This window comes from Gossypium hirsutum, chromosome A13 (assembly GCF_007990345.1).
Source record: "Gossypium hirsutum isolate 1008001.06 chromosome A13, Gossypium_hirsutum_v2.1, whole genome shotgun sequence".
Taxonomy (NCBI): Eukaryota; Viridiplantae; Streptophyta; class Magnoliopsida; order Malvales; family Malvaceae; genus Gossypium; species Gossypium hirsutum.
In genome coordinates, this window is record NC_053436.1 from 43664903 (window position 1) to 43736991 (window position 72089).

At 32.8% G+C, this 72089-nt stretch overlaps 1 protein-coding gene across 3 annotated transcripts; it reads left to right on the top strand.

Moving 5' to 3' along the window:
• Window positions 1-23573: 23573 nt before the first annotated feature.
• On the top strand, window positions 23574-41627 carry LOC107903719 (polyprenol reductase 2). Of its 3 annotated transcripts, none has more exons than XM_041085161.1 (6): window positions 23574-23921; window positions 24007-24284; window positions 24382-24589; window positions 41015-41104; window positions 41187-41258; window positions 41361-41627. In XM_041085161.1, the coding sequence occupies exons 1-6, from the start codon at window positions 23775-23777 to the stop codon at window positions 41463-41465; spliced, it is 900 nt and encodes a 299-aa protein (XP_040941095.1). In that variant the 5' UTR covers window positions 23574-23774; the 3' UTR covers window positions 41466-41627. The 3 variants fall into 3 exon arrangements, with proteins under 3 accessions (XP_040941095.1, XP_040941097.1, XP_040941096.1); XM_041085162.1 differs by having other exon boundaries at window positions 23664-23921; window positions 24010-24284; XM_041085163.1 differs by lacking the exon at window positions 41015-41104 and having other exon boundaries at window positions 23598-23921.
• The last annotated feature ends 30462 nt before the right edge of the window (window positions 41628-72089 follow it).

Consider the following 72089-nt stretch of genomic DNA (forward strand, 5'->3'; position numbering starts at 1 on the left):
TCGTAAAGAAGAAAGATGGTTCGATGAGACTATGTATCGATTATCGGCAACTAAACAAGGTGACTATCAAAAATAAGTATCATTTTCTAAGGATTGATGATTTGTTTGACCAGTTGAGAGGAGCCACCGTATTCTCTAAGATAGACTTAAAGCCTGGCTATTATCAACTGCGAGTTAAAGACTCAGATGTACCCAAGATAGCTTTCAGAATGAGGTATGGCCATTATGAATTTCTTGTCATGCCGTTTAGGCTGACGAATGCACCGACTGTAATTATGGATTTAATGAATAGAATCTTTTGGCCATATTTGGATAAGTTTGTCGTTGTGTTTATTGACGACATTTTGATCTACTCTAAAGATGAGACAGAGCATGCGAAGCACCTGAGAATTGTGTTGTAGACCTTGCGAGAAAAGCAACTGTATGCTAAGTTTAGAAAGAGTGAGTTTTGGCTCTAGGAAGTTGGATTTTTGGGTCATATAGTTTCGGGTGAAGGCATCCGAGTTGATCCAAGTAAGATTTCTGCAATTGTTGAATAGAAATCGCCTAAGAATGTAACCGAGGTTAGAAGCTTTTTGGGCTTAGCCGGTGACTATCGAAGGTTTGTAAAAGGATTTTCCATGATAGCAACTCCGATGACGAAGTTGCTACAGAAAGATGTTAAGTTTGAATGGGCAAAGAAGTGTCAGCAAAGTTTTGAGAAGTTAAAGACATTGCTGACCGGAGCTCCTGTTTTAGTGCTACCTGAACCGGGAAAAGAGTTTGTGGTCTACAGTGATGCATCCTTAAATGGATTGGGTTGTGTACTTATGCAATATGGCAAGGTGATATGTAACACCCCTCGTCCATGTCCAACGCCGGAACAGGGTTCGAGGTGCTACCTGAATTAAGCAATAATAAACGTATAAAATCGAGTCATAAATCTGTATTTTAATTAAAAAATTTCTCAAATTTCATCTTTAAGTCCTTAATTTGGACCTACGAGGCCCAAAATATGCTTAGGAAGTGATTTGGGACTAAACCGAAAACTTTGGAAAATTTTCCTTGAAAATAGGGGCACATGCCCATGTGGCCTGGGACATGCCCGTATGGCCTGCCCATGGGTATTCTGACTTTACCACACGGGCTGGGCACACGCCCATGTGACTTGGCCATGTGAAAACCTCATTTTTCACTATTTTAAGCTATTTTCACATATCAAACACACTTAATTTATGCCTAAAACATTGACTTATAAATCTTAATCAAATAACATTCTTTTCATCCATTTCTTGTACCTAAACACAATTATACACTAATAGAATTCAACCAATCAATTATTTCAAGCCTAAACATGTATATTTCATTTTCAATCACAAAACATCACATTCAACATAGTTTACATACTTAATCATTCATATAATTACCTTGCAAAATCAAATCCTATACATGCCATATAAATCAAAAAGTTGTTTAACAAAATCTACCGGAGCAAATCTGGATAGTGTGATCCTTGTTATAGATCCGATCCTCCGTATGTATATAAGTTAATCTACAAAACAAATAACATACACAAGTAAGCTTATAGAAGCTTAGTAAGCTCATAGGCATAATTACACAAATCTTACCAAATATTGTACACAATCATATATTTATTAGCTTATCTAATTCATTTTGAAAATCACAATTTCATTAATAAACTCGTTTGAATAATTTCCATGTTGCTATTCACAATTTAACTCCCTTGGGCCCATTTCTCATTTATTTCCATTTTCAAATTAGGGAACAAATAGGGAATTGCGTGCTTTATTATCAAATTACCATAGGAAACTATGGACTTTTACATTGTCACACATCACACACCGAAGCCATAGCCCTGCCATGGTCTTACATGGATCACATATCATACCGATGCCATATCCCAGATATAGTCTTATACGAAATCACATTATCACATCACACCGATGCCATAGCCCAGCTATGGTCTTATACGGGAACACGAATCACATTGTACTGATGCCATAGCCTGGCTATGGTCTTATACAGAAGCACATATCACATCTTTTCCGTCAATTCATTATGGTCATAAAATGAAAGCACTCAAACCATTTTTCCAACTAATTTGTTCTTTTAGTTACACGTTATTCATTAGATAATACAATTTGATAATATTCATCTACAATAAAGTACTTTAACAATCATAAGATTTTCATATCAAACATTGAACTTTGCCATATGAACTTACCTGGGCAAATTTGCAAAAGTCGTAGAAATTCAGGGACTATTCTTGAATTTTCTTATTTCCACGATTCACTTCGTTTTCTTGATCTATAATTATAAAATCATTCTTCATTAGCATCTATTTCAATTCTATTCTATTTCACAACTTATGCCCTTAATTTTTTTGAAATTACATTATTACCCTAAACTTTTTAGTTTTTATAATTTAGTCCCTGTTCAATTTATTCATCAATTAAACTAATTCCTTTCAAATATCATTTTATCTAAACACTACAAGATACTTCACAGCCTTTGACATTTCAAGCTTCAACTCAAAACCTAATTCTAACAACTTTCACAATTAGGTCCTGAAATAAATTTCTATGAAAATCTCTTCACAAAATCATCATATAATAAAATTAAAACTTCAATTCCATGATAGTTTATCATAAAATTTCAGCTCTTACTCATGGTAACTTTCTAAAATGTTCATAAAAGCAAAAACTAATGAATTAGATATTAGGACCTAGTTGTAAAAGTCTCAAAATCACAAAAATTACAAGAAATAATCAAGAATTGAGCTTACATGTAATAAAATATGAAAGACCAATTTAAAAGAACCCTTCAATGGTGTTTTTGCTGGAGAAGATGAAGAAAAATGAAGAAAACTCTAGATTTTACCTAATATATCATATTTTACAATTTAATTTTTACCCTATTTACAATTTTGCCCCTTGTTCACACTTGATTGTTATTTTTCCTACACACTCATGTCGTCCAGCCCAACAGTAGGTGTTTAATTGCCTATTTAGTCCTCCTTTAATTATTACTAGAGTTATTTAATTACATTTCACAATTTTGCACTTAATTCAATTTAGTCCTTTTTACCCAATTAATTACCGAAACCTTAAAATTTCTTGACGGAACTTTAAAACCAACTTACTAACACTCCATAAATATTTTTAAAAATATTTATGTCTCAGTTCATGAATTTGAGGTCTCGATACCTCGTTTTATCTCATTTAATCTACAAATTTCTTTTAATTCATAATTTCACTAGTTCAAAATTATTTCTAAAACCACACTTAGCATTTACTTACTAATATCTAAACTCTCATGTCGAATTTAGTGATCTCAAATCACTATTCTGATATCACTAAAATTTTGGGCCGTTACATGATAGCCTACGCTTCACGACAATTGAAGTCTCACGAGAAAAATTATCCAACCCATGACTTAGAGCTTGCCGCTATTGTTTTTGCCTTGAAAATTTGGAGGCATTATTTGTATGGTGAGACTTGTCGTATATTCATAGACCACAAAAGTTTGAAATATTAGATGACTTAGAAAGAATTAAATTTGAGATAACAGAGATGGTTGGAATTAATTAAGGATTATGATCTGGTTATCAACTATCACCCGGGAAAAGCGAATGTGGTCGCCACTACATTGAGTAGAAAATCCCTGTATGCTTTGAGAGCCATGGATACTCGTTTGACATTGCTTGATGATGGTTTAGTTTTGGCCGAGCTAGAGGCTAGGCCAACATTTTTGCAGGAAATTCATGATGCTCTGTTTAATGATGATGACTTGCAAACAAAAAATCTCAATGTGAGTCTGGTGTTGAGTCAGATTTTCGAATTAGTTCCAATGGATGTTTGATGTTCAGAGATAGGGTTTGTGTACCCAAAGATAATGTGTAATAGCCCCAAATTGGGTCTAGTTCGAACAGAGGTTTCGGGACCACAAAATCCGAGATAGAAATAATTATTTTATGATTATTTTGAGGTCTATGATATTATTGCATGATTATGTGAAAATTTCGTGAAGAAATTCTATGCATAAAGTGCTCAATTTGAAGTTAGGGACTAAATTGAATAAGTCGCAAAACTTGCATTGTAGAAGTTTCTAGTATGAAATTGCTTTGAAATTTTAATTAGGAGGTCTTAAATAGAAATTTGACCAATTTCTAAGTGATGGAAAAAAATTGGACATGGATGGAATTTTTGAAAGTTTAGTAAGGAAGGGTATTTTGGTCATTTGGTAATTAAAAGAAATAAAAAGGGAAAATAAAGCCAAAATTGACTCATCTTTCTCATGGAGGCCGAAATTAGCATGGGGGAAGCCATGGCTAGGGTTTTCAAGCTTTCCATGCTCAATAGTAAGTCCATTCTAACCCCGTTTTTCAAGTTCTTTACATTTTTGGAATCCCGGTAATTTGATTAAGCTTATTCTAGCAATAATTTAAGCTAGGGTTCATATTTGGAAAAATATCCATAGGTGAAATGTGTTTATTTTGCTGTTTTATAATAGAATATGAGGTTTTAAATTATGTTAGACAACTTGTGCTACTCGGTTTTGAGTGAAAACGAGTAAAAGGGCTTAATCGGTAAAAATACCTAATAGTCATAAGTATATGTTAGAGTGAGAATTTGATGTTGCCATAGAAGGGAAAAGTGATCAGCATTTCATAAAACATAAGAATAAGGGATGAAGTTTAATTCCTGAGCCTAGGGGCAAAAGTGTAAATATGCAAAAGTTTAGGGGTAAAATTGTAATTTTGCAAAAGTTTGAGTTAAGGACTGTTTTGAATATTACATTAATTAAATAAGTAAAATATGATGTTTTAGATCCCGGAAAATGAGATTTGGACCTAGAATGAGAGAAAAATCGAAAATTAGAAAAGTTGGTAAAATAGCCGTTTTAGTATTGAGGTAAGTTCATATATATAATAAGCATTAATTTATGCATGTTTCAATGTAAAATTTATATATTTAATATGATTTCCAAGGTATTGTAAGTATGTAAGTTGGTATGATAATAATACAACAATAATGCTGCAATTTATATTTGAAAGTTAAATTTAGTGAATTAATTGAATTATGTTAAATTAAATGATTATGGTGCCAAGTTTATGAATTGATTTAAAAATATGTCTATGGTACATGAAGTGCATTGAATTATCATACATAAATGTGATTTCTATGATTATGGATATTATGGGAAATTGTAAGTTCATATGATTTTTAATAAGGCAGTGTATAATTTAATGTTATTGCCTTGATATTAAATGAGATGTAAGTTTATATGTAAGTAATACATCAATATTACTTGTATTATGATATTTTATAATAATATTGGAAATATGTTTGTGGATAATTACTTAATTGGTGAAATTGTTGGAAAAGAGAGAGAAATCCCGGTTGAACCTTCGGAAAGATTGGATGATACAGATAGTATGTATCTAGGTCACATGTATGGTGCTAAGTGCACATCATGTGTACAAGAGAGCTACAAGACATTATGATGTAGCTAGGTCGCATGGGTGATCTATGTGTACACCATGTAGACAAGAGAGCTAAGTGATATATGTAGCTAGGTCGCATGTGTAGTACTAAGTGCAGGCTACTATGCGTACCCGATAACTTCGATCACGTGTGTAGTACTAAGTGCAGGCTACTACGTGTATCAGATAATTAGGTCACGTGTGTAGTACTAAGTGCAGGCTACTACGTGTACCGGATAATTGGTCGCATGTGTAGTACTAAGTGCAGGCTACTATGCGTACCAGATAGTTTGGCTACATATGTGGCACTTATGTGCAAACTTTCCATGTATCCGAATTATATTCCGAAGTGTTCAACGGGAGACTCTCTATGTATTGCTTTGTGAGTGTTGTGATGAATAAGTGCAGGAACTTGGTTATATGAATGATGTGTTCATTAAGTGACTAGGATGTGGTAAGATTATAAACAAGTAAGTTATACATGAGGATGATTTTATGGTGATCTTCTGATCATGGGCCTATACTTGTGATGTATGAAATGTGGTGAAAATGATTTGTGATATGTATGTTAAAATGAGGTTAATACAAAGAAAGTGTGAAAGAGTGAATTAGCAATAAAACTGTTTTGGATAGTAGCAGTGACATGGTTTTAAAAAATCACCAAAAATAGTAGAAATTGAATCAGAGACTGAATGAAATATCAAATTAAATCTTAATAAGTATATTTTCATATAAAAGAAACAGAGCAAGAAAAGGAGTTCAATATTTTGAGATATTTATGTTTTTTTTAGACTAGTTCAGAATGATTACGTGATCCCCTGTTCTGAATTTGGAAAATCACAAAAATTTGGAGAAAAATAATTAGAGGCTCAAACTTATATTTTTAAAATCCCTAATGAGTCTATTTTCAAGATAAATCAACAAGAACATTATCTGAGTTCTGTACTGTGAGATAATTAATTTTTAGTGAAGAGAGGTCAGAACTATCAGAAAGTGAAATAGGGGAAAATTTAATGAATAAACTGTACTAATTGGCTAAACCAAAAATTATGAAAATTTTATGGTGGAAAGATATGTGAGTCTAGTTTCAGGGGAAATTTACGGATCTTAATTTCTATCTCTGTAGCTTGAATTATAAATAAGTAAGTGACTATGACTCATGTGGACAGTTTGATGTGAGAATTTATTAGTAAATTGTGAAATCGTACTTACAAGGATGCTATATACATTAAGGATGTGGAATGGAGAGGAGGAGGAGGAAAATAAATATATGTGGAATACATGGAAACTATGGTATATGAAATATTGATATAATGAAATAAATGATATGTGTTTATAAGAAAACAGAAAGAGAATGATATGTATCATGACATGTATATATATATATATGACTAGTCTCAATGTAATGCTTGTTGGGTATGGAGTTGAATTGAATTGTTTCAGGAGAACATGTTATTTTACGTATCTGAATTGTGGTATTTTATAAAGATATGATCTAGTTTTAAATATGAATGCTTGATGATTAAGCTGAAGATATTTTATAAGTGGTACTATAATAAACAAGGTAAAATGAGTATGAGAGACACATGTATGATGACATACAAATGCTATGTTTGTGGTTTAATTGAGAATATTTAATCATTAAATGAATACCATGTTATATGCTTTTGATTTTGTATAAGTGTGTAAGAGATTAAGGTTGACCAAAGCTTGGAAAATAGCCTAGGTATATTCCACACAGGCAGAGACACGACCATGTGTCTCAGCCGTGTATGGAACACGACTTTGGGACACGGGCGTGTGGAGCCTTAAAGCATGAAATTTTCAAGATTTTCATAAGTTCTTAGTTTAGTCCCGAACCCTTTCTAAAGTATGTTTTGGGCTTCGTAGACTCAAATAAGGGACTATGTGTAAGTGAATGAACGTTTTGAAATATGAATGAAATTTTATGGCCCGTATTTTAGTTTAATGTTTGTATGTTTGTCCGGTAATGCCTCGTACCTTATCCCGGCCTCGGGTACGGGTAACGGGTGTTACACAATGAACTTGTAATAACTCAAATTTTACGGTTATCAAAAAAAGTGTATTTTCGAGTCTCTATTACTGAAAAATAGATTCGTAAATAATTATAAAAAAATTAAAAAAAAGTTAATTGAGTGGTTAATTAGAGTTTAATTAAGTGAATTTAGCTTAATTAAGGATAATTGATAAAAGGATTAAATTGAATAAAGTGTGAAAGTTTAATTATAGATTAAAAGAAAAAAAAGGACCAAAATGGAAATTATGCCATTTAGCATAAGTGAGGCAGCATATAAAGTAAAAATTTATGATTTTTACTTAGATTTCAAATTATAAAATATATATTTATTAGTAATAAATGATATTAAATTAATTTATTATAATTATATTATAAGATATTTATATGATAAATAAATTAGTACAAAGACAAATGTATAGTAAATAAAAAATACAAGTGTATGGATAAAAATACATACATTTGTAAAATATGTATTAGATATTAAATAGATATTTATTATATTATAAAAGATATTTATTAATTAAATAATTATATTATAAGATTTTATATGATAAATATATTAAATAATGACAAATGTATGGTTATAAATGAATACAAATGTACTAATAATATACACATGAATAAATAAATAATACTTATTATTTAAGTATAAATACATATGTATATATATATATGAAAAAGAAAGAAAAAAAAAGAGAGAGATAGAAATGAAAAAAACAAAGCAAACGAAACAGAGAGCAGGGGAAGGAAAGAAAGAAAACGAGAAAAGAAAGAAGAAAAGGAGAAAATTAAAGGTGTGATGCTTGGAAGTTTAATAGGTAAGTCAATTTAGCCATTTTTACTTAATTTTGATGTTTTAGAAGCTTTGGAACAAGATTTTGATAAAATTAAGTTGATATTTTGAAAGTTAATAGATATCTAGATAATGTTCATGTTGAGTAAAATGATGAAATAAGGGTTTAATTGATAGAAATTTAAGTTAGAAACGAAATAAGAATTGAATTGTAAAGTAATTCATAAGTTTTATGTTGAAGGTATAATTTTTAAAGTTATTATGGATGAGTGATGGAAGCATATGATGAATAAACATAGAATTGAAGCTTTAATTTTGATATATGATAATTTTATCAAGTAAAATTAATGGAAATTGATTTTAGGACCTAATTGTGAAAATGTTTGGAATTAAAGTCTAGTGCTGAAATTATGATTTCCAAAAGTTGTAAAGTAGTTTAAAGTTATATAATAAAGTGTTAATTAAGAAAAATCAGCTCAATTGAGAGGTTAATTGAGTAGGGACGGAATTGTTATTTATTAAAGCTTTAGGGAAAAAAATGGTAATAAACAGCTTGCACTAAAACAATATTGGACAGTAGCAGTAGAGTAACTTTGAAAAATCACCATAAATTATAAAAATTTAATTAGAAGATGAACAAAAAATGAAATTAAAACTTATTCAGCCTAGTTTCTCATGGAAGAAACGGTGTAAGCAATGGATTTGTAAATCATGAGATATAATGAATTTTGTGAGACAAAGTCAGAATGAATTTGGGTTGCCCTGTTCTGACTTTGGAAAATCATCAAAAATTGGATAGAAATAGTTATGGGCTTAAATTTATATGTTTAGAATCCTTAATTAGTATATTTTCAAGAGAAATAAATGGGAATATCATTCGAATTCTGTACAAGGAGATAATTAGTTTTTAGTGAAGAAGGGTCAGAACTGTCAGACAACAGAACATGGGTAACTTTAAAGAATAAACTGTACTTATTGGCTAAACCAAAAATTCTGAAATTTTATGGTAAAAATATATATGAGTCTAGTTTCATATAAAATTTTCAGATCTTAATTTGGAGTTCTATAGCTCCAGATATAAATAATTTAGTGACTATGACTCATATGGACAGCTTGAATATTCATAAAAGTAAATAATAAAAATTATAGATGATATTACTTACAAGTGTGTTATATACATTAAGGATGTGGAATGGAGAGGATGAGGAGGAAAATATATATGAATATCCAGCTAGCATGGCTAATTTGCATGTTTTAGGCTTAAGGACTAAATTGAATAAAAGTAAAACTTCAGGGGCAATTTTGTAAAAATGTAAAAAATGACCAAATTGAAGGGAATGAATTGTTTTATTATCCAAATTAATAAATTGAATGAAATTTTCAATTTAAGATCGGGTGAAAATCGAGAAAATGGTAAATTACCAAAATGCCCCTAAGTCTTGATATTTCTGCAATTTCGCTAGGTAAGTTCGTGTAACTTGAATTATATTCTTAAATGCTTGAAATGTATGTTTTTGATATGAATATGATTTGAATCTTTATTATTTGAAAATTGATAAAACATTGATATATTTGATAAAAAAAAGGGGGAAGAAATCTCGGTTGAATGAAAGGAAAATTCGAAGGATCTCTGAAAAGGAATTGCAGGTAAAAAGGATCTAGCCCGGAGGGTGATCCTATCCTGATATAGCCTTCCCGAAGAATATGTGGAAAATGGATTTAGCCCGGACGGGTAATCCGAATTAGGGTCTGAATTTAGCCTGGACTGGTAATTCTGATCCAAGCTCATTAGAGTAATTATCGTTGCAGGTGATTTAGCCTGGACTGGTAATCCCGACAATACTCTATGAGTTTATATTACAGGGGATTTAGCCTGGACTGGTAATCCCACTGTAAGGATGAGGTTCGTGGGAGTGTGCTCTCTGATATGAAATGTGTAAGACCGTGGTTGAAAGATACCATGGCAACCTGATATGAAATGTGTAAGACCATGGTTGAAAGATTCCATGGCAAGATGATGTGAAATGTGTAGGACCATGGTTGAAAGATACCATGGCAACATGATAGAAAATGAATAAGACCATGGTTGAAAGAACCATGGCAGCGTGACATGAAATGAATAAGACCATGGTTGAAAGCTACCATGGCAACATGACAGAAAATGAGTAAGACCATAGTTGAAAGACACTATGGCATCATGTCAAAGATAAATAAGATTGTGGATGGGAGACGCTATGACATCTATTGAACAATTGATATTTAGGTAATATGTACCGGATGACGAATGGTTATATGAAATGGTTGTGTGAAATGCTTACAAGAACTGGTCATATGGAAATATATGTACAAAATAGTTGTATGAAATAGTTATGAAGATAGATAAACGAAATAAGAATAAGTACATGGAATATAATTTATGTTAAGTTTGATATAAACTTTACCGGAATAAATATACATAAAATATATGGAAATGATGGAGCATGAAATATTGATATAATGAAATGATTGATATATATACTTATGAAAAAAAAGGGTAAGAGAATGATATGTTTCATGACATGTACATATATGATTGTCTTTGATATGTTGATACAAGGAAATTATGTAAGTAAAGACAATTACTAAACTCAAGTGTGACATGTCGAGAAAATAAGTATATCAATGTTGAATTTATATGAAATATGTGCAAGTATACTAACAATGATGTTGTTTGACGCTTAGACAAGTACCAAGCTATTGATTGAATGGTAACATGTTTAATTATAAGGAGCATTGAAATGGTAAGTACTTAGATGAAAATAAAATTTAAGATTTTGTGAATTTTTTTTATAATCTCGATTTAATTCCAGTTGGTTTCTAGTGTATGTTTAGGGCTTCGAGGGCCCAATAGAGAGACGTAATGATTATTTTCAAAATCTGAATAATAAATGACTCAGAATTATCTGAAAATGTTCAGTAAACTCCGGTAATGCCTGTACCCTATTTCGGAAATGGATACGGGTAAGGGGTGTTACAGAACTTGTTCGAAAGATTTTGCAAGAAGCACATAACAGTCGTTTGTCTGTTCACCCGGGAGGTACCAAGATGTACAACGATTTAAAGAAGATGTATTGGTGGAATGGCATGAAAAGAGATATTTCTGAATTTGTATCGAAATGCCTGGTATGTCAGCAAGTTAAAGCTGAACATCAAGTGCCTTCAGATTTGTTACAGCCTGTTATGGTTCCCAAATGGAAGTGGGACAGAGTTACCCTGGACTTCGTGACAGGATTACCTTTGACTCCGAAAAAGAAAGATGCCATATGGGTTATAGTGGACAAATTGACAAAGTCAGCTCATTTTATCTCGGTAAGGACAAATTATTCCCTTGATAGATTGGCCGATTTGTACGTTTCTGAGATAGTAAGATTACATGGAGTACCACTGTCGATTATTTCGGACAGAGACCCGAGGTTCACTTCGAGATTCTAGAAGAAGTTACAAGAAGCCTTGGGTACACAGTTGAGCTTTAGCACAGCTTTTCACCCTCAGACCGATGGTCAGTCTGAGCGGATGATTCAGATTCTCGAGGACATGTTGCATTGTTACATCCTCGAATTTCAGGGTAGCTGGGAAAAATTCCTACCATTGGTAGAATTTGCCTACAACAATAGTTTCCAAACAAGTTTGAATATGGCACCTTATGAGGCCTTGTATGACAGGAAGTGCCGAACTCCATTGTACTTGACAGAACTCAAGGAAAATCAGATTCATAGAGTTGAACTGATTAAAGAAACTGAAGAAAAAGTTAAAGTGATACGGGATTGTTCGGCATCAAATAAGCAAAAGTCTTATGCTGATCTGAAAAGAAAGGAAATTGAGTTTCAAGTTGGAGATAGTATTCTTGAAAGTATCTCCATGGAAAAAGGTATTGAGATTTGGTCGGAAAGGTAAACCAAGTCCAAGATTTATCGAACCGTACGAGATTACCGAAAGAGTTAGACCGTTAGCCTATCGTTTGGCGTTGCCACCCGAACTGGAAAAGATTCATGACGTGTTCCATGTATCCATGTTAAGGATATACCGATCAGACCCCTCTCATGTGACTGAGATTGAAATTCGACCGGACATGACTTATGGAGAGGAACCGATTAAGATATTAGCTCGTGAAGTTAAATAGTTGAGAAATAAAGATGTGGCTCTTGTAAAAGTTCTATGGCATCGACATGGTGTAGAAGAGGCTACATAGGAGCCGGAAGAAACCATGAGAAGTCAATATCCGAATCTGTTTTCTAGTAAGACTTTCGAGTACGAAAGTCCCTAAAGGGAGGAGAAATGTAACATCCCGAAATAGGGCCTATCGGAATAGTGGTTTTAGGACCAAAAATCTGACATCAAAATATTTATTTTATGATTATTATGAGGCCTAGAATATGAGTATATGCATGTGTTAAAGTTTCATGAAGAAATTCTAAGTATAAGGTGTCCAATTAGAAATTAGAGACTAAATTGAATAAATTGCAAAACTTGGATTCTAGAAGAAATTTGTATGAAATTGTTTTAGATTAAGAATTAGAAGGTCTTGGAGAGCAATTTTCCCAAATTCTAAATTTTTGGACAAAAATGGGCTTGCATGGATGAAATTTTAAAGAAAGGGCATAAGGGCATTTTGGTTATTTGTCATTTTAATGAATTAAAATGGGAAAAATCAAGCCAAAATCAGCTATTTTCTCTTTCATCCAGCCAAAAATTTGGGGTTCTCCATAGCTAGGGTTTCCAAACTTTCCAAGCTCAATAGTAAGTGCTCCCAAGCCCTATTTTTCATGCTCTATGTATTTTTAAAATCTTGGTAGCTTGCTCTCTCCATTTCTACCCATATTTCATGCTAGGGTTCATGTTTAAAAATTTACCCATGCATGAGTTGCTTGTATTTTGATGGATTATGGAGGAATATGAAAGATGAATGTGTATTAAACATATTTTCCTAGTTGATTTTCATGAAAATCCCTTATAGGGACTATTTTGCAAAAGATATAAATGTGTGGCAGAAATGAGAAAATAATGGATAATGTGGGCTACCATAAGAAGGAAAAGAGTTCGACTAGACTTGGGTAAGATAGAAAGTGCATGTGTTTCATTATACGAGCCTAGGGACTAAATTGTAATAATGTGAAAGGTTAGGGACAAAACGGTCATTTGGATCGGGGTAGATATTACACTTGAAATGCATAATGTAGTGTATTAATGAGTTAATTTTGTTGATATAGACCCCGAGGATCAAATTCTGGAGGTCGCTCGTGGTAAACGCAAGGTTTCGGAATAACCGAAACATAACTCTGAAATGAATACCAGGTAAGTTCGGATAACTTAAAGTAAACCCCTAATATGTATAATTGTATGAATTATGAATGCATGATGATTGTATTTATTATTGGTATGAAATATCATAAAAATGCATATTTGATGATAACATGTGAAAAATGTCTCGGTTGAGGTTGAAAAAGGGAATTCGATGGATAAACCCTCATTGACACGTGAACTGAGATCCTGCATGTGTTGTAGTAAGGATTTAGCCCAGACGGGTAATCCGTGATCTCAAGTATAAAAAGGATCTAGCCCGGCGGGTGTTCCTTGAATGATCAAGCCTCTCGAAGAACATGTGTGCATTATGGATTTAGCCCAGACGGGTAATCCAATTAGGGTCTGAATTTAGCCTGGACTGGTAATTCAGATCCGAGCTCATTAAGGGTGTTTGTCACTATAAGAGATTTAGCCTGGACTGGTAATCCCGACATCATCTTATGAGTTCATGATATGGGGGATTTAGCTTGGACTAGTAATCCTGCCATGGGATGTGAGGTTCGCGGGAGTGCATATATGTGAAATGATCATTCATAAGAATTGACGGACAATGAGTATTCCATCGATATTTCCTAGAAACTCAACGGGATTAATATGATGTATGTCAATAAGATGATGAATAATGAGCTCATCTACATAAATTACATGATGCTTTGATATGTAACTAACTCATTGATTGAGTGCATGTGATAGCGAACCGTTTCATAATTGATGGTTTCATGATTTAAATATGGATGTATGCTAATTACTCGGTAAGTTTACTTTCCGGTTATTCGAGCTTACTAAGCATGAAAATGCTTACCCCTCGCTTTTTCCCTATCTCACAGAGCTGAGGACTCCTAAGGACTAGAAGACAATTGGAGAGTCAACACACTATCAACTAAACAAGCTTTGATATAAAGACTCTGTTTATTTTGTTCAATGGCATGTATAGTATTTTTTTGAGTATTTTTTTATATGTGTCATTTGATTTGCCAATTGAAGGTATGTAAAAATATGTTTATCTCTTTGTATATGGCCATGAAAATTAGCTTAATTTAAGTAGGCTATGACCTACGATTTTATGCATGGTTTTAATTACAAATGATGGGTTACTATCAATTGGCAATAAGTCACATGAATGAGCCAATTTCGGATGGATAAAAGTAACATAGGAACCCATAACACTAAAGGGGAAATAACCATTTATGTATGAAACCAATGATATGAGGTTTCCAACAACTATTTTCGTTAAGATTATTTACAAGTGTAAAATTATGTTTTCTCTTAAACTTGGTAACCACTAGGCACAAGTAGTAGAAAGGGGTGACTAAAGGCTTGGAAAATAGTCTAATAGAAGAAACGATGTAAGCAATGGAATTGTAAATCATGAAATATGATAAATTTTGTGAGACAAGGTCAGAATGATATCGGGTTCCCCTGTTCTGACTTTGGAAAATCATCAAAAATTGGAGAAAAATAATTAGGGGCTTAAACTTACATGTTTAGAATCCTAAATGAGTCTATTTTCAAGAGAAACAAACGAGAACATCATTTGAATTCTGTACGAGGAGATAATTAAGTTTTAGTAAAGAAGGGTCAGAACTGTCAGACAGTAAAATAGAAGTGACTTTAAAGAATAAACTGTACTTATTGGCTAAGCCAAAAATTCTGAAAATTTTATGGTAAGAAGATATTTAAGTCAGTTTTAGGGAAAATTATCCGATCTTAATTTTGAAGTCTGTAGCTCAAGATATAAATATTTTAGTGACTATGACGCAAATGGACAATTTTGAATATACATATAAGTGAATAGTGCAAGTATTGATAATGTTACTTGTAGCATGTTATATAAATTAAGGATGAGGAATGGAGAGGAGGAGGAGGAGAATATGTATGAATATTCAGCTAGCATGGCTAATTTGTATGTTTTAGGCTCAGAGACTAAATTGAATAAAAGTAAAATTTTAGGGGTAATTTTGTAAGGATATCAAAATTGACCAATTTGAAGGAAATGAATTGACTTATTGTCTAAATTAATAAATTGAATGGAATTATCAATTTAGATCAAGATCGGGTGAAAATTGGGGAAAATAAAAAATTACCAAAATGCCTCTAAATCTAGTTATTTTTGTAATTTTGTCAGGTAAATTTGTGTATCATAATTGAGCATGAAAATATGTTAAATTGTATGTTATATTGGATTGAATGTGAAATATTAGTACATTCGTATAATATGAAACAATATGAATACAAAATGAATTATTACCATATATGCTTGAAGTATATATAATGATTTGTACATGTTATATGGACACATGGTGTGGAAAGTATGTGCATATAGAATTTGATTTATGTTAAGTTTGATATGAATTATTATTGGAATAAATATACATGAAATATATGGAAATTATGGTACATGAAATTTTAATATAATGAAATAAATGATTTTAAACGGTAAGAGAATGATATATTTCATTACACGCACATATATGGTTATCTTTGATTTATTGATACAAGGAAATTATGTAGGTGGAGACAATTATTAAACTCAAGTGTGACGTGTTGAGAAAATAAGTATATCAATGTTGAGTTTATATAAAATATGCGTAAGTATACTAACAATGTTGATTGATGCTAAGACAAGTTGTAACACCCCTATCCCGTAACCGTCGCCGGAATAGGACAAGGCGTTACCGGAAATCAGAAAACAGATCTTAACAGTAAAATTTTGAACATTCTCTTGAAATAAAGATTTTTTTTATATAAATGCTAGACACAACTAGTGATCGAATTTCTAACTTATAAAATTAAACATCCAAAAGATGCCATATTCGCATGGCTTAAATACGTTAACCAAAATATCCTTCCACTATTAGTCTATTCTATACATGCCTTAAACCTTAATGATATACAAAATTTATCTACTCACATGATAACTCGATAGTGTGATGAAATCTCCTCGACTTCCAACCCAAGCAATTTCTCTAAAGCCCTATAGACATAGGAAAAACACATAGAATAAGCTTTGAAAGCTTAGTAAGCCTTAAGCAAATAAATCATTTCAATGATTATGAAAATTTCATATCACTAATCCAAATTGAAAAATAATCTCAATTGTATATACATTCATAGTATCTTAAGTTCATATAACCTTATTAAATAGCTTCACTTATTTATATTTACAAATAACTTATGACTATGATTTTAAATTCGTGTGATAACTGTCAATTCATTCGTATGAACAAAACTTGCACATATCCAATACATACCAACCAAAACATGTCATATTTTTCCATGTTTGATTCATGGAACCACAAGGTCACATGTCAAGCACATATAGCATATATTTATCTGTTATTTATCACGTCTCATTTTCACATGGACTGCATACATCTGACCAAGTTTATTCAATGTTCACAACATAATCACATAATCACTACAAGCTGTCTTGCTGAGTAGCAGTCACTAAATTATTTATAACTGGAGCTACAAAACTCCAAATCATGTGCTGTTAATTTTCGCTAAAAATAGACTCATATATCTTATATCTTTAAAATTTTAAGAATTTTTGGTTTGACCAATCAATACCAGATTTTTCTTAAATTTTCCCCTGTTCCACTGTTTGACTATTCTGACCATTCTTCACTATAAATCATATTTCTCATTGTACAGAATTCAAAATATGTTCTCATTTATTTAATTTGAAATTAGACTCATTAAGGAGTCTAAGAATATAAATTTTATCTTATAATCATCATTGTACAATTTACAATGATTTTCTAAAAATAGAACAGGGGATTTCAAAGTCATTTTGACTCTATGTCACGCCACTTCAAATATCTCATTATCTACAATTCTTTTGCTTACACAGTTTCTTTTATAAGAAACTAGACTCATTAAGATTTAATTACATAATTTATTCAGCTTCTAATTCAATTTTCACAATTTATGGTGATTTTCCAAATTCACGCTACTGTTGCTGTCCCAAGCAGATTTATTACAAATTTGCTCTTTCACACATTCCTTGCATTCAAATTATTTAAACATGTATATCATGTCATTCAAGATCGAACTCATATAACATAGGCCTTAAAATGCTTCACTATCAACTTTAGTTCAATTGAAACGAATAAAATACAATATCATATTCACATTTAATTTTCCATGATCGTAATCACCTAAAAATAAAATCATACACTTCCACAAACCTTTCCACAAGGACCAAGTGTTTATATTTGAATATAAACATAGAATCACTTCACATAACTTCACACATTTACCGAATGTATCACGATCACATTTATAGTCATAACACTTATTCACAGTTGCATCACTTTATACATTTATAATTTAATTCAAATCAAAATCGCATACGAGTACATGATACATACCTGGCCAACTTAATATATAATACACTTTCAATTTGTCATCTTAGTGTAGGATCTTGTAATTGTATACTTTTATCAAATTCATCGGCACTTGGCCTGCTAGGTATAAAACCCGAAATTATATTACCAGGACAAAGCCTGCGGGACTTTAGCCCGGATACATTTCCTGCACGAGGCCTACGGGACTTTAGCCCGGATACATTTCCAGCACGAAGCCTGCGAGACTTTAGCCCGGATACATTTCCAGTATCTTGCATATTTTTTTCACATGTTAACACATTTCACATAACATATAACATTAGTAATTCAATTGCTTCATTCGAATATAAGCACAAAATGTACACCTACCCTTTAACTTTTGGTTCAATAATCATACATAAAGAACACATAATCTTTTCACTATCCCAGTTTCACTTTTAATAACCATTCGGCTATATGCCATATTCACAAATTATTTCACACACAACCTCGATCAAGTAGGAACAATAGTCACAATTCATCAATTATACAAATATCCCATTCTTTGACTTTGTTTCATAATAGCTATTTGGTCACCACATATATACCATTCAATTCACATTCGACTTTATACAAATAAGTACAGTAAAATTGTACACACATATTACACACTTTCACATCATTACTTAATAGTCATTCGGCCACATTATATACATAAATCATCCATTTTATATTCGGCTTTATAGCCTAAATTCAATATACTTATTGCAAATCGAACTTGTAAAGGTCAAATAATTTCTTATCATATTATATAATCTTAAGCGCGCAGCAAATCAAATTTAATTACTTAAGGACTTACCTTGAATGTCATTGCACAATTACGGATTGATTAATCAACTACTTTTGCTTTCCCCATTTCCGAATTTAGCTCCTTTTTCTCTTGAGCTTAATTTAAACAAACAAATAAACATTTATTCACCTTAATCCATCTTTGATACGTAAAGATAAACTCGCACACTTAGTGCTCATTAACCAATCTCGTACACTTAGTACTCGGTATAAATTCAGTTTGCACACTTAGTGCCAAATGATCAATTTTTTTACACTTAGTACTTATTACCAATTTCACTTCGCACACTTAGTGCTCATCTCAAGCTTACTACCATTTTGAATATATATACACATACTTATACCACAATCGGCTAGATCAAATAAATGTATATATATATATTCACCTTCGGTGATATCAAACCATACATATGTATTCACTTTTGATTATACCAAACTATACATATATAATTATGTACTTCCATTGAATTCATGAATTACATTATAATTAAATTCAATCAACTCAATTGCTTAAAACTTACCTCGATTATCGACGGATTAAGTTTCTCAGCTATTCAATTAATTTCGCTTTTCTCTTATCCTTTTCCGATCTCCTCGTTTCTTGATCTAATTAAAATTTCAATTTCAACTCATTCAATTTAATTTATAAACAAATCAATTCTTAATGCATAATCAATAAGTTTACTTATTCGCTCCTCATGGTATTCAACATTTGCTAAATAGTCCAAAGTATTTAATAATTAAAATACATCAATTCTTTATTTCAATGTACCATAACCGAATGCTCCATATGCCTATATGAATCCTTACGTATCTTCATTTCGCAATTAACTTCCCATTTAACAATTTATTTCATTTCAACCATAAACACAAAATCACCTAACATCTAAATTTAAACCTCAATAATCAAACACCAACTCTTATTTTCTAACACATTCAACAAAGAACTAAAGCATTTCTTCATATCAACCTCATGACCGAACATTCAATGTTCAACAATTAGGAAAATAAATTCATGGGTTATGATCAAAAGACAACTAACATCTCAAAAATGCAACCAATTTCAAATTAAAGCTAAACACATACCTAAATTTTGAATCAAGGAAGGCCGAATGTCTTGTTTCTTTTCTATTTTCTTCTTCTTTTTATTTCGACAAGAACAAGGCAAGTGGTTTTATTTTATTCCTTTTCTTTTATTTTTATTACTTTCATTTCATATAATATAATAATACTAATAGGGTAAAATGCATATATTCATTATATAAAACTAATAACAATAACAAGTGCCGTCCACTACACTTGGAAATGGCAAAATTTCCTATGAAATCCCTCCACTAATAATAGTCCTCACAATTTGGTTATCACCAAATAACTCATTAAGTTTTAATACTATGCATTTAGACCCTATTCAATAAATCGGCATTCAAATGATGCAAATTTTAAAATAAAATTTCACGCCAACCAAATTCATGCATTCAAAACATAGATAAATAATAAATAAATAATAACTTTTTTTTACTCGGATTCGTGGTCCCGAAACCACCGTTCCGACTAGGGTAAAAATCGGGCTGTCACACAAGTGCCAAGCTATTGATTGAATGATAATATATTTATCAATAGTATGCATTGAATCAGTAAGTATTTAACGGAAATTTTTGCTAAATGATATGTAAATCCGAGTAATGCTCCGAAACCTTGTTCCAGCGACGGATACGGGTTAGAGGTGTTACATATTGAAGATTCAATTATGATATCATTGTGATTACAAATTTGATTCGATAGTTTTCCCGACATTAGGGGGAGAGAAATAATAACTTGTAATGAGTTAGGAGGAGAGTAATTTGAACCAGAAGTTCAACAATGATAGCTCATTACAAGGTAATTGCCAGATGTATTTACAAACTTAATGAGAATAACCAAGTGTTATATACCACCTAATATTTTTAATTTGAATCAAAGTCCCAATAGGACAATCAGTTAGAATAAATAATAGATTGATCGGTTCCAAATATGAAATTTCTTTTAGATGATCATATAGTGGATGCGAGTGCTCCAGAAGAGACTTAAGACATAACTAATAACTAAAACTTCAGAAGAGATCTAGGTACTTGAAACTGAAGATTAAAATAGTGAAAATAATAGTTCTCGATAAGTTATGTCAATTCGAGAAAATATGGAACTGAATAATAAAAGTGGTTGACAATGATTTTATATGTAATATTATTATTGAAATAATGAAATAAAATAAGGGTCTTGAATAAATCGATTGAGAAATATAGATATGGAATAAATTTATCAAAATAGAAAGACCCAACTCAAGTACAATTAAATTTGTGGAGTTTTTGGACCAGTAGTCCAAATATCTAAAGGTATAAAGCCAGTAAGGGTACAAATGAAGTAGTTTTGCAAAAGCAGAATAAAAATATGAAGTTTTTTGCTAAGTTATTGATTATGAAAAGATATAATATTCTTTTGTGGTGGATGCAATAACCTTTAGATATATTATTTTGACAATTCATAAAAGATTTAACTAGCGTCTAATGGTTGTTGTTACAACCTTTTATGAACCACTATATAGTAAATTTTATATTAAAATCCTTGAAGGATTTAGGATGCTAGAAGCATATTGAAATTCTCGGGAAATTGTTCATTTATATGAATTGAAATTATTTGAACATATGTGGTAAATAGTAGTTGAAGGAGGATTATAAAATGATCCAAAATACCTATTTGTGTTTTTTATAAAAGAATCATGATTAAAGTTTTGTATGGTTATTGCTGAAACTCTTGAAGAGATCAAAATATATTTCCCTAAAATTTTCCCTCACTTATGACTTTCAAAAGAATGATGATATAAATGCTTAGGAAATACATTCAAATAGTCATTTGAAAAACTAGTATTCAAGATTGAATACGTAGAATATGAGAAAGTATGTGATGTTTTGATGAGGGGAAGTAATTATGCATATTATAAATATGTGTAATTTTTTTTCCTTCCCTAGGATTTTTTTCCCAATGGTTTTTTTTCTTAGTAAGGTTTTAATGAGACACATTATCTACCAATAGACATTCAATGGGGAGTGTTATAAATATCTTATTAAGTGGATGTCCATCAAGGTCAAGATAGTTTTGATGTGCTTTAAATTCTTAGTCATTAGAAGTAAATCTCTACTTCATTTATATTTTATATGCCTATAAATAGAGACTTTGAAGAAGTTTTGTAGATATTTCAATTAATCAATAAAATACGCTATCTCTTTACTTTCCCATTCGCTTTGTTCTCTACTTTCTGTCTTTTTATTTTATAACAATTGATACATTTTTCTTTATATATAATTTTTATATGTCAAAATTTTTTCACATACATTATGGGTATGATAAATTCTAATATTATAAAATTAAATAATTATTTCAAATATCAAATTTTGTCACCTATATTACGAGTCTGGTAAATTCTAATACATAACCAACTGAGTCTTAACTCAGTTGGTTTTGACTTTATTGTTGATGTAGGACGACGTGGATTCGAGCACAGTTAAGCGTGTTTATCATCTTATTTAAGATGGATAGTTTTAGGCATTGTATAAAAAAATCTATTATATAAAATCAATTAATTATTTCAAATATCATTATTTTTATATGTAAAATATTTTAAATAATTATTTCAATTATCATTATATTTTCACCTACATGGTGGATATTGTAGATTCTAATATTATAAAAATAATTATTTCAAATGTCATTATTTTTATACCTGAAAGATTTCAACTAAATATTTCAAATGCACATACAAAAATATATAATACTAAAATTTGGCATCAATTAATTATTTCAAATATTTTTATTGTTTTTATATGAAAAATATTTCATATATATAAAAAAATAGTTGATGTTTTTAAAAAATAAAATATATTTAACATAATAATATATATAAAATATATATTTCATTATATAATTACATATTTACTACTTTGTTTATATAAACAGGAAAACTATTAATTAAAAACATGAATTTAAAATAAAATAAAAAAACTTAAAAACATGTTTGTTAATTAGAAAAGACAAAAAATTTGAAATAACATGCTTTAGAAAAAAAAATATGCAGAAGAGGGAAATCAAACCTAGGGTCATGTTGCAGAAAAAGGTAAGCATATAACCATTCAATCACGGGAGCTAAGCTATCAATTGAAAGCGTGTTTGGTATAAATTGCAATTAATATTTTGAGATTATACTATGTTTGTTGCTTAATTTTTTTTAAAAAAATTAAGCAATTTGTAAAGCATGAGATAATTAGGTCTAAAAATAAATTTAGATGTTTGTGTAAATAAACGGAAGAATTTAAAAATTTGTAAGTAATTTGAAGAGAGGATTTTAGTAGCTTGATTACCTTTTTCAAATTTCATTTTTAAAAATTTCCTATAATTTTATTTAATTTAATACACATAATCTCATTATATGATAAAAAGTTAAACTTCAAAAATCAATTTATTTTATTAAATTTTTATTTATAAATTTTTACAAATATATTCATATCCCTATTGACTATCTTTTAATTTATTTATTTTCTTCCTCTATATATAATTATTTTTTTAATTTATAAAATTCTAATAATCTGATTTTTTTTAAACCAATTATTTATCCCAACAAAATAATTACAAATTTTAACAACTGTTACAAAAATCTCATTTATCACGCTTTTATGAATGAAATAAAAAATGGGTTAATATAACTTTTGGGCTAATGCAACTCAGCCATGTAATCAGCAATAAAACGCCAATCTCAATTAATGCAAGTCTGCGACCACCTGCACCTAAAATCAATAAGGCTCACCTACCTTGCATTCATTGCGGATCTGAGTTTTTGAACCTTCCGTAAAAAGGAACTTTTGAAGCTTTCTTTTTTTATCTGATATCTTTGTTTTTTGGGGTGGAGATCAAAAAATGGAGGTTGGACTTGTTGCATTGCTGAGACTCACTTGGGTTGCTGCCATTCTTCCCATTATCTTAGCTTCACTGCGTTTGAGACCCTTTCATCAAACTATATTAGGGTTAGCAAAAAGAGGGAAAACAATGCATCCATCTTCCTCTGTGAGTGTTTTTACTTCTTTGCATGTTATGTTCCTGCTGTAAACCAAATACCATTTTTGGATCTTACTGGCTATGTCGATTGTAGAAGTTCACAGTTCCTCAGAGATTCTTCTCTCATTTCTACATGGTGGGTACCCTGTGGACAACCCTTTTGCTACTCACCACATGGCTATATGCATGCACTGCTGGTTCAACTTCATCAACCATCTTTGCATTGCACAAATCCCACAGGGTATGGCGTGCTCTGTTCCTGCTTTGGTTGATGGAAGCTCAAGTCTTGAGACGCCTTTACGAGTCATTATATGTATTCCATTATCGGCCCTTAGCTCGCATGCACATATTCGGCTATTTCATTGGCATGAGGCGAGTAATTTCTTAAACACCTTTCACCATATTTGTTTTCTCTTGCTATACTATTTTCAAATGTTGGATGGTCAGATACATATTTTTGCATGGCCAGTTACTACATAGTAGCATCATTGTCACTTTGCTGCACTTGTGCCCCGGAGGTGTTTGAGTTTACTTTGGACCTGGTGTCTGAAGGAAGGAAACAATGGCAGCCATTGGAAGTGATAGGTGGGAACAGATCCCCCCTGTGGCTTGGATGGAAGCAGTGGGTTGGCAGTGCTATATTTCTATGGGGTTGGATTCATCAGCTCCGTATTCTTGTAAGTTAACAGTCCATTTCACCAACTTGTTTGAAAGATCTAGTTGGGAAAATCCAAGAAATATACACTGTTAGATAAAGTTTTGGATCATTAAAAAAAAGTGTTACAATAATTATTTAAAATATGAAATTACAACATTTTTTTAATAATTAGGTAATTCGTTGAAAGAATTAATTAAAATATTGAAATGCTTGTACGAAATTAAGTAATTTCTTAAAAAAATTACTTAAAACATAAAACTAATGCATGAAAGGGTTACTTAAAATATAAAAAGCTTTCTAATAAATTAAGCAATTCGTAAAGCATGAAATAATTAAAAAAAAATTAATTTATGATATACAAAAAGGTGTTCAAAAAATTACTTATTACATTAAAGAGTTATACTTAAAAATATAAAAACATGAAGTAATTCGTTAAGAGTTATTACATGAAAATGTTTCTAAAATTCGTTAAATATGAAAAAGAATTACTTAAATTTTTAAAAATATTGCATGTTTTAAGTAACTATTAATGTATTAAGCATTTCTTGAAACATGAAAGATTTACTTAAAATATAAAAAGATTTCTAAAAATAAGTAATTCCTGAAAAAATTCTAAAAATAATATTTTGAACTCTCAAATTTTCTCTTTTTGTAGAAATTTCTCTCTTTTGTATCTCTATACCATTTAAACTGAAACCTAATTAATTTTATTTAAAAAATGATAAAGTCCATAACAAATTTAAAATCATTATGTATATCAAAATGACTGGTATTAGTATTACTGGTCAGTAAAATTCACATTAAAAAAAAAAGGGAAACTTTTTGATTTTAAGGTAAAAAATTCATTCATCTCAATTATTTTTCAAGAAAAAGAAAAAAGAAGATAGGGGATTTGTTGAATTTCAAATAGTTAGTTTCAACAATAAGGTACAAAGACTTACTTCACATTTAGAATTGCACAAAAAAGACTACTTATGTAAAACCCCTCACTCGTTTCCGTCGCTTGAATCAAGTTATGAGATGCTACAGTAAATAATAGAACCAGAACATGCAATTTAATTCCAAACAATCTTAAATCAACAATTCATCAAACAAATCATGTCTTGCATGCAAATTTGAACTTAATTCGAGCTTACGAAAGCTCTAAAATCAATCTCGAAACAAAGACTAATTTAAAACATTTCAAAAAGAAATTAAGCAAAAGTGTAAAATATGGTCACATGATCATGTGGCCAGTCTGAGCCTGTGTAGTGCTAAATCACATGGCCGTGTATCCCAACCGTGTCACAAACTGAAGCTGTGCATAACAAAGTCACATAGCTATGTCGCCAGACCGTGTAACAAATTGAGACAGTATGGACTTAAAAGTAAAATCCTACAACCATTCACACGGTTTATAACTAAGCCGTGTGAGAGATTGAGATCATGTTCAAACAATACCACCCTGATGATACAGAGCACACGGTCATGTCACTTGCCCATGTGTGACACAAGGCCGTGTGTCAGCCAATGTGAGTAAATATATATACCTTTATAATCGATTTTGTAATGCCCTTACTTTCTTATTACTGTATTTGTAAGTTTTTGACACAAATGTGTATTTGCTTTAGTGGTTAAGTAATCTGGGTGTGTGTGTGAGGTCTTGAGTTTAAGTCTCACCTTTGCTAAATTTTGTTATTTTGATCCAAGTCTTACTTTTGTTCGGTGGACTTATATTAAATTGTCTGTTAGTTCATATTAGAATGAGCCTGCTGGTTCGAGTGGTAATGGAGTTAGTGTGTTGGAGGTCTTGTGTTCAAATCTCTGCGTGAGTGAGGGAGTTTATTTTTGCTTGATGGACTGAAAGAGTTTTGATTGAGCAGAAATTTTGAAGTGGTTATGAGTTAGTGGGATTGTGGGAGGAAAATAGGGGATATGTTAGCATATCCAAGTTTTTATTTCTTTTTTTTTCCTTCGAATTTCATTTTTCTCTTTCCCAAAATTCTCTTTGTGTTTCTGCATTCAACTTCCTCCAAACAAAATTCCATTTTTTGCTATTATTGTTTTTCTACTTCCTGCCAGAATTAGACTGTTTCCTTCGTTATTGGTTTTGCCACTAGTACTTATTCGGGTTTCGAGTTGTTGAGTTTCGTGTAATCGGTAAGTGAACTTTCGTTTGTTTCTTTTAGTGTTGAATTCTGGAAGTTGAAACTTTACAATGTCATTTGCGTAGGAGAAGTGAGCGAAACAGCAGACTCTTTTTAGCTTTAGAATCGGTGCGATTGAACGAGTGTGTTAGTGGTAAGTATGTGCGCACCTTTTGGTTTAGTTTTAAAAGGTTTGTAAATTGTTGGCTAAATTCGTTGCGGGTATTCTGTTTTTAGGTTCCGGATGGTTCGACATTATTTTTGCATCGAACCCGTGACAGTTGTGTACCCAAATCGCAAAAAATGAGTTTTTGACAAAAGCCGAAAAACTGTTCTATTGACTCCATACGGGCGTGTGGTCACCTGTGTAGTAGGTTGTATGCGAGAACACGGCCGCGTGATCGACGTAGGCATAGCCTAGCACAAGACACGGCCTTGTGGTGGCTCTAGTGTGGTCATGTGGGCCATATGGGCTAGGTCGAGTTAGGCGTGTGGGCCACACAGGCATGACACACGGGCGTGTGGATTCTTAGATCAGGCCGTGTGGGCCACACGGGTAAGGCTAATCTAGGTGTGTGGGCTCACACGGGCATACCACATGGGCATGTGAGCTCTAATTTCTGACATATTTCCTAGGGTCGCGCGGGTCATTCCATTCGATTGTGGACCTACCATAGGGTCGGTAAGGGCTAATTAAACCCCTATCTGTATGTTATGAAATTCTGTTGATTGATTGATTAGGATACTAATGTATGCCTGGTTATACTAATAGATGTGTATCTGTTATTTGTATAAAGCATATTGAGCATGTTTAGTCTGATAAATCTGTATATGATATATGCATCTGTTTTGGGGTGTTACAGATTTATCTAGCTTTACAATAAAGTTGCCCACCTTTACAATATAATTATTTACACAATTTTTACCTTGGCCATGTACATGCAACAACCAACTCTTAAACTTGTTCCAAATGCATCAAAATCACATTTAAAGACATAAACCAATCCTATTTCTAACCAATATACCTCAAGGTACCTCAATCAATAAGTATAAGCCATCACAAATCAATCTATAATTCATATACATAACATGCCATAAGCAAAATCAATGTAACTAAACTTTAAGGCTTGATCATTCACATGAACTAATATCCATTCATCATCTCATTAAATTATCATAAGCATATACTTATGTAACCCAAGTTCAACAATGCCAAAACTTAAACACATCCATTAAATTACAAGTATTTGACCACCTATATACATGCCACATATAACCAAGTTTGAAACATTTAAAAGTCTACCGAATTGGGAGACGAAGAGTGCGGGCTTCTCGCTAATCCGATTTGTACGTTCCAACGTCCAAAATCTACAAAGTTGTAACATAGGTAAGTATTATAAATACTTAGTAAGCTCATATATTATAAACAAATAACTTACATTAATCAACTTAACAATTACAATTCATTATACCATAATTTCCACCTATCATAACATTCACAACAACATCAACCAAATGAGATTTAGGCCATAACCACATATATAACTTCAAACTTTTAAACACAAATTTCAACTTAAATACTTCGTGAATCAATTTTATAAAAAACCATTTTACTTAGTATTAGAATTAAGTGACCCGAATCCTTATTTAAATAAAATACAGTGGTAAAATAAAATAAAAGAAGAATCCATATAGAATTACACTTCTTTTATTTTATTTTAGAATAAGGTTTTTTAAACCTTATTAAATTCCATCTATTTGATATTGATTAGAATAAGGTGTTTCAGTATTATTAGAATATGGCTTTACAAGCCTATAAATAGACATAGTCTATTCCTCTTGTATTCATTCGATCTCAACAAAGTGAATTTTCTTCTTCTCTGCCCATGGTTTTTTCCCGAAAGGGTTTCCATGTAAAAATCTTTGTGTTCTTTATTTTAATTTATTTTATTTTTCACAAATTGGTATCCGAGCTTCTGGGTTGTTCATCTCGATCATGGTAATGTCGTCTTTGAAGTATGAAATTCCGCTATTGGATCACAACACCAGATTTGCATTGTGGCAGATTAAGATGCAAACAGTTCTTGCGCAGATGGATCTGGAGGATGCCTTGCTAGGGATAGATAAGATGTCTTCGACATTAATAGATGAAGAGAAGAAGCGTAAGGATCGAAAGACATTAACACAATTACATCTACATTTGTCTAATGAAATTTTGCAGGATGTGATGAAAGAGAAGATCGCTGCTGGATTATAGAAAAGGCTAGAACAAATATGTATGTCGAAAACTCTAACAAGCAAGTTGCATATGAAGCAGCATCTTTATGCTCATCGTTTGGAGGAAGGTGCATCTGTACATGAACACTTAATAGTTTTTAAAGAAATTCTCTCAAACTTGAAGGCCATAGAGGTATGATAAGGAAGATCTAGGGTTGATTCTACTTGGTTCGTTGCCCTCGTCTTATTCAACCTTTAGAGACACGATTTTATATAACCGCGAGTCTCTCACAGTTGAGGAGGTTTATAATTCTTTGACCTCGTATGATAAGATGAAGCATCTTGTGGTTAAACTCAACTCTCAGGGAGAGGGTCTCATTGTTCGTGAGAGACAAGATTAGAATGCTGATGATGATCGTGGAAGGACACATGAGCGAAATCCTTGCGGTAAATCTAAGGGTAGATCAAAGTCTTCAAACAGAGGTAAAACTTGCAACTTCTGCAAGAAGAAATGGCACATTAAATCTGAGTGCTATAAGCTACAGAATAATATTCAAAGGGAGGCTGCGAATCAAAAGAGAAAATAACTAGAAAATTTCGGTTAAGCTGATGTTGTAGAAGAGTACTGCGATGGTGAACTTCTAGTCGCTTCTGTCAATGATTCTAAAGTAAGCGAGGAATAGATACTTGATTCAGGCTGCGCCTTCCACATGAGTCCTAATCGGGATTGGTTTAAAACTTACGGCATGTTTCAGAATTGAAAATAAATTTAATTTCGTTGAGTACTCTTGATTCAAAAGGGTATAGATACACAGCTGAAAGTGGGGTTTTAAATATTTCCAAAGGTTCCCTTGTTGTGATGAAAGGGCAGAGAAAGATTGTCAAGTTATATATTTTGCAGGGTTCTACTGTTACTGGTGATGCAGCTGTCGCTTCCTTTTCCTTGTCAGATGATGATATTACTAAACTTTGGCATATGCGCCTAGGGCATATGAGTGAGAATAGCATGGCAGAATTGAGTAAAAGAGGGCTTCTTGATGGGCAAGGAATTTGCAAATTGAATTTTTGTGAGCACTGTGTTTTTGGGAAGTAAAAGAGAGTTTGATTCACCAGAGGAATCCATAACATGAAAGGAACATTGAAATATATTTATTCTGATCTGTGGGGGCCATCCAGAGTGCCTTCGAGAGGTGGAGCTAATTATATGCTAACCTTTATTGATGATTTTTCTAGAAAAGTTTGGGCGTTCTTCTTGAAGCAGAAAAGCGATGTATTTTTCGTATTTAAGTCTGGGAAAATTATGATTGAAAAACAGACAGGAAAACAAATAAAATACCTCCGCATAGACAATGACTTAGAGTTCTGTTCTGATGAGTTTAATAGATTGTGCAAGTTAGAAGGGATCGTGAGACACTTGACAGTTTGTCATACTCCACAGCAAAACGGAGTTGTAGAACGAATGAATAGAACGATCATGGAGAAGGTTCGATGTATGTTGTCAAATGCCAACTTACCAAATTCGTTTTGGGCTGAAGTAGCCTCTACTGCATATTTTTTGATCAACCGATCCCCATCCGTTGCCATTGAGAAAAAGACTCCTCAAGAGGTATGGTCTGGTAATCCTGCTAGTTATTCTAATTTAAAGATCTTTGAGTGTCCTGCATATGCTCATGTTGATAATGGAAAATTGGAACCGAGATCTATTAAATGTGTTTTTCTTGGTTATAAAACTGGTGTAAAAGGGTATAAGTTATGGTGTCCTGAAAATAGAAAAGTTGTGATTAGCAGAGATGTTGTTTTTGATGAAACTGCTATGCTACCAAACTTATCTTTTAAAGACACTTCCAATAAAGAAAATCAAAAGCAGGTGGAGCATCAGATTAATACAGAGTCGACTTCTCAAGCCAGTACAAAAATTGAGAATAAAATTGCTTCTTCACCACAATACTCTATCGCCAAAAACAGAACTAGAAGAGAAATTAAACCTCCAAATAAGTATGCTGAGGCTGATCTATTTGCTTATGCTTTAAATGTGGCTGAAGATATAGATGCGAATCAAGAGTCATCTAATTATTCTGAGGCGGTTAGTTGTGAAGACTCAGAAAAATGGATGTTTGCTATGCAAGAGGAGATGGAATCACTCCACAAAGACAAAACATGGGATCTTATGAAACTTCCTAAAAGTAAGAAGACTGTTCGTTGTAAATGGGTGTTTAAAAAGAAAGAAGGGACTCTAGGAGTTGAAGAACCTAGATATAAGACAAAGCTTGTTGCAAAGGGTTACAGTCAAATTCCAGGAGTGGACTTCATAGATGTGTTCTCCTTAGTTGTTAAGCATAGTTTGATTCGAGCTTTGCTTGGTATTGTGGCCATGCATGATTTGGAGCTTGAGCAGTTAGATGTAAAAACTGCATTTTTGCATGGAAAACTTGAGGAGAATATTTACATGCAAAAACCAGAGGTTTTTACAGTCTCAGAAAAAGAGGACTATGTTTGCTTGCTGAAAAAGTCCCTTTTACGGTTTGAAATAGTCACCAAGACAGTGGTACAAGAGGTTTGATTTCTTTATGACTTCTCATGATTTCAAAAGAAGTAGTTTTGACAGTTGTGTTTACTTTAAGAAAAACAATAATGGTTCTTTTGTGTATCTACTTCTTTATGTTGATGACATATTGATAGCAAAAAAAGATAAAGGAGAGATAAGAAAGGTCAAAGCCCAACTAAGTGAAGAATTTGAGATGAAAGATTTAGGACCAGCAAAGAAGATACTTGGTATGGAGATTCTCAGAGATAGAAAAGCAAGTAAATTGTACCTAAGTCAGAAGGGGTACATTGAGAAAGTTCTTTGCAGGTTCAATATGCAGAGTGCTAAGCCTGGTAGTACTCCTTTAGCAGCCCATTTTAGACTTTCATCAGCTTTGTCTCCACAATGAGATGATGGATTGAGTACATGTCACATGTTCCATACTTTAGTGCAGTGGAATCTCTCATGTATGTTATGGTCTATTCACGTCCAGATTTATCATATGCAGTCAGTGCAGTTAGCAGATACATGGCGAATCCTGGTAAAGAACACTGGAAAGCAGTTCAGTGGATTTTAAGATACTTACGATGTACTACTGATGTTTGCTTATAGTTTGGAAGAGCTAGAGATGGAGTCATTGGGTATGTTGATGCTGATTTTGTTGGAGACCTTGATAGAAGAAGATCTCTCACAGGTTATGTCTTTACAATTGGAGGTTGTGCAATCAGTTGGAAAGCCACTTTGCAAACTACAGTCACTTTGTCTACCACTGAAGCTAAGTACATGGCAATTACTGAGGCTTGTAAAGAAGCTATCTAGTTGAAGGTACTCTTTAGCGAACTCAATGAAGACCTTCAAATTAGTACAGTATTTTGTGACAGTCAGAGTGCAATCTTTCTTACAAAAGATCAAATGTTTCATGAGAGAACAAAACACATTGATGTTCGGTATCATTTTGTTCGTGATATTATTGCTTGTGGTGATATTGTTGTGAGAAAAATTAGTACTCATGAAAATCCTGCAGATATGATGACTAAGTCACTTCCTATAACCAAGTTTGAGCATTGCTTAGACTTGGTTGTTGTTTATTGTTGAAGTTAAACCCTTAAGGGATTTTATGGAAGAGGTGGAGAACTTGTTCGTTAAGAGTTCGCGATGAAGAACTTGTTAATTGAGAATTCGTGTCAAGGTGGAGATTGTTAGAATTAAATGACCCGAATCCTTATTTAAATAAAATACAGTGGTAAAATAAAATAAAAGAAGAATCCATATAGAATTACACTTCTTTTATTTTATTTTAGAATAAGGTTTTTTAAACCTTATTAAATTCCATCTATTTGATATTGATTAGAGTAAGGTGTTTCAATCTTACTAGAATATGGCTTTACAAGCCTATAAATAAACATAGTCTATTCCTCTTGTATTCATTTGAATTCGACATAGTAAATTTTCTTCTCCTCTACCCGTGGTTTTTTCCTGAAAGGGTTTCCACGTAAAAATCTGTGTGTTCTTTATTTTATTTTATTTTTCACACTTACATTCACCACATACCTTTCCACATTCCATATGTTTCCAATGACAACATTCATTTTGTAACATCATTTTAATTTCAATACAAATTCTACTCGATGAAACATAGTAAAAGAGTCCAGTACACAGGTAAAATTAATACCAACTGCTCATCCAAGCTAATCATCAACACTAGTGTCTGATTACCTATTCGGGTTAAACCTACACAACAAATAGTCTAGCCAGGACTTAATATACATGTAAGGTTATTAGTCTAGGCTAAATATGTGTCACATGTATCTTCGAGTCTGCGACAAATGCTGGAGCTCGATACCATCGGGTATCAACCCGTAATATTGTATACAAGACTTTTACTAAGTGCATCGGGAATTAACCTCAACATTTCCAATTCCATATTATTTCATTATCAATTCAAAAATTTCAATAAACCATTAACATACATTCAAATATGATCAACGAAAATTTAAACTTATTTATATGAACTTACCTGGAAAAACAGTAACTATTTAGTTGTCAGGGATTACTTAGTAGTTTTCCTTTTGCCTCGTAAATCCTCCGGTTATTGTAATTCTTGATCTAAATAATAATTTAACTCAATTATATATTCCACACATCATTTAACAACATATTGAATTTATATAACAACTCAATTTCATTTATGCAATAATTTTTCAAGTTTTGCTTTTATTTTAATTTAGTCCCTAAAATAAAAAAAATCATAGCTTTTGAATTTCAGCTTCAATTTTAAAACCGATTTCAAATTCATCTTTAGCTGACTTTCTAGAAGTATATAACATATCATTTTCACCCCGCTGTTTGCAAATTTTATATTTTAGTCCTTAATGACAAACTATCCAAAATCTCACTTACAAATTAGTCCAACTAACATTTAAGCTTACATGCAACTATTTGACAACAAAAGCTCTAAAATACATCAATGATAACTTTAGTAAACTTTAGCAGTTTCTCTAATTAGTCCATGAGCTAGCTAAATCAAGCTCCTGAAATTCCAAAAATATAAAAATTATAAGAAAAAAAGACTAAATTGGGATACCTAAATAAGTGTCAAAAGCTTCAAAGCTCTAGAGAGCTCTTCTTCAATAGTGAAATTAGTAAAAGAGAGGAAGATGACATAAATGCTTTCTTTTTCCTTCCATCATGCATATTTGTTTATTTTAATTTTCAATATTTTTATGTTATTTAATTATAATTTATAATAATAACATACAAAACTAAACCAAACCATCCATTTAAAATTCCAATGTGTCCCTAAATAAAGTTTTCCACTTGCAATCTATAGTAATTTAACTTTTACCACAGTTACGATTTAGTCATTGTTTCACAATTAACTATTCAATAATAAAACTACCTATCTGAAATTCAATATAACCCTAATATCACTTCGTAAATGTTAAATAACAATATTAATTAACTTGATCACTGGAATATAGGGTTCCAAAACCACCGTTTCTGGTACCACTGAAAATGTCATATTAAGGTGAGTGAAATTCTAGGAAAACATCAACGACTGCTGTCTTATTTATCAAAGACAAATAAAATATGTAATACCCCACACCTGGCCCAAACGTTATGGCTGAATCTGGAGAAGTTACGTCAACTCGTTTGAAAAACTAAGATCTACCTTAGGAATTGTGTGATTTGAAATCTTAATTTAGCTAAGCTCATACGAGTTTCAAAAAATTCTTAAGTTTGAAAACACCTATTTCACAGACGATCTCTTAAACATTTACTTATAAAAACAATGAAAACTGTCAGAAATTTCACTCTAATTTTAGTAATGACGTGATTTGAAAATATTAATTTCGGTAAAACATTTACAAGTTCTTTATAAAATCTCAAACAAAACTTAATTATTTTCCGAAATAGCATTTAGTTTGATACTAAATTTTGTAGCGGATATTTTCAGAGTTTTTAAGTTTTGGAAATTGAATTCCAATTTGTCAAATTTGTATGATTTTGCAATTTACGTTTAAGAACACCCAAAAACCAATAAACAGATCAAAAACCGAAAAACAAAACCAAAAACTAAGTCCAAAAGTCAAAAGTTCAAAAATCTTAATTAAAATCATTCGAACCGTCTTATGTGAAAAACCAATCCGAGCTCTCACACATCGTCCAATTCTAAACTTGTTGATTACTTGAAAGAATAAAAAACAAAGAGTGGGCTTTACGAGCTTAGTGTGTAACACATCCTAAACAAAAAATCAAATATACATAAATAAATTGTAACACCCCTAACTCGTATCTGTTACCAGATTAAAGTTACAGAGTATTACCAATAAATTGAAACCTTTAAACATAAGAACATTTAATAAATTCAAAAATATCATAAACCATTGATTCTTATGCATTTCATCCCTAACTAAGCCCTTGAGGCCTTAAAAATAGTTTGGGACCAAGTCAGGACTAAATAAAAACAAATCAAAAATTCAGGAAAAAGAAGTAAAATTCGAAAATAATGGACACACGGCCGTGTGGCCAGGCTGTGTGGAACCTCCCATGTTGTGTAACTTTCAAACAAGGGACACGCAGTCGTGTCTCAGTCTATGTCCTCAGCTGTGTAACTCTCTCAGTAGGGTCACACAGTCGTGTCACAAAATCGTGTGCCAGGTCGTGTAACTCTCTGAGCTGTCTAATACGCCAGTGTGCCAGGCTATGTGTTAGGTAGTGTAACTCAGTAACGTGCATACAAAAGACTCTCAGGTGACACACGACCGTGCTGCAAAGCCATGCCTTACATGGCTGAGTCACACGCCCGTGTCTTAGGCCGTATAGTCCAAACTGATTCATTTCTCACTCAATTTCACTTCCTAATTGCATAGGTACCTACACACCTTCAAATACACACATGGAAGGTGCAATTCAACTTCAAAAATACTCAAACATAATCATATATTCATTCTACGTATTAAACATTTATCAACCTTGACACCTTAATGTATTTCATCACGGTTCATTCCCAACTTGTAACCACAAACACATTTATCTTTATAAGCAAACATCCATTTCATTACAAGCATTAAGTTAACTCATAGCATACCATTTCATACTATGACCTTTCAAACACATTTAAGTAACAAGTAGGAGATCACAAGTTGTTCAAGTGCACAACATATCACAATATTTTACTTAAAAGGTAGGCATTTAACATAACAATACATAGGGTCCTAATACATGCCATATACCAAAAACCAAGAAATTAAGTCTACCAAGATTCTCAAATAGTGTGATTCTTAGCATTGACCTGATCTTCTTAGCCTTCAAAATATGGGCTGCAAAATGAACAAAGTATAGGTAACCTTAAATGAAGCTCAGTAAGTTCGTTTAGAAATTAATAAACCTTTCCAATCAAACATGGATTAAATCAACTTTAAGCATAGAGATTTCCATTATACCAGTTTATAACAGTAATTACAACCAATTCGGTAGTTCAGTATACTCAGTGGGCATTGCTCGATTGAGCTTTTCATCAGTATATTTGTAGATTTCTACTCATTTGAGCTTCAGTCAGTATAACAGTAAAATTTGTTTGATTAAACATCAGTTAGTATAACAGTAAGATTTGCTTAGTTAAGCTCTACTCAATATAAGGTATGATTTGCTCAATTGAGCTTCATTCAGTATAATAGTAAGATTTGCCTCAATAGAACATACTTTCAGTAAATGAAACAACATTCATTAAGAGCATATTAACAAGAATGTAAGCATTTTAGGAGTATAATTAAACATACGAACTTACCGAACTGATTTGCATGAGACTAGAGTACATGGATTATTCCACAATTTTCCCTTTTCCACGGTTATCAGCACGTTCTTGATCTAAAAATAATTATTTTCATTCCATCAATTAGAATAACAACACAATTTTATCCTTTCATGCAACTAAGTCCTTTTTGGCTGTTTACCTCTTTGCCCTTTAACTTTCTATTTTATTCAATTCAATTCTTAAGCCCTAATCATGCAATTTACTCTTTTTTTTCTAACATCCATGATACCCAAATATTCTATAACTTCATATCAATCCCTATGTGCAATAATTTCACCTCAACGAGAAGCAATTTATCATTTAATTAATTTAGTCCCTAAACATTAAAATCATTAAAAATTACTTTTCAAAATAATCTAACATATCAACAAAGCTCCATATTTAATCATAAGCTTTAAGAAATAACCTCATTCATCAATGGAAACTTTTATAACATTTAACATTTCACAAATTGGTCCTCGATTTAGCTAGACCGAACTGATACGAACTCAAAAACATAAAAATTACTAAAAACAAGCATCAATACACTTACCAAATCAAAGCTTAAAAATCAAAGTTGAAATCTAGCATTGTTTCCTTTCTTTTCCATGAGGAAGATGAGAGAATAAGGAGAATTTTACTTGTAATTTAGGTTTAGTTTATTATATATACTATGACATTTTTGTAAATATTTCAACTTTCTTAATTAAGCTTTAATAAATCATTAATTAAGCCTAATTAAACCACTTTATTAAGTATAATCTTATCAAATCCCACTAACTAATTTTCCATGGTTAAATTATCCTTTTTAGCCCTTTTAATTTAACTACTCAACCTTTGCAGTTTTTACAATTCAGTCCTTTTTAATTATTAAGCTGTGCAAACAATAAAATTTCTCAACCAAAGTTTAATATGACTCTATAGACTTCATAAATATACTAATTAAATAATATATATAAAGTATTCCGTTGGAATTATGGTCTCAAAACTACTGTTTTCGACACCACTAAAATTCGGGCTGTTACCTAAATAGATATGTTTTCAGATATAGATTCAAACATATTCTCATATACAAATTCATATGTCTTTTCATAGTTAGATACAAATGCATATTCATATTCAGATACAAATGCAGACACAGATCCTACCCCCATCCGCTACAGACTAACTTTGTCCAACCAATCACAGCAATTAGGACTATAAGAGTCCATCCATCCAATCACACCGGGTCGTGGTGGTATGTCACTCATAAAGGTGAAACTGAGCCGCCATACAGATATTGCGGTTTAACTGCCAAAATTACAGTAATATTGCCAAAATACACTTCTTCCATAAAAAATCAAACCTATTCGATGCTCACGCATAAATAAACTAACATATATATTCCATAAATAGATGTCATGCATGCTTTTCATATGTAATCATACTTTCGGAGTTATCATAATACAAATTGTACATATATTTTTCACATACATTACATGTATCACATACAAACACAAATCAACAGATGCCACATTTCAAGTCTAATTACGAATTTTGAAGTCAAATGGGCCTAAGTGAAAATTTCCAAAAATGGATGCACATGGTCCTGTGGCCTACACGGCCTTAAACATGTCTGTGTGGCCTACACAACCCAAATAACCCAGCTCGTATGACACACACGATCTGGCACACGGTTGTGTGACACACATAGTTTGCCACATAACTTGGCACACGGCGGTGTAACATTGACAGTGAGTTTTTCGGCATTGCGCTGCTCATTATTTTTCAAGTTTTCATTACACATCTTAGTATTTTTTAAAGCAAAACCGACAGTGAGAAATCCAACACCTAAAACGCCATTCAAAATGAACAAATTAGCAAATCTCATACTGAATTCGACCACTAAATCATACGCAAACAATCGATTATTACGAACTAAATGAAACTAGCAACCCTAAACCGCACTTAGATCGTCGGAGGAGTGTTCGCCAAACACAAAAAGAAACCCACCTAATGTAATACAAAACAAATAGACCACCAAATTGGCCAATTAATCAAAGTCATTTTTCATGCTTAAAGAAAATGCCAAAATAAAATTTCTAGATAGAATACATAAAACTTACCAGTCGATAAAACGACCACAAAGAAACGTCAGAAGGAAAAAATAGTGGTAGCAATTTACAATATCATATCTGAAAAAGAAAGGAAACATAAAAGAAAAGAAAGAAAATCGACGTGCGAAAAAAGAAGAGAAGAGGAGAGGGATAATTTCTTTTTTTTCCTATTTTCAAAAACTACCAACTCCCCTACCAACTTCCATTAAATCTGATAACTAACCACCTATCAGATTCTCCAGAATTCAAATTCATTTAAATTCCAACCACATGAGCGGCACAACAGAGAACAACAAAAATATTTCTCGCTTGCACACGCAAGGATTCAAACATAGAATCAAAGGATAAACTGAAACCTTACCATTGAACTAGTAGATTCATTGTTGTCACAATTGAGCGAAAATAATTTATTAACCAGATGTTCAAAGAGAAGGGTTGGGACAAAAATAGCAAAAATTCAATGAAAAAAGTTCAAACCCAGAACATCTCATACACAAGTACAACACTTAATCACTAAAACAAATCAATTCATTTAACAAAATTCCTACAACTAGAATTCAAGAACAAAACGTGACCACACTTGGTTTCACTAACCCAATTTGTTCTAATTCGGTTTTTGGGATGTGACAAAATACTTTATAAAGAATTAATTGGTGAGTGAAGCAACGTAAAATAAACCAAATTTGATACCTAAATATTCGGTTTGATACCCTAATACTAATTCTTCTTCGGCTTCTGGTAAATCAAAAGGTAATCTCTCACATTCTGCTAGAGAAGAAATTAGAAAATGATAAATTGTATTGGCTGACGCCACAAATTCCATCCCTCAAAACCATATTTTTTATTGCGCCTCAACCATTTCAATTGTACTTGAACTGTTAGATAATTATAGTCAATGATAACATAATTGTTTCCATCGCTAGTCAAAAACCGTACATAAGATTTTCACCTCATACGGCCTCTTATGGGTCACAAATAAATTTAAGGACCAAACCTATATTATTTATTTTCATGTGGTTGTAGAATAGATAGAGAAAATATGGACTGGAAGGTCCAAAATTATACCAACAAAATTCTGTTTGCTATGTTTTGAAGAATAAAAAAAAAAGAGCTTCTGAATTGATTTTATCCATTCATAATTTCAATTTTTATTTGTTGAGTAATAACTTAAGCCTTCAATAAAGTACTTATTGTAGAATATTAATAGATATTTCAACCCATTATTTTCTATTAGGAAGAAAATGCAACATTACATTAACTCATAAATCATGACATAGATCACATCTATATATCTATGAAAAAATAAAAATAAAAATCACTTCAAAAAATTTAAATAATTCATAAAATATAAAAAAATTAAACAATTTTATAAATATAATAATGCATGAAATGATTACTTAAAACAAATTCTAAAAAAATTAAATAATTTAATCTGTCACCTGTTAAATAGGTTGCATCTCGCCATAACCTCAGTTAAGGAGTTCATAGTAGAACTCCCGCATTTATATAGCCTCCTACTTTTTATTATGTATATTTAATTAGAAGAATAACTTTTTTTCATTAATTCTTTGATGAATTTTTAATATATATATATAATTTTTTTCATTAATTCTTTGATGAATTTTTAATATATATATAATGGCGTGAAATATACACCTCGGTCATTCTTTTTTACAATTCTTTCAGATTTAAAAAATATAAAAATAATTCTAAAAAATATAAAATATTTATTCCACTATTAAAAAATAGAACTTGTGCCATGGACATCATTTCATGTTAAAAAATAGGTTAAAAAAGGTTTTAATTTTGTTGGCAGAGGTGAAGGTCTTGAGTTTTGAGTATTTAGATTTAAGATTTATCATGTGCAATTTTATATTTAGGTCTCTAAGTTACATCATGTGTGAGTTTTAGTCCAGTCTAATTAGTTTAGTTTGTTTGTTTTAGTATGAATTGTATCAATTTTTATCATTTGTTCTACTTTGTGATCACTCAAACAGTTTGTGTTGTAATAGTTTAATGCTTGTGGCCACTTGAACATGTATATATATTGTACTTGTAACACTTAAAAAAAACTAGATCACCATGATGTAAATGATGAAAAAATTGATCTTAAGATTGAAAAATACATTCTATACAATTTGACCAAAGAAAATAACATAGATTGTGGGGTGTTGGAATTGGGTAGGGTTCAATGCGAGCAGGAGGTGAAGAGTACGTAATCCCGAAAGGGGATTGGTTTGAAATTGTTTCATCTCCACATTATTTGGCTGAGATTGTAAGGTCACACGCTCTTCCTCGCATTTTAGTTACCACCTTTTATTTTGCTAATAATTTGCATGGTTTCAATGATGAAAAAGGTCATTTATGTTGGCTTGTTGATTGCTAGTGGAGGAGCAGACATCACCATTTGGTTACTCCTAGCATTTGTGGTAAAAAAAAAAAAAAAAAGAAGCTTTCATTTATTTTGCTAGCCTTTCTAGGATTGTTCAATGACCTGAAATCTTTGTATATTTGGTGGTTGGCGGCGGCAGGTCACAAATCTGGGGTTTGCAGCAGCTGAAACACAGAAGTGGTATATTGGTAAATTTGAAGATTACCCAAAACATCGATATGCCATGATTCCCTTCATCTTTTAATGTTTTAGGGCGGGAGTAATTATTCGTCCCACATTGAATGCCAAGTGGTGTTTGAGAACCTTACAATAATTGATGGGCTTGTCACTTGTGTAATACTACAACCCTACTTTTGCCTTTCTTGCCATCATTTGATCCTATTAATTATGCCAGCATGCCTTCTTATATCAATTTCTTTTATGTCATATTAAGTATTACTAAAGTATATTAGTGAGTAGTTTCTTTTAGGTAAATGAAATTTATCCTAATTTACTATAATAAAATGTTGAACTTTTTTTTTTAAAATTTTACTATTGAATTAATACTTCTAAGTTAAGTGATATCAAACTCCACCAATTACTTTATAATAAAATAAATAAGAACATTAAAATAGGACAATTTTTTAATGAATTACTATTAGCAATTCATGTATAAAGTTGTGTAATGGAGAATTAAATATAAACATAATATTTACTTTTTATGGATTTTAATATTAGGCTAAATAAGGTACGTCGAGAATTAAATATAAATATTATATTTACTTTTTATGGATTTTAATATTGGGCTACATAAGGTACGCCGATTTTTTTATTTTTCTTTTTATGTCGTTTTTTTAATTTAGGGAAATAGACCGTTTTTTGAGAGATAGTGTAAAAGCGGTTTGTATTTTTTTAGGGTTAGGGTTTTTTAAATTTATTAGGGTTAGGATTTTAGGGGTGAAACTACAAAAGTTTATAGGTAGATTTGAGGGGCCGAGGATGCGATAACAAGGCTCAAAACACGTACATTTCATATATCATGCCGGGATAGGACCATTACCTCAGAAACCTATCATTTGGATGTTAGGTTTCAGGTTGACAGTGCTTGATATGATCACGGGTTGAAGTCTAAGTGGAGGTCCCAGTCGGCGATTGTGATACGGTCACAAGTTCGAGTATAAAGAGGAACCAATTGACGGTTGTTATGCGGTCACGAGTTCAAGCTTTTTGGATACCTGCAAATGATGTCTTATATAAACCATACATAAGATTGATGTCATAATCATAGGGAAAAACGAAGAGCTTGCTGGTGTAATCAACGTAATTTTTTTCTCTATTTCCAAGTAGCCAGTATCTTTAACCTCTCCTTCTAATTCAAAGGCTGACACCAAGGTGGACATAAAAGGGCCCTCAGGTGTAAAGCGGATGTTCCATCAGAGTAGAGGTCAAAATCAGGTTTAGCGCTGCAGTAGTTGTAGTTATTAATGGGTTGTTTAATAACATCAACTATTGTTGCCCCAAAAGAAAATCCACCTTTACCTCAATTTCACAGTTGCAACCCTCTTGAGAATCCTCTTGTGTCCATAATGATGATGGCTTTCGGATAAGAAGGAAGGTTAAAGATACTGGCTGCGTGGGAATGGAGAAAAAAATTACACTGATTATAACAGGAAGCCCTACAATTTTTCCCTATAATCATACCCTCAAACTTATGTATGGTATTTATGAGACAACATTTCTAAGCATCCGAAAAGTTTGAGCTCGTGGCTATGTAACAATCGTCAATTGGTTCCCCCATTATAATCTGATCCATGACCGCATAATGATCATTGATTGTGACCTCTACATAGACTTCCACAGGATAGGTTTCGGAGGTAACGGTATCATCTCGGTAGGATATATGAAATGTGTGCGTCTTGAAGCGATATTGCATAATTGATGACTCAAGCCTACCTCAAACCAAAAATTATATTAGCGACAGAACTTTTTAACAATGAAGCGGGAAGAAAATAAAGAGAGAGAAATATTGTAAAGTGGAGGGATAGAGGGTGGGAGAGATTGTGTTTTTGGGATGATAGAACGGAGGGGGACCCTCTTCTATAGGCATGGGGAAAGGGTGAGATTGTAGAGGAAAAAATCTCGTGGTCGAAAATGCATTGTAGGACCAACATTTTCATTGAATATATTCAAAACGTGCTTCAAATTTGCCGAAAAATTTTTGGGATCAGATACTTTTTTTTAAGCTTTATGAAAATGTTAGTGAAAACTCGTCCAGCTGGGCAAGCATCCCTTTTGACATGGCAGGAAAACACACCTAGCTAGACAAGTTTTCACTAACATTTTCATAAATCCAAAAAAAAGGTACCTAAAACCGACAATCCAGAGTAAAATCTAAAGCACATTTTAAGACATTGAATGCCTTTTGAAGCATGCGTTTGATTTCAATTAGTGATCTGTGAAATTTATTTTCGAACACCGAATAACATTTCATTATCATTATTTGAGGAAAAGGCTTCATTAGAAATAAATTTTGAAGCACGCGTTACCTCTCTCATTTTTCTATTTTGCTATTAAAGTACCGAAATATTCAAAAGTTAGGCACACAGAAAATTCATGTCAAACAACAAAGAGTTGAGTTGCGAGAGTCATCTGTATTTCTTTGGATAACCGTTTAAAGATTTTTTGTTGGAAATATCCAATTCGTTTTAAATTGAAATGAGCCGATGAGTGAAATCCATCATTTACTACATCAGTCTAATCTGTAATACTAAAGTCGGGGTTGTATTTACAGAAGCTCAATCCGTGGAATTGGCTATCAACTATACCATTCAATTGTGTAAGCAATGGACTAGAATAAGAAGGAAACTCGGGGGTTTGATCTGGGGAATAATTTTGAGCTTGCAATGTAGATATATAGCATCAGTTGACCCACTTAAGTACAAGCTCTTTGATGTGAAAGGTGAGGTCGAGCTGGATACGGTCATATCATCGTATTCCTCAAGCGAAAGTGTTGTAATGGAGTTATATGTCAAATTTTTTTAGACTGACGGAGTTGGTCCATCTTCAGCCACCGTTGCAACTAATGTTGAAACTAAAGTTGTAACAGCCCGATTTAGACCCTAGTTGGAACAATGGTTTCGGGACCAGAAATTCGAGTCAGAAAAATATTTTTATATTATATTCCATGCTTAAAATATGTGAATTAATATGTTTGAAATTTTTGTATAAAAATTTTACCGTTTGTGTGCTCCATTTGCAAAAAGGACTTAATCGCGTAAAATGTAAAAGTGGCATTCAAATTGTTAAAGTGCTTAATTGATTTGATTTATTAAAGATGGGATCCTTATGTTGAAATTTGGCCATTAAACCATGGGATGGATGGTTATAGGCTTATGTTATATAATTTTCTAATTAAATTACTAAGGTTAAAATAGTAAATGGTATATTAATAAGAAATAAATAAAATAAATCAATGAGTTAGTGGGTGTTCATCTTTTATGGTCAGTTTTGAGAAGAAAAGAAAGCCATTTAAATTTTTTAAGGGCTCGGCACTTTGAATTTAAAATTGAGGTATGAATTTTGTTTGGTTTTTGATAATTTTTACGTTTTTGAGATCGTTGCTTCGCAAATTAGCTAGCCCATGCTTTAATTTTCAGAATTGATGATGAATTTGAGATTTTCCATTGTTGATAATGTGATGAATTTGTTGTTTGATGATGAAAAATAAATATTTGTTGATAGATTATTATGTTTAATTAAGTGATTTTTGATAAAAATGTGTATTAAGGACTAAATTGAGAAATTTGTAAATTGAGGGGTCAAAATGTGAAATAAATTGAATTAATGGGCTGCTAGGGAACCAAGGAGAATTCAGCCAAGCATGGGTGTGGTCAAATTTTGAATATTTTTGTGTTTTGTGAAATAGGGACTAAATTGTAAAAAATATGAAATGTCAGGGGAAAAAGTGTAATTAGACCATTTATGTGTTTTTAGATGAATTTGATTAAATATATGATTAAATAAGTTGAATTTTGTATTGAATTAGATCAAGAAATGAGAAAATCTGATTTGGATCGGGGAAAGTCGAAAATTATCGAATAGACGTTCCAGTCCGTTCGTGTTAGTACGAGGTAAGTTTATAAGTAAATAAATGTTGTTAAATTGAAATGTATGTACATTATATGTGCTAAATTGAGTTGTAAAGAAATATATATATATATATGTGTGTGTGTGTGTGTGTGTGTGACTATTGTAACACCCCTTACCCGTACTCGAGACCGGGACAAGGTACAAGGTTTTACCAGACAAATACTAGGACACTTTCAGAAAATACTGGTTATAAAATTTCATTTTAATTTAAAACCAATAAAGCAACATCATTGTGTCCCTATTATAGGCCTACGAGGCCCAAAACATACATTAAAAGCGATCCGGGGACTAAATAGAGAACTATAGAAAATTTTAGTAAAATTACTAGGGTGGGGCCTCACACGCCCGTATAGAGGCAAAGCACACGCCTGTGTGCTTAGGGACCCGCCCGTGTGTCCCATCCATGTTGAATTATTTGGATTTATTTTTCATTTCGAACCTATAGGGGTTTTCACATGGCAAGCACACACCCGTGTCCTTGGCCCGTGTCCAAAAACCTTGACATTTTGTTTATGATGTCATCATTCATTTTGAGGCACACGGCCAAGGCACACGCCCATGCGCTAGGCCGTGTCCTCCACATGGTTGAGACACACGGCCGTGTCTCTGCCCTGTGTTTACTACCATGCAAACTGGCCTAAAATTTTCGGTGCAGGGGACACACGACCGAGCAACAGGCCCATGGGGCTGACCGTGTGTTACACACGGCCTAGACACATGCCCGTGTGTTACCCGTGTGGAACTTTTCAGGGCTATTTTTCAAGCCTTTGGTCACCCTCTATCATCCATACACACTTAGAGATTTCAATGGTATGTAACATGGCCTAATTATACTCTTGAACAACCTTGACATAACTCATTGCATGCTAACCTCATCTCATTGGTTTAGTACATGCTAAATTATCCTTTTCACATTAGGGATTAACATATTACATTTTATACTTAGGCCATATTACAACCATATACCATTTTATACTATGTCCACTCTCAAATTATTAGGTTCCATTTCAAGCATCTATTCATGATAAACCTCACCATCTTATCTCATGAAACATTTAAACATAAACATGCATCATTAGTAGGTTTACAACCTACATCAATATGAGCAAAAGAATAAGTATACCATTTAGGCCCTTACATTGGCTAGCCAAATGACACATATAACAAAATAACCAAAAACCATATACATGCCATTAAACAAAATGAAAGTATCTATTTACCAAAGTAGGACCAGTGATAATGTGTTGATTCTCCAACCGTCTTCCAATCTTCACGAGTCCACGAGCTCTGTAAGACAAGGAAAGGAGAAAAGGGGGTAAGCATTTATATGCTTAGTAAGTCCGGATAACTGGAAAGTAAACTTACCAGTTAATTAGCATACAACCATATTAAGCAGTAATTTCAACAAGCATGAAATAGTTTCCCTATCACATGCACTCAATCATCAAGTTAGTCTCATAACAATACATCATGTCATTAGTCTTAGATGAGCTCATCAATTCAATATTCCCATTCTTTATTTCATCATGTTAACCCCATTGAATTTCTCAAAAAATCTCGATGGATAGCCTTTTACCGTCAAATCATACAAGTGATCATCTCGAGTACGCACTCCCGTGAACCGTATATCTTATGGCGGGATTACCAGTCTAGGCTAAATCCCCCTTAGTAGTAACTCATAAAGCAATGTCGGGATTACCAGTCTAGGCTAAATCCCTTTTTAATGACAATTGCCCTCATAAGCTCAGATCTGAATTACCAATCCAAGCTAAATTCAGTCCTCAATCGGATTACCTGTCTAGGCTAAATCCTTAATGCACCATATTCTTCGGGAGGCTCGATCACTCAAGGAACACCTATCCGGGCTAGATCCTTTCTATTTAAGATCATTGGATTACCCGTTCGGGCTAAATCCTTTTCTGCAACACATGCAGGATCTCATGTCATGTAAGTCATAGTTTACCCATCGGATTTCCCTTTTACATTTCAACCGAGACATTGATCGTCTTTCTTTTACACAAGCACATTTCATGAATTATCATGCAATGAATATATAAATTTTCATACATTCAACAACATGCATGTTTAAGTATATTAAGAGTTTACTTCGGGTTATACGAACTTACCTGGTAATTACTTCGGTTTCGTGTCTCGATTATTCCAAAACCTTTCGTTTTCCACGGTCGACTTTTAGAATTGGTTCCTCTGGGTCTATATCAATAAAATTAGATTATTAATACATCACATTATTCGTTTTAGGCCTAAAACTCACCCCTAGGAAAAATGACCATTTTGGCCCTAACCTTTCAAAATATTCACGATTTAGTCTTAAGGCTAGTATAATGAAATGCATGAAATTCCTTGGCTACCCAAGCCAAGGTGAATGCTATTCACACTCATAGCAGCCCATGTTTTCCCTTCATTCTATATTTTCCTACCCATTTCCACAACTTTTACAATTTACTCCTTTAAGCCATTTCCATGAAAAGCCACATAGTAAAAGTTGTTTACCATCCTTTAAACTCTCATATCCCTCCATAAATCATCAAAACACAAACATCTCATGCATGGGTAAATTTTTGAAGATGAACCCTAGCTTGAAATTTGGGTAGAAATAGAGAGAGCATGTTACTAGGATTTCAAAAATACGAAGAACGTTAAAAATGAGGCTAGGGAGCACTTACTATTGAGCTTGAAAATGTTGAAAACCCTAGATATAGAGACCCTTAGAATTTTGGCAGCATGGAGAAGAAAATGAGCTGATTTTAGCTTGATTTTTCCTTTTTTATTTAGTTTATTACCAAATGACCAAAATGCCCTTCCTTACTAAACTTCCAAAATTTTCCATGCATGCCCATTTTTGTCCAAAAACTTAGAAATTGGAAAAATTCATATTTAAGGACCTCTAATTAACATTCCAAAGCAATTTCATACAAATTTCTTCTAGAACCCAAGTTTTCCAATTTATTCAATTTGGTTCCTAATTTCCAATTGGACACCTTACACATAGAATTTCTTCATGAAACTTTAACACATGTTCATTTTCATATCCTAGACCTCATAATCAACATGACATAATTATTTAATGTCAGATTTGTGATCCTGAAACCACTATTCTGACTAGGCCCTAATTCGAGATGTTACAACTATGGTTTAAGTACGATGATAAATCGACTATGTTTGGCACTAAGTGTGTGTTTCAAAATAGCTTCGGCTATAAATAGCACTAAGTGTGCAAATTGAAATAGCTTCGGCTATATGAGGCACTAAGTGTGCGATACCGAGATAGCTTCAGTTTATTGAGATGGCACTAAGTGTGCGAGATTGATTTGGCTTTGGCTAATCATTGATGCACTAAGTGTGTGAATTCTTAGAGAATTGAAAGGCTCCCGAACGAATTAATGTATTGAACAAAGATATGACAAAGAAATGAATAAATATAGGAAAGTTCATGTACGTACGATACTTATGTGATAGTTGATACTATGTGTATGAAGCTTGATGAATCTGATCTGTGTATACATGATAAATGGTCAATGATTAGAATTGAATGATGTGTTATATACGCTCATTATATGAAATTGTGGTTCTATGCTTCGGACATGAGATTTATGAAACATGAAACATGGCTTTGATGTATAATTGCTTGGTTCAAAAACTTGAACTGATAATGAACTTAAAATGGTTGAGTTGGCTATATGATTCATGTATGCGAATTCAGTTTATGTGAATAAGGGAATTGTGGATATTCGAGTTTGGAAGTGTTGATAAAGAAATTAATATAACTTTAGGTATGATTTGTAATAAAATACCATGGTTTGGTTGGTGATGTAATGAATATGTGCTAGCTTGATTTATATGATTGAGCTAACGGTTGTTATTCGAATTTGAAAGCATGGTTATATGTTCATTGATAAATAAGATAAATGAAGTTACTTAATGTGGTCATATGAATTTACAAGTACAATGAATGTATATGTGATTGAAATTTCTTAAATTCGATTTAGTGATATTGGTTTATAAATATCATTGAAATGATTTATTTGCTTATGGATTACTAAGCTTTCAAAGCTTACTATGTCTATAGAGTGTCAGAGACTTGTTCGGATTGGAAGTTGTAGGAGACGTCATCACACTATCCTGTTATCGCTTCGGTAAATAAAAGTTTTGAGTTTTGGTAATGTGGCATGTATAGGCTAGTTTTGAGTTGGTTCATTTTGATTTAAGTGTGTGTATATATATATATATATATAGCCATGCGAAAATGGCTTAATTATGATGCTAATATTGTGTTATGTTTTAAGCTCATTTTGGGAAGTATGTTTCATGGTTTATATGTATGTTGTAATTGATTATATAATTCGGCTTGAACTTTAAGTTAAATAATATGATATGTTTTGTGATATGTAAATGGCCAAGTGAAATGGTCATTTTGGTATGTTCATAGTTGAGAATTTGGTAATGTTTGACATATGATTTTAGTATGTTTTGGTATAAAGAATGAACATGAAATTGGTTGATGATATTTTAAATTGATTTGATACATGTCTGGAGTTGAATTTGGCTGAAAATGTTGCATATATGATACTTGACTTTGAATTTGTAGGGAGGACCCAAATAGGTGGCATATTGGCCTTGTAAATGGCTTATTTTTGCCCACATGGGTAGAGACACGGGTGTGTGTCTTTGCCGTGTTGCTCGAGGGCCATTTAGAAATGAGCTTGGGCAGACCACACGGTCGCGCACACAAGGGCGTGTGCCAAGCCGTGTGGCGAAGTCAGTTTAGAACACAGGATAGACAAATGAACGTATCTTGTGGCCATGTGGATAAATCAATATGTATGCCTTGTTTCGCCACGGCCTAGACACACGGGCATGTCTAATGCCGTGTGAGGCACACAGTCTGCTCACACAAGTGTTTGACCTTTGTAATTTAAAAAAACATTGTTAAGTTTCAGATAAATTTTGTATGTGTTCGGTTTAGTCCCAACCTCTTCCTAATGCATGTTTATGGTCTCATTGACCTAAGAAAGGGACTTAATGTTGATGTTTGAATATGATATGACGATGCATGTCTTTTGATTGTGAAATGATTGCGAGATATTTTGATATGCTCGGTAATGCCTCTTAACCCTAGTCCAACGATGGATACGGGTTAGGGGTCTTACTGTAACACCCCGTACCCGAGTCTGTCGCCAGAGTCGGACACGAGGGGTTTGCAGACTTAAGTCACTTCTTTGCACAATCCATTTTTTAAATTTTCCAGGCAAGTTGGCTAACTGCGTCACTGTCACCTTAAAAATCATATCTTGAGTTTCACAACTTGAAAATCAGTTTTGTGATTTTTCCCTGAAACTAGACTCATGTCTCCACCTATGTATTTTTTTCTAGAATTTTTGGTCGGGCCAATTAGTACAGTTTATTAGTCAAAGTCTCCCATGTTACAGGGGTCGGCTACACTGACCTTTTCCCATTACGACTTGGATATCTCTCTGCAAAGAGCTTCAATACTGATGCCGTTTGTTTCTATAGAAACTAGACTCAGAGAGGAATCTATACATATATGGAATGACTCCTAATTGTCTCTGGTTAATATATAATGAATTTCCAAAGTCGGAACAGGAAATCCAGAAACCGTTCTGGCCCTGTCTCACGAGAACCTGAATATCTCTTAACATACTGTCCATATGATTGTTTCGTTACTTTCCTATGAAAATAGATTCATCAAGGTTCGTTTACATAATTTATTCACTATTTAATTCCATTCCTACTATTTTTAGTGATTTTCCAAATATACATCACTGCTGCTGTCAGCATCTGCCTTTAAGGTAGACTTTACCTATTTCATAGTTTCCATGATTCAACTAGCCCTTTTAGCATAAATAGCACAAATTATGATAGTGATTAACCATTCCCATGGCCAATCCTTGTTAAGCATATCCACACCTCTCAATAACCATATCCATATATAAGCCATTTTCGCATGGCTATCCAAAATTATACAAGTCCAAAGGGTCCATGACCCACAACAAAAAGGGTAGTCCTATACATGCCATATCCAGAGTTCAACTAAAAGAGTACCAAAAGGGCTTTGATAGTGTGGATGACTTCGACTTCGATGATCCCGAATCCGATATCCGACGAACAAAATCTATAAAACAGAGAGCCAAAGCAACGGGGTAAGCATTTTAAAGCTTAGTAAGTTTCAAGTAATGAAATCGGCTGTGACTAAAGTATTACATTCACATAGCTAAATGGATCACTTTATTAATACACATTCTCATACACATACTTACTTCACACTTCATCAACATATACACACAAGGTATTAACCTATCTAAAATTCGAAAGTTCGTTAGTCGATTGAACGAATACTATTAAAAACGAATCGACTTTTCCGATGCATACAAACACATACCTTATCATTTGGGTTTTTCGAGCGTTTTAATTGAATTTATTACAGCACAACACGCTCACCTTCGAACCCAAGTTTCTTCGGAATTTAGCCGGATATAACCACAAGCACAAATGCCTTCGGGTCTTAGCCCGGATTTAGTAACTCGCACAAATGCCTTCGGATCTTAGTCCGGATAAAATCACTAGCACAATTGCCTTCGGGTCTTAACCCGGGTATAGCAACTAGCACAAATGCCTCCGGGTCTTAGCCCGGATAAAATCACTAGCACAATTGCCTTCGGGACTTAGCCCGGATATCATTCAAATGCTCATGCACACATATATCAACAATCATGACACATCCATATTTCATTTTCGTTACTAAGGCTCAAACACAAAGCATTTATTTAACCTTTCCAATTTCGGCTCAATAGCCACACACAAGGAGCATGATTTCAATTGGCTTTATAACATAGGCTCTATGCACATTCGGCTATCCGTCATAGTATGACTAATCATTTCAATATAATTCAAGTAGGGTCATTACTTGAAGACTTACCTCGGATGTTGTCGAACAACTTTAATGGCTATTCAATTACTTTTTCCTTCCCTTTGTCGGATTTAGTTCCCCTTTGCTCTTGAGCTTAAAGAATACAAATAGGAGTATTCAATATTTAAACCAATAATATGAATTTATTTATCACATTCGGCAATCACATATCATTAAATTTTCAACCCAAAATGTCATTATATGACCACATATACACATATCCATATACTTAAGCTCAATAATTATAATATAATATCATGTAATCACTTTAAGTATATTGCCGAATATACTTAATCATACATACACCTAACCAAAATAATTTCTAAAATCTTTATATCATTTATACACTAAGCCGAATACTCTTACCAAGTTCACCTATATTCTTCAACAAATTCTTCATTGATCAAACACATATTCGGCTAAAGAAATGGCAATTTTAGCAACTTTTGATTTAATACTTAATCAATTATAATACATCTAAATATTGTTTTCATATTATTAACTCAAATCACATACATTATTTAATATAACATTTTTACATTCGGCATTAGTGTCAACCATAGTAGCCGATTCTTCCTACTTTGTACCCATGCATCTATTTGATCCTTAGTTAGTTCAAACACTTCACACACTAAGACTCATCCAATTTTAACAAGAAATAAAATCCTTAATCCTCAAACTACCATGGCCGAATGTTATAACCCAAGCCACATATATTGTTCCTCAAGGCCCTTCAAGGACCACATTCGGCACCTCCTTAATAACAACCGAAATTTCAACCTTCAAGAAAGAAGAAGAAAAAATATATGTGCTAAGAGCTTCAAACTACTTGGCCAACTATCAAACCTCCTAACAATCAAAACTTAAGCCATGGAATGATTAGAACTTGAACTAACCACCTTCTTTATACAAAATTTTCCAAGAATTTCAAGGTACTTACCTCTTCTTAATCCTCATCCAAACCGAACATAAAGCAAGAGAGCTCTTTCTTCTTCCTTTGATTTTTCGGTCAAGAAGAACAAAGAGGATGAAGCCTTTTTTTTTCTTCTAGTTTTGGCAAAATGGGGGAGCAAGGATGAAACAACTTTGGTTTCTCCTCCCACTCCCCTCATATTTTATTGTTCTTAACACAACATGTTGTCATAAACTTTTCATAATATGTTTTACCCATCACAATTTGTCTATCCACCTTGTCATGGCCGGCCACTACTATTTAGGGGGGGGATTTGACATGCAAGTCCCCCCTTTTTATTTCATGCACTAATAGGTCCTTATGCTTTGACCTATCACATTTCAAAATTTTCTCAAATAAGTCCTATTTACTAAAATTCACCTACAATTAAACAAAATTCAAACACGAAATTTTCACACATGCACATGTACATATAATGAGCATCAATTATGACGGTTAATTATTTTTATGACTCGGTTTAGCGGTCCCGAAACCACTTCCCGACTAGGGTCAATTTTGGGCTGTCACACTTACAGAAGCTAAAGCAGAAAGTTCTACTACACAGTTGTACAGTGGGTTCACTAATTTGTTACAAAGCTCCTACTATGATGTCCCCGAAACATCAATGGCTAGACATTCTTCAATTTTTGGCACCAATTTTAACTTTGACGACCACTATCAGTCGGGGTATGAGTGTAACCCAAACCTCAACACATAGGCATGACATTCCATCAGTGCGTTTGATTTCAAGTTTGGTGGATTGATGTCCTAATGTGGAAGAACTTATATAGGGGTGCATCAACCTACATTGGTTCGCAATCCAGTGTAGATTTTATCAAACACCTGGGTTATAGAAGAACCGATGACTTACTCCCTATTATAAGGTCTGACGAGGATATATTGAATGCTTTGGTTGATGATGATAATGAAGGCACGGATTCAGAAAAAGGTGCAGCTGATGAAGAAGGGCCAATGATACAGCTGATGGATTAGAGTCAGACCTCGATCCAATCCAATAGTCAGATCCAGATGATTAGAAAATAACACTTTTTTTTTTTCAAAACCAAAGAAGGCTCTAGCTAAGCTAGAATTTTGAGGTTCTGAAGATGGTAGTTCGAACAATGCTTCAGATCTAGATCCACAATTTAGGGCATATGAACCTTTACCCCACATGACCAACATCAACCTCTTTGCCAAGGGTGGTTTAGAGTTTCGGCAGTTACCGCACAGAGCACTTGGCCATGCAAGTTCATCTTCAGATGTCCAGGTATTGGAAATTGGCATGGAATACCCTAACAAAGATGCTTTTCTTACTTCACTGAAGCAGTACAACTTTAAGAACGGTGTTAGCTATCACGTCATAAAATCCCATTCAGAAAAATTTGAGGGAAAACGCGAAATGTACGACGGGAGGTGAAAATGGAAAATCATAGCATCTTTTTAGAAGAAGATGTCTAACACCCCTAACCCATCGCTATTTTCGGATTAAGGTTACGGAGTATTATGACACATATTGAATCAAATGATAGCATAAAACCATTCAATTATTAAATTAAATATCAAATATTCAAAACCAATCATCATTCATAGCTATATACAAACACGTGCTTTATAACGAGCTTACAGAACCTAAAAAAATTTAGAAACAATCAGGAATTAATTAGGAATAAAATAAAGAAATGTAGAAAAGTTGAAAACAAGGGTCACAAGGCTATGTGGCCAAACCGTGTGACATAGCCCAAGATGTGTGGTTAAACCGTGTACAATTCGAAAATAGGTTCCCACAATCGTGCCACCAGACCGTGTACAAATCGAAATAGAGTCACATGTTCAAAATAAAGTCATAGGGTCGTGTCTTCAGGACGTGTAACAACCTGAAACCGTGTACGATAATCCTACACCAAAATTAAATAGGCCACATGATCGTGTGGTGCTATCGTGTGCGGCACACTATTGTGTGACAGCCAGTGTACTCAAAATGACTTCCAAAACAAGCCAAAACAATACACATTATTTAACACCCCTAACTCGTATCTGTCATCGAAGTAGGGTTATAGAGCATTACTGTAAAAACGTAACTTTAAAACATAAACATATCATAAATCATTCATATATATGCATATCGTCCCTTAATCGAACACTCGAGGCCTTAAAAATACTTTAAAAACAATTCGAGACTAAATTGGAATCAATCGAAAAGTTCATGAAAAAGTTAGAAAATTTGAATTGCAGGGGTCACACGGTTGAGACACACGCCTGTGTCTTGAGCCGTGTAACAATCGAAATAGGGACATATGACCGTGTCCGTGGCCGTATAACTTTCGAAGTTCGGTCACACGGCCAAGCCAAACGCCCGTGTACCAGGCTGTGTAACTCTCGAAATGGCCTCACAGGCCCATGTGCCAAGTCGTGTGCTAGGCTGTGTAACTGCTTGACTTGTATGCTTTAAAACCTATAGGGGACACACGACCGTGTCGCATGACCGTGTGTCACACACGGCTGAGTCACACGCCCGTGTCTCAAGCTGTGTGGACTTGAAATTGGCCAAAATCAAGCCATTTCCATCACCCAATTAAGCATGTACATAAAAGCATTTTTTGCACATGAACAAAGCATCAAAACCTTACCAAAACTTGCATGAAATAACCAATTCAATAAACCATAAATCCATCCAACCAATATGCCAAAAAGGGACCTCAAATGCATTCAACCAAATCTTACCTAAACATGGAAAACATTACCTCATTTCATACATACACATCAAGTCCAATACCATTTCAAAACTTACCCTATCTTGACCACATTAAAACTATACCATCACATACCTTATTGGCCATGGAAACATGTATTAACACTTAGCCATATTAACACATATTATCAAGGCATTAAAAGTATCAAAAGTATATCAACCAAAATAATATACACACTCCAAATTGTCAACAAACATTCAAACACAAGTCCACCTATACATGCCATTATAACCTTGGCCAAAACATCGAAAACTACCAATATAATTGCTAGATAGTGTGATAGATCTCCGATGAGCTTCCAAACCGATCGAGCTTCTGATAATCTATAAAACATTATCTATAAAACATAGGAAAGAAAACTACGTAAGCATATAATGCTTAGTAAGTTCGTAAAACATGAACATAACTTACCCTTTCAATGCATAAACTTAAAATTTATACATGATACAATCCAACCATAAGCTTGGCACAAGCTTAAGCACCATTAACAACACATGTTAGTGCATCAACTCATAATTAACTTGAATTAACATAAGGTAAGCTAGGTATACATGAAGATCATCATTTGAAATCATCATTTTCATGAACATAGATATATTTTCATTGAACAATTTCTTTTCAACCCTTTTCATAGTTTCATTACATAAGTCATTTGAACACTTACCATTCCTTTCCTTTTCATGCCCGTTGAACCATTTAAAATAACATCAGATACGTGGGAAAGCTCACATAAAGTGTGCTAAACATATAACCTTTCCTTTCCTTTTCCTTTACATTGTTGCTCACAGGAGCTGTGAAATGGGTCTGTTCACACAAGCTGTAAGTCAGAATGTAAGCTATACGATGCTACTTACACAAGCTGTACAGTGTCCACAACCAAGACCTCAGCCATCAGTAGGACATTCAAGACTAGCACCCAAAACATGAAAACCTTAATGACATGTCATTTGTATACTACGCATTCCTAAGGTTCAAACGGGGCTCGACAATCACCGTAACATCGTTGGATTTTCCATCGTTTAATTAGATGGTAAATAACAAAATAATATATTGATTAAAATACATTCAAAAATTATTTAATCGTACGAACTTACCTCGACAAACAAAGTGTAAAAACATAATAGATCAATATGAAGCTTTCGATTTTCCCCGATCTAAACCCATTCAAGCTCTATCTTCATCTAAATAGATAAATTTAATTCATTTAATACTTCTATTATTCAATTTAGTACATAATTCATATTTTTGAAAAATTACAATTTTACCCCTAATATTTTAACCTTTTTACAATTTAGTCTTTAAGTTCATAAATTGAAATTAAATCATTTTCATCCTCATTTCATGCTATTTGAATTCTCTAGGGACCTATACCAACCTTACAAATCAACATCTCATAATTTTACCATGGAATTTTACTAGTTTTACAAATAAGTCCCTAAATGACATTTTCATCAAAAATCACTTTACAGAACTTGTTTATTTAACAACAAGGACTCATAATCTTTCATTAAACTTCAAGAATTGAAATACATACCCTGGGCTAGCTAGATTAAGCTGCAACGACTTGAAAGCATAAAAATAATTAAAAATGAAGTTAAAATACATACCATGCAAGCAAAAATGGAGTACCCGAACCCTAGCTATGGCTTTTTTGAAAATTTCGGTTGAAGAAGAAAAACAAATGGAAGAAGATGATATTTGTTTACTTATTTGTTTTATTGCTTATTTACCATTTTACTAAAATAACCTTTAAAAACTTTAACAATTTCAATAAAACCTTGCCATATAATTCCACTAACATTATAAATGGTCTAATTACCATCTAAGTCCTCTTACAATTAAGTTTCATAGCTGTTTAACACCTTTAGATACTAAAACTCTACTTTAGCACTTTTTACGATTTAGTTATTTTCACTTAATTAAGTATGCAAACGTCAAAATTTCTTAACGAAATTTTTATACGACCTTATTAACACTCCACAAATATTAAATTAATAATTTATTCGTCAAATTTGTGGTCCCGAAACCACTATTCCAGTTTCACTAAAAACAGGTTGTTACACATTCCTTAAATGTTAAGCCAAACCAAAATCAACCATTCACTAGCCTTCAAAACACACTTAAAAAAGCATAAACATACCAAAACATCCAACCTAAGTGCTTAACCAATATGCCCTCATTGGCACCATATATAATCAACCAAATCAACTCATTCATTCAAGCCTTCAACTATCAATTAACATACCAAATTTGTCACCATATAATCATCCAAAAATATTATTCAAACATATCTTATAACTACATATTACCAAGATACCAAATATGAAATATATATACCAACTTTGCACATAAGTGCATTTACAAAAAAAGTGTCAAAACATGTCCAACATTTGCAAAATAAGCATCCTATATACATGCCACAAATAACCACAACTCAAGGCTTCAAAATCTACCACTGTTAGATGGTGATAGGTGATGTGAGCACGTCCGGAGCATCTTCGAATGCAAATTAAGATCTAATCGAGCTTCCAAAAGGCCCTATGACTCGAGCTCGAACCAAGCGAATTCAAGACGCCTTATCAGCTTTGGTGTAGCGCATTTGGGATGACAACAAGGTCTATGATGTTGGAGGAGCTAAGGATGACTCCTTGAAGACTCCATGCACCATTTTACAATCCGATCTCAGCTCCTCTTCAGCTCCCCATGCGCCATTCAGCTCTCATCAGCTCACTTGAGCTCGATTCAGCTCGTTTGAGCTAGAATTCAGCTCAATCTAGCTCATTTATTTTTCATTCCAATAAATTAAGTTTTAATCTAATTTATAATTAAGTTTGCTACAGCACATGCCGAAACCCCTAGCTCAACTTAGCTCACTAAGTGCTTTGACTATTTTTGAGCTAGCCAAATTTACTTCATAAGTTGACTTATAATTATTATGTCTAAATTTAATTATTGCTTTTAAGTTATTTAGTTATTAATTTAAATTATGATTTTTATGAATAGTTATATTTTATTTAATTGTGTGTTTAATCCATTTAGGTTAGCCGAATATGGAAGGTACATTCATGAAGAGATGCATGAACGGGAAAGTTCAATGAATGAGAAGATTCATGCACGGCCTGGTTCAATGCTTGGGGGAAATTAAGTTCATGTACATGGGAGGTTAATTACATGCATGTGGGTTGAGAAGATACATTCAGTTTGGATGGCACACATGCATGAATGAAGAGCATTTAATGAATGTTCATGTACGGCCAGATTCAAGCTCCATTCTAGTTCAATGCATGGCCGAATATATGGGGTGAAATACATGAATTGTTTGTTGTCCAAATGACTTCCCTAGGTGTCTATTCGACCAAGAGACACTTCTTGAATGTTTCATTCATCCCATGGCCGAATTTAGACAAGCTATTGAGTTCCCAAGACTTCACATTCATCCAAGATGCTTTGCTTACACATGAAGCTGTCCAATGGAGTTCCCATTAGCCGAATCTAGTCCTAGCAAATTAAAGACTTGTTCTAGATTATTCTAGTGCATTCATAGCTGAATTTATTTAGTCTTTAAGCTATTAGTTTGTCCATTCGGCTACTATTTGTAAGCCTATAAATAGTTTGCACATTTCATTATAAAGGGACTTTTGCCAAATTTGTTAATGAACATTTGTTCTTGTGACGTTGCTTCCTCTCATATCTTGTACAAGTTTCGAAAGACTTATCTGGCTTGTGCTACTGGCGTCAATCGTCTTGTTTTGAACTTATCACCAATTTTGGTGTGGCGTTCACCTATCCATCTATCCATAATTTTTAAACCTTAACAATATAGGAATCGGGGTGACACTTTTTAGTGTTGAATCATTCTTGACGTTGAGTTCGTTTTCCATTCCTAACTTTTAACTTTCTTTCTTGTTAACCCAAACCGAACCATCTATCCTTCATCCATCTTTGCTACCCTTAACCGAACCTATTGCTAAACTTACCCTTCTTGAAACCTTCCGCTAACCCATCCCTTGTCATTCACTTCTAATTCTAAAACTCGAAGCACGAATGACTCTCTCGAACGACGATCGAGCAACAAAGTGAATTCGACTCATCAACCCGAGCAGGATCGCATCAATAGGTGTGAGCTCCATTGATCCAATCGACACGCTCCAAGTATTCACAATCTACAAAGAATAATAAAAAGTGCACGAAATACTTAGTAGGTTTATACAATTCAATTTAGTAACTTACCATACTCATTTAGTAGTTAATTGCATATAACCATTCAAGTATTAACCTTATCACAACATGATTCAATGACTCCAAGTCAGTAAACAAAAAATATATGGATACTCAGAGTTCATATTTTCTTCACTTTAATGAAACAATTTAACACCATACATCCACTACTTTTTCAATAAAACTTTGTAAAAGAATTCAATACACAAGTTCGAGAAACAGATGATGTTTATATTAGCTAATCGGATACAAAAATATATGTGTCAAGTTACCTGTTCGGGCTAAACCAATGATAACATAGAAGAAAAATAGCCTGGCCAGAGCTATGCATACATGTAAAGTTACCAGTCGAGGCTAAACCTTTAAAATGAAAACAAATTACTAGTTCAGGATAAATCTGTGTCACATCTATATCCGAGTCCATGACAAATGCTAGAGCTCGGTCCAGAACAAGAATCATTTAAAAACCTTATGTATGATACTTTTACTCGTTCCATTGGAATTATCTCAGGAATTCAATTTTATTATCATATAGTCCTATTTCCATTTCAGAATATATATATAATTAACAACATTTAATAACAAATTGTAACCATGGAATGTAGTATGAATTTACCTGTTAAATGATTCAACTATTGGGGACTAATCGAAAATTTTTCCTTTTCCTTGTATGCCCTCCAATCATTGAGATTCTTAATCTAAAGTATATTTTAGTTTAATTAAATCAATTCAAACCGCATAAACAATCAAATTTATGCATTTAATTCCTTTTAATCACATTTTACGAATTTACCCCTAAACTCGAAACTATCAAATTGAACACATTGAAGCTTAAACCAAGATAGAAAAATTTCCTATAATCCATGAACAACCTATATATTTCTCTATTTCATAGTATTTTCATGAGATTTTACAACTTTAACAATTAAATTCTTAAAAATCAAAATCACTAAAAATCACTTTACAAAATAGTCCTATCTAACAATCAAGCCTTATAATTTGTCATCAAACTTCAAAAACCCTCCAAACTCATCATACTTCACGATTTAACCTCTAAGTTGAATACATACCATGCAAGCAAAACCAAGCTTGGCCGAAAGTTTCCCTAAATTATGAATGGTATTTGGGTTTGCTAAGGTGAAAGAAAGAAGAAGATGATGGATATTCCATCTTGTTTTATAGAATTTTTCATTTATTTTCTAATTTATTATTTCGCACCTTCTATTAACATCAAAATTTAACAATTTACTAACCCATAATTGTCCACTATAATTAGTGATGGTCTAGTTGCCATTTAAGGCCGTAAAGATCAAGTTTCTAAAGCTATTGAACCCTTTTTACTAATAGCAATAAACTTTCTCAACTTTTATAGTTTAATCCTTTTCACCTAATTAACTATCTAAACGTTAAAATTTCTTAACCAAATTTTAATATGACATTATAGAAATTTTATAAATACTAAATAAAACATAACTAATGACTCACTAGTTAGAATCATAGTCTCATAACCACTGTTTTTGAAACCTTTGAAAAATTGGATGTTACAACTCTCCCCCTAAAGAAATTTTTGTCCTCAAAAATCTTACCAAAGAGTTGGTTCAGAAATTGTAATTTTATAGTCTTTTCTAGTTCCCATGTAGCTTCCTCAACCCCATGACGTTGCCAAAGTACTTAACTAAAGCTATGCATTTATTTATCAATTCTTTGATTTCTCGAGCTAGAATTTTAATCGGTTCCTCATTATACAACAAATCAGACTGTAGTTCAATCTCATCAACATATATCACATATGACGGGTCTGAACAATATCAACGTAACATCGACACATAGAAAACATTGTGAATCTTTTCCAGCTCTGGTGGTAAAGCAGAAAATATGCTACAGGTTCGGTTCTTTCAAGAATTTCATATAGTCTTGTAAACCTCAGGCTAAGCTACCGTTTTCCTTCAAATCGTAAAAATTTTCTCCAATGTGAGACTTTCAAGAATACCTTATCCCCAAACTGAAATTCAAAATCTTTTCTGCAACACTTCTAACTTGTCTTCGTTGTTGGATTAGGGTTACATAGTATTACCGTATAATAAAAAATATTTAAACATTATATCATCCCATAAATTAGTCACATCATAAACCACTCAATTACATGCACACTGTCCCTATATCGAGCACTCGAGGCCCTAAAAATATCTTACAAGCAAGTGGGGACCAATTTGCAATAATTTGGAAAGTTTAGGAAAAAGATGCAAAATTTGCAAAATAAGGGTCACATGCCCGAGTGGCTGGGCCATGTGCCTCACACGATTGAGACACACATCCGTGTCTTATGCCGTGTAACTCTCTCACACGCCCGTGTGATAGGCCGTGTGTTAGGCCGTGTAACTCACTGACTTGGAATCTTAAGAAATTCTCAGATGACACACAAACATGTCGCCAGGCCGTGTATACTTTACATGGCTGAGTCACGCGCCCGTGTCTCAAGCCATGAGAACCCAAATTTCACCTAAATCAAGCCATTTTATAACCTTACCATGCATGAACATTCAACTCATTTGCACAGATTTAAAAGAGGACATAAATAACATCCAAACATACATCAAAATGTCATTTCAAGATCCTAGCTCAACCAACCAATATGTCATTCAAAGGCACCACAATTATAACAACACAACATTTACCAAAACATGTGAACATTATCTAATTCCATGCATAAAGACCTCATTCTATTATATGGCTAAAACACAACATAATTGACAATTTCAAATTCAACATCTTGTACCAGAATGCCATACACATCAATTAGAAAAAAGTGACCACAAGCACTTACCTATTCAAGCATTATAAGTCCATCAGCCATACTTAAACATCAAGGCACAAACATACCAATTTACCATTTACTACTCATCAAAGCACCATTATAAACCACCTTATATATGTTAATATTACCATTTTTCAAACATAATAATCTAGTTGAAATATTAAATAAAACATGTCACAAGTAACCATTTTCAAACCATCATCAACACGCCAAGAGAACCATATCAACAAGCACTCCAAAGTAACTAAAATCACATAACTTGGTAAGGCATCAAGGTGTACCAAACAAACATCAAACCTTATACATACCAAAACACCATTAACACTTGCACCATAATACCATTACAAATCACTCTATACATGCCATTATAAACCTTAACCAAATTACTCAACAACTATCGAATTGTCCACTAGGTAGTGCGATAGATCTCCGATGAACTTCCAACCAATTGAGCTTCTGATAATCTATAAAACATAACCTACCATTTCAATAGTGAAATTTATAGTAAAAGTAAGAATCGCTACTAATGCCATAAACTTAGTAGAAGCCTATATAACACCATCAAACTCACAAGTTAGTACATCTGTTCATGATTCATATGAAATCAATCATGTAAAAACATAACATTTATTTCATCATTGTTACCATACGATTTTAATTCATTCCATTTGCATACTTAATATTTCCTATCTTACAATTTAGAGGTTAAGCATAAACCATTACCAATGCCTTGAGTTTAGTATAAGCCTATTAAGCATCACCGAACTCACATGTTAATAGGTTCATCAACAACACATATAAACTCATTTACATCATAAGTAGAATTTTATAAGATACATTACATAAGCATCAACTCTTTCATATAATCATGAACCTTTTCATTAAGTCACTTACTGTTCCATTTATTTTCTTACCCGTTGAACCATCTAGAATTACATCCAATACTCGAGAAAGCTTATACGAAGTGTGCCTTTACATGTAACTATAACATTTCCTTTACATGAATGCTGACATGAGTTGTGAAGTGGGCCTGTTCACACGAGTTGTGGGTCAGAATGTAAGTTACACGATGCTACTCAAAAAATCTGTAGAGAAACCACAACAAATGCAGGACCTCAGCCATCAATAGGATGTTCAAGACCAGCACCCGAAACATGAAAGTCATAATGACATGTCATCTGTATCCTAAGAATTCCAAAGGCTTAACCAGGTCTCGATATCCGTCAATTCATCATAGCTTTGCTATATTTATATTATGATTCATTTACATCAAACAATAATTTAAACATTCAATTTAAACAACATTTAAGTTATTCTAGTTTATACGAACTTACCTGACTAAACTGTAGCAACGACTAAATACAGGGCTATTTGGTAATTTTCTCTTCTCCTTGATTTTTCACTCATTCTTGATCTAAAATAATAATTCCATTCAATTCACAAATTCTAAGAAACATCAATTCATTTTATGAAATTATGTCATTTTTTATATTTTTACAAAATTTCCCCCAACATTTTACTTTTATACAATTTAGTCCCTAAGCCCAAAGCATGCAATTTAACCATTTTAATTAAAATTCATGCTAACCAATTTTACCTAGCTTTATAGTAGCCTATATTTATCATCAATTTGTAATATTTTCCTTTAATTTTTCCTTTTTTCATAAATCAGTCCCTAAACTTGAAAATCATCAAAAATTACTAATAAAACATGTCCATTTAACATCCAAGCTTAACAATCTATCATAACATTTCAAAAACATATTAAATTCATCATGGAAACTTTAGAAATTTTTAACAGTCTTGAAAATGGATGTACAGGTTAATTAGATTAAGCTACAACAATCACAAAAACATAAAAATTACTAAAAACGAGTTTAGATTTCATACCATGCAAAAGATCGAATGCTAAAGTGTATTTGAAGCTTTCAAATTCTCCTTCCATGGTGGCTTATTCGATGGGAGAGATGAAATGAAAAAGATGGTATAGTTTTCTTTTCTTATTTTATGTTTAATTTATTTTTAATATCATTTTAATTATAAACTTTTAATTTAAACAACTAAAACCACTAAAAAATATTACCATTCCAAGCCATGCAAAAATATTTTTTTAATCCAATTAATTAATATAAATAAAAAGTGATCAAGTTTTACGATTTTTATGATTTAATCCTTTTTCTTTAATTAACTATCTAAACATTAAAATTTCTTAACGGAACTTTAAGACAACTTTAATAACACTTCGTAAATATTTTATAAAATATTTATGGCTCAATTTATAGAAACGATGTCTCATTATCTTATTTTCTAAAATCACTTGGCTTTTGGATCATACCACTTGAACCAAATTTTCATCCAAATAGCATAAATTGCCAATTCAAAATTTATTTTAGTACCATATTTGAAGCATAAATATTAAATAATAACATTTACGAATTTACTCGTCAGATTTGTGGCCCTGGAACCATTGTTTTCGACACCATTAAAAAATGGGCTGTTAGATTTTCATTTCAGATTAGCATATGATTTTTTTATCAGAGGCAGCTTTCAAATAATCATGAATAATATTAACTTTATCTTCAGTTTCACGAATCAAATCAATACCCATTATCTGTCTTTCACTTATCTCTGGCCAAGACAAAAGAGTCTTACACTTCCGTCAATATAAAGTTTTGTACGGTGCCATTTTGATACCCTTTTGATAGCTATTATTATAAGAAAATTTAGCTAACAGTAGCACTTTCTCCCAACTGTCTTCAAACTCAATAACACAACATCTCAACATATCTTCAAGAATCTGAATTACACGTTCAACTGACCGTCTATCTTGGGATAGAATGTCATGCTAAAAGTTAATTTGGTGCCCAAAGATTAGTGTAATAAACTCATAAATCTAAAGGTGAATCGTGGATCCTGATTGGAAATAATGGATACTAGCACACCATGCAATCAGACAATCTCAGAGATATACAACTTGACTAATCTCTCGAGTTAATAATCAATTCTGGCCAGAATAATGTGTGCGAATTTCGTCAAGCTGTCAACAACAACCCAAACGACACCTTTCTTTTTCGGAGGCAGGGGCAATCTCGTAAAAAGTTTATAGTGACTTGCTCCTATTTTCATTCCGGAATCATCACAGGTTGTAATAAACTCGATGGAACCTGATGCTTGACTTTCACCTACTAACATACTAAATATTTAGTCACAAAATCAGATATTTCACGTTTCATACTTGACCACCAATACATTTCCTTCAAATTATTATACATTTTCGTACTATTCGGATGAATTGAATAGGTAATATCCTGAGCTTCACCCAAAATTTCTCGTTTTGAAGCCCTATCATTCAGAATACACAAATGACCCATAAAGAACAAATTATTATCATTACCTATACTATACTCTGTAGTTTGACCATCTCTAATCGATTCACACTTCAATTTCAACTCAAAATCATTTTTCTCGAACTCTGAAATTTGCTGAAGAAATGTTGGTCTAACATTCAATTCAGCCAAACTAGATCCATCGCTCTCCAAAGTCAACCGAGTATCCAATGTTCTCAGAGAAAATAAAGATTTTTGACTCAAAGCATCAATAACCACATTCATTTTATCAGGATAATAATCTATAATCATATTGCAATCTTTCAACAATTCAAGCCACCTGCGTTGACTAAGATTCAATTTGTTTTGGGTCATCAAATATTTCACATTTTTATGATCTGTGAATATATGACATTTTTCACCGTAAAAGTAATGTCGCCAAATTTTTTAGGCAAATAAAACCACGTCTAATTCCAGATCATGTGCTGGATAATTTCTTTCATGAGTTTTCAATTTACGACTACCACCATGCCTTCTTGCTTAAGTATAGAACCCAATCCATTCAACGAGGCATTGCTGTAAACTATAAACTATAAACTCTTTCCCGAATTCAGGCTGAGTCAATATTAGAGCTTTAGTTAACATCTTTTTCAACTATTCAAAACTTTGTTGACATTTATTGAACCAAATAAATTGAACATCTTTCTATAGTAGTTTTGTCACTAGTAAAGTAATGATCGAAAAACTTGTCACAAAACGCCGATAATAACCTTCTAAGCCCAGAAAACTACGTGCCTCGGTAACATTTCGTAGATATTTCCAATTTATAATTGCAAAAATCTTGTTCGAATCAACTTTAATACCATCCGTAGAAATCACATGCCCTCAAAATCCAACCTCAGGTAACCAAAACTCAAATTTGCTAAACTTAACGTAGAGCTACTTTTCATGCAAAGTCTGTAACACAATTCTCAGATGCTGATAGTGTTCAATTTCATTCTTTGAGTAAATCAAAATATCATCGATAAAAATTACCACAACTCGATCCTAATGTGGTTGAAACACTCTATTCATCAAATCCATACACGCAGCAGGAGCATTTATCAAACCGAATGACATGACAAGAAACTCATATTGACCATATCGAGTTCTGAATGTTGTTTTAGAAACATCTGGTTCTTTAACTCACAACGGGTAATAGCTTGATCGTAAATCAATCTTTGAAAATAAAACCACTCCTTTCAACTACTGGTAATCGATACATAACCTCATAGTGTTGTCTTCTTATTAACGAATAAAATAGAAGCTCCACAAGGTGATACACTCAATCTAATGAACCCGCGACCTGTTAATTCTTGCAGTTGAGATTTAACTCTTTTAGTTTTATTGGTGCCATTCTGTATGGTGCTATAAATATTTGAGCAGTTCCTGGTACATGTAAGGTTACTAGTCCAGGCTAAACCTTTAAAACGATAACAGTAGATTACCAGTCTGGGCTAAATCTGTGTCACATCTATATTCAATTCCACAAAAACTTTCAAAGCTCGGTCCAGAACAACAATCATTCAAAAACCTTGTGTATGATACTTTTACTCATTCCATCAGAATTATCTCATAAATGCAATTTTAGTAGTCTAATTTCCATTTCAGCAATATATATAAATAATTAACAGCATTTAATAACAACTTGTAACCATGGGAGGTAGTTTGAACTTACTTATCAAATGATTCAACTATCAAGGACTAATCGATAATTTTTCCTTTTCTTCATATGTCCTCTAATCGTTGAGATTCTTGATCTAAAGTACTGTTTAGTTTAAATAAATCAATTTAAGCCAAATAAACAATAAAATATATGCATTTAAGTAAATAAATCTTTTATGCAATTTAGTCAATAAATCTGAAACTATCAAATTGAACATAATTAAGCTTAAACCACGCTAGTCGTATTTCTTATAATCCATGAACAACTCATATATTTCTCTATTTCACAAAATTTTCATGTGATTTTACAACTTTAACAATTAAATCCTTAAACATCAAAATCACTCAAAATCACTTTACAAAATAGTCCTATTTAACAACCAAGCTTAATCATCTATCATCGAACTTCAAAAACACTTCAAACTCATCAATGGAATAATAATTTTTTTAACAATTTCACAATTTAACCCCCGGGTTAGCTATATCAAAAACATAAAAATCACTAAAAATAAGAGTCAAATACATAGCATGCAAGAAAAACCAAGCTTGGCCAAAGGTTTCCCTAACTTATCATTGGTGTTTCGGATTGGTAAGGCGAGAGAAAGAAGATGATGATGGATATTCCATATTGTTTTATTAAATTTTTCATTTATTCTCTAATTTAATATTTTACCCTTTTATTAATATCAAATTTTAATAATTTACTAATCCCTTATCGTCCACTATAATTAGTGATGGTCTAATTAAAATTTAAGCCAAAAAGATCAAGTTTCTAAAGCTATTGAACCTATTTTACTAATAGCAATAAACTTTCTCAATTTTTTTTATTTAACCCTTTTTACTTAATTAACTATCTAAACGATAAAATTTCTTAACCAAGTTTTAATACGACATTGTAGAAACTTTATAAATATTAAAGAAATAATGACTACTAACTCACTGGTCAGAATCATAGTCCCGTAACCACTATTTCTGACACCACTAAAAAATGGGATGTTATAAGACGAGCTTGTGGATGATAAAGAAGTATTATGATCCATATACTTGTGTTGCAGCAGGTACACGATCTGATCACCCAATATTCTAACTTAATGTGTCCTAAATAAGGTCTTTTTTTCCCAATAACATAACTTTGACTTGTATTTTGTAGGTGCAAGTCAAGATTATCTAGTTAGACTCCAACATGATATCTGACAGTATTCTACCTATGGTGAAGTTGAGTCCCAAGATTCTCGTCTCGATGTTGATTGCCAACATTCGTAGCCAGCACAATTGCACGTCATCGTACTACAAAGCATGGGTTGCAAGAAAAAAGGCTATGGATAAGTTGTATAACAACTGGGACAGGTTGTACAATGATTTATGATAATGGTGTCAGTACTAGATCGGTACGAACTTAGTTCTGTAACCAACCTAGCAACACACTCAACGTACTTTGAGGATCGTATGGTCCTTGGAAAAAGAGTATTCCACTAATTTTTTTTAACCTTCGCTCAATGTAGGGAAGCTTTTCAGCACTGCAAGCCTTTGGTGCAAATTGAAAACGCTTGACTGTACGAGAGGTATGAGCATCAGTTGTTAATGGTTGTTGCCCAGAATGGTAATTGGAATATTTTATCGATAGCATTTGTAATAACTCTATGAGAAAAGGCAAATGATTGGGATTTCTTCCTTAGCCGATTATGCCAGTATGTTTTCCCCTAGCCCGACATGTGTCATCTCTAAAAATGGACCGAAAATTTGGCTACTATTCAACGAATGGTAACCTTTGGGATCGCACTCACCATAGGTATTGTATATGACATATTACTTCAACTACCACTCAAAATGACCTTTGGAAAGTGAGTGAGATCAAGTCCTTGACATAGGTATGTAGATGTCATTATTTCCACAATCATGCTATACCATATTTCATGAGTTGTTTCCACTCATGGGTATATACTTCTTAACAGGGTACGAGCTCGTCCAATATTTTTTCCATGAAACATTGGATAACTTACGCACCATCAATAGTTATGGTGTGGAATACCTTGCCAACATACCCTTTGAACAATGGACGCAATCATATAATAGGGGCTTAAGGTACGGGCAATTGATGACAAACTTAGTCGAATGCATGAATTTTTTATTGAAGGGGACTCTTCATTTTTTGATAATCTCAGTTGTCAAAGAAACATACTTTCTCCGAGCTACCTCATTTCCAAAGCGATACGCGACATATGTAGGGCAGATTGCAGGTAAACACATTTTGTGCGAGGATGTAATGTGTAACACCCCAGATTTTTGAACTGTTGTTTGTTACTTTCTGTCAATATTTATGAACCTACTTCAGTGGCTAAGTGTTTTATTTGTGTGTTTGAGATTAAGGGTTCAAGTCCCGCTTTTGGAAATTTTTGTTATTCTTTTGATTCAACCTTCACTCTGGACTTTTGACATAAATGCGTCAATCTGTGTCAAGAATGAGCATGTTGGTTCAATGGTTAAACTTTTGTATTGCCTTTGGTCTTGTGTTTGAGTCTCTACGTAAGCGATGGGGACATATTTTTGCATATTGTGGTATTTAGTTATTTTGTTAAAATGACATGTTATTTATTTATTTATTTTTCCTTTTGTGTTTTCTTTCCTTCTTCTTCTGTTCCTTACATCTTTTCTTCTTTTTCATTTTTTCCTTTTGCCTGTTCTTCATGTAATCATCTTATACTTTACTATGTTGTTAATTTTTGGATTATACCATTTTGTGGTTGATTGTAATTGTCAAAGGTGAGATTCGGCTGTTTAATTCATTCGTCTGAATTGTTGTGAAATTGGGTTTTTCCTTTAAGCTTTGAAATTGTGGTTTAATTCTTTGTGTTGTCATTTGTTACTTCGGTACGTTGCAGGGAAGACCAAGAGATGTCTAACATTCCTCCAACTGTCTAAGTTCAAGTAATTGTTGTTGGTTATTCAGTAAGCGTTAGTTGCTATTGGGGTTTGCGTCTAAGCTTTCAACATATTGGGTCGATTTTTGTTTTAGTTAGAATTATTTTGTTTAAGTCATTGATTGAACCACTGGTTGTTTTTAGGCTTTGAAATCACTCTTGTTACTTCTACGTTGAATCTGTATCAGGTGTGTAACGAAAACTCAAAAACTTGCAAATGAAAGAGGCCAAAAAACATAGTTGTCAATGCCACACAACCGTGTGTGAGGCAATGCAACTCATAATTTTAGGGTTTGAGTCACATGGGTCGGGGATACGGGCGTGCGTCCGGGCCGTGTAATATATATTTAGGTTCTTAAGTCACATAGGGATGTGCAGGGTAGTGTGCCAGACCGTGTAACTCACTATTTTGAGCAACACGATCGTGTGCCAAGCCTTGTGGACCACACGGGCCATCCATCTAGACCCTTTCATGGGTCGCCTGAAATGTGAAAGGGTTTGGGAAAAAATATAGGCCCAAAAAATGGGTTTGGACAAAAAAATAAGACCCATTTTAAAATAGATCGAGCCTCTGGTAAGGCATTTTTTACCCAGCCCGGCCCAGCCCAAATTCACTAAAGGACAAAAAAAATTGTTATTTTTTTAGTGATATTTTCTTGTTTTTTCTCTATTTTGCTACCACTTTGCTAATATGTTGCTACTATTTTATTATTACTTTTATTATTATTTTAGAGGCATTTGCTCATTAAGTTGCATCTATGTTAGTGTTATTTAAGTATACATATATTTTAAAATTTATTTTCAATTTGTTCGGAAATATTTATTTTAATTTTTTTAGTATTTTTGATGTATTATATATGTTTAAAATTTATATAAAAAAATATTATGAAAACTTAATACGGGCAGGCCAGGCCGAGCTTGGGCAAAATTTTAGGCCCATTTTTCGAGTTGGGCTGGGCCTAGCAAATGGGCCAAACTTTTTAGTTTCATTTGACTAGAACCCGGCCTGGCCCATGAACACCTCTACAGCCATCTAAGCTGTGTGAATCTACACGGGCGTGTGGGTCAAATTTCATAATTTTTCCCTAGGGTCATAGGCATCGTTCAAGTC

Bases quoted from the DNA above. Each gene is read 5' to 3' on its own strand.
- LOC107903719 (XM_041085161.1), top strand. From the start codon at position 23,775: ATGGAGGTTGGACTTGTTGCATTGCTGAGACTCACTTGGGTTGCTGCC. The intron at 41,105-41,186 runs GTAAGGTCACAC...ATGATGAAAAAG, and splicing joins CACATTATTTGGCTGAGATT to GTCATTTATGTTGGCTTGTT. The intron at 41,259-41,360 runs GTAAAAAAAAAA...TGGCGGCGGCAG, and splicing joins GGTTACTCCTAGCATTTGTG to GTCACAAATCTGGGGTTTGC.